The sequence below is a fragment of the Hypanus sabinus genome, chromosome 5, assembly GCF_030144855.1.
Source record: "Hypanus sabinus isolate sHypSab1 chromosome 5, sHypSab1.hap1, whole genome shotgun sequence".
Lineage (NCBI taxonomy): Eukaryota > Metazoa > Chordata > Chondrichthyes > Myliobatiformes > Dasyatidae > Hypanus > Hypanus sabinus.
Window position 1 is genome coordinate 56,877,143 of NC_082710.1, and position 72,089 is coordinate 56,949,231.

A 72,089-nucleotide genomic window follows, 5' to 3' on the forward strand; every position below is an offset into this window, starting at 1 on the left:
GATTATTTATAATACCTAATACAATGTAAATGCTATGTAAATAGTTGTTGTACTGTATTATTTAGGGAATAATGACAAGAAAAAAAAGTCTGTACATGCTCAAACAGCAAGTGCTGGAGAGAGAACTTCTAGCTTTTCCTGATCCGCAGTTGGTTGAATCCGCGCATGCGGAACCTGCAGATAAGGAGGACTGACTGTATTATTACATGTTTGAGGTTTGAACTTCAAACACTTTTATGCCAGTTTTGAAGAAATTAATCTTTATACCACTTGATGGATGAAATCCCTATTATAAGGTGCGTCCAGCTGCAGCTCCTATCAGACCGAGTTAGGGAGTTGGAGCAGGAGCTGGATGAACTACGGATCATTCGGGAGGCAGAGGCAGAGATAGATAGGATAGTTATCAGGAGATAGTCACACCAAAAAACCAAGAAGTAGGCAGATGGGTGACGGTCTAGAGAGGCAGGGGGAGCAGGCAGAGAGAGCAGAGCACCCCTGCGGCCATTCCCATTAACAATAAGTATATCGTACTGGATACTGTTGATGGGGATGACCTACCAGGAATGAGTTGTAGTGGTCCTGCCTCTGGCACAGAGGTTGAACCCTCAACTAGAAAGGGGAGGAGGGAAGAGAAGAGAGCAATAGTTTTAGGGGACTCTATAGTTAGGGGGGCAGATAGGAGATTTTGTGGGGCAGATCGGGAGTCTTGGATGGTATGTTGCCTCCCTGGTGCCAGGATCCAGGACATCTCAGATCGGGTGCAGGCTATTCTTGAGAGTGAGGGCATGAACTCAGATGTAGTGGTCCATGTAGGGACCAATGATGTAGGTAAGGTGAGTGAGGGGGTCCTGCTTAGAGAGTTCAGGGAGTTAGGAGTGAAGCTGAAAGGCAGGACCTCCAGGGTGACAATCTCGGGATTGCTACCTGTGCCACTTGCGAGTGAGGCGAAGAATAGAATGATTATGCACATTAATACGAGGCTGAGAGCATGGTGCAGGAAGGAAGGGTTCAGGTTTTTGGATAATTGGTCTTTGTTCCAGGGACATTGGGATCTGTTTCGAAGGGATGGTCTACATCTGAACCGGAGGGGTACTAACATTCTTGCAGGAGTATTTGCCAGTGCTGCTCGGGGGGGTTTAAACTAGATGTGCAGGGGGCAGGGATCCAGATCCAGAGGGTTGGTCAGAAGGTGCATGGGGTTAAATGTGTACAAGGTTTGGGTGATCTTGAGAAGGTCATCAAAATTCAGGGTGCAATTTGCCCGATGGAAGTTCAAGGAGCTGGGTTAGGTACAGTAGATAGTGTTTTAAGCAAAGAGAGGAGGAATGGGCTAAGAATTCTATACTTGAATGCGCGTAGTGTCAGAAATAAGACAGATGAGCTTGAAGCTCAGATGAAAATGGGGAACTACGATATTGTTAGGATAACGGAGACATGGCTGCAAGGGGATCAGGCCTGGGAATTGAGTGTACCAGGGTATACGTGCTATCGTAGAGACAGAAATATGGGAAGAGGGGGTGGGGTGGCCCTGTTGGTGAGGAATGAGATTCAGTCCTTAGCAAGAGGTGACTTGGGAACAGGGGAAGTAGAGTCTGTGTGGATTGAGCTGAGGAACAGTAAGGGTAAAAAGACCCTAATGGGTGTTGTGTACAGGCCCCCAAACAGTAGCGTGGATATTGGGTACAAGTTGATTAGGGAGTTAACATTGGCATGTGCTAAAGGTAATGCAGTCGTTATGGGAGATTTCAACATGCAGGTGGACTGGGAGAATCAGGTAGGTGCTGGACCCCAGGATAGGGAGTTTGTGGAGTGTCTAAGGGATGTATTTTTGGAACAGCTTGTGCTTGAGCCAACCAGGAACGAGGCTATTTTAGACTTGGTGATGTGTAATGCACAGGAATTGATAAGTGATCTTGAAGTAAAGGAGCCATTAGGAAGTAGTGATCATAACATGATAAGTTTTTATCTACAATTTGAGAGGGATAAGGGCAGATCAGAGGTGTCAGTGTTGCAATTAAATAAAGGAGACTACGAGCCATGAGGGAAGAGCTGGCCAAAGTTAAATGGGCGGATGCCCTGGCAGGAAAGACAGTGGATCAGCAGTGGCAGATGTTCTTGGGCATAATACAAAAGATGCAAATGCAGTTCATTCCAATGAGAAGGAAGGATTCAAAGAGGGGGAAGGGGCCACAGTGGTTGACAAAGGAAGTCAGAGATTGTATAGCATTAAAGAAAAAGAAGTATGACAGGGCTAAGATGAGTGGGAATACAGATGATTGGGAAAGTTTTAAGGAACAGCAGATCTTAACTAAAAAAGCAATACAGAGAGAAAAAATCAGGTATGAGCTCAGTCTAGCCAGGAATATAAAAGGGGATAGCAAAAGCTTTTTTAGCTATGTGAAGAGAAAGAAGATAGTTAAGAACAATGTTGGCCCCTTGAAGAATGAATTGGGAGAAATTGTTATGGGAAACAGGGAAATGGCAACAGAATTTAATGCATACTTTAGATCTGTCTTCACCAGGGAGGACACAAGCAATCTCCCAGATGTATGGATGGGCCAGGGTCATAAGATATCAGAGGAATTGAGACAGATTGACATTAGGAAAGAAACTGTGATGAGTAGACTGGTAGGACTGAAGGCTAATAAATCCCCGGGTCCAGATGGTCTGCATCCGAGGGTTCTAAAGGAGGTGGCTCAGGAAATTGCGGATGCATTGGTAATCATTTTCCAATGTTCCTTAGATTCAGGATCAGTTCCTGAAGACTGGAGAGTGGCTAATGTTGTCCCACTTTTCAAGAAGGGAGGGAAGGAAAAAACGGAGATCTATCGCCCTGTTAGCCTAACATCAGTCGTGGGGAAGATGCTTGAGTCCATTATTAAGGACGAAATAGTGGCACATCTAGATGGCAGAAATAGGATTAGGCTGAGCCAGCACGAATTTACCAAGGGCAAATCATGCTTGACTAATCTGTTGGAGTTTTTTGAGGGTGTAACAAGGATGTTAGACGAGGGTAAGCCAGTAGATGTTGTGTACCTAGATTTTCAGAAGGCATTCGATAAGGTGCCACATAGGAGATTGGTGAGTAAAATCAGAGCTCATGGCATTGGGGACAGGGTTTCAACATGGATAGAAAACTGGTTGGCAGATAGAAAGCAAAGGGTAGCAGTGAATGGGTGTTTCTCAGACTGGCTGGAGGTGACTAGTGGGTACCACAGGGCTCTGTATTGGGACCACAGCTCTTTACGATTTATGTCAATGATTTAGATGAGGGCATTGAAAACTATATCAGCAAGTTTGCTGACGATACTAAACTGGGTGGCAGTGTGACATGCGAAGAGGACGTTAGGAGAATACAGGGAGACTTGGATAGGCTGAGTGAGTGGGCAGATACTTGGCAGATGTCATTCAATGTGAATAAATGTGAAGTTATCCACTTTGGAAGCTGGAACAAGAGGGCAGAGTATTCTCTGAACGGTGTCAAGTTAGGTAAGGGAGAAATGCAAAGAGACCTAGGAGTCCTAGTTCACCAGTCAATGAAGGTGAATGAGCAAGTGCAACAGGCAGTGAAGAGGGCAAATGGAATGTTGGCCTTTGTTACAAGGGGAATTGAATACAAGAGCAAGGATGTTCTTTTGCATTTGGACAGGGCCCTGGTTAGACCACACCTGGAATATTGTGTACAGTTTTGGTCTCCAGGTTTAAGGAAGGACATTCTGGCAATTGAGGAAGTGCAGCGTAGATTCACTAGGTTGATTCCTGGGATGGCAGGGCTGTCTTACGCAGAGAGATTGGAGAGATTGGGCTTGTACACGCTGGAATTGAGGAGATTGAGAGGGGATCTGATTGAAACGTTTAAGATAATTAAAGGATTTGATAGGATTGAGGCAGGAAATATGTTCCAGATGTTGGGAGAGTCCAGTACCAGAGGGCATGGATTGAGAATAAGAGGTCAGTTATTTAAAACAGAGTTGAGGAAGAGCTTCTTCTCCCAGAGAGTTGTGGAGGTGTGGAATGCACTGCCTCGGAAGACGGTGGAGGCCAATTCTCGGGATGCCTTCAAGAAGGAGCTGGATAGATATCTGATGGATAGGGGAATCAAGGGATATGGGGACAAGGCAGGGACTGGGTATTGATAGTGAATGATCAGCCATGATCTCAGAATGCCGGTGCAGACTCGAGGGGCCGAATGGTCTACTTCTGCACCTATTGTCTATTGTCTAAGTCTTAGAGATTGTACCTGACTACTGACAGAGAACAGTGAGGGTAAGTACCAGGGAGACCCCTCAGTAAAGATTGTATTCCATAGAGGTTTGTCTAATTTCTCAGAGATAGTCATGTTCATGACATTTCTGAAATACACCAAGTGGCTCCCCATTCCCCTGACGACTGAGGAGAGGTTATGAAATTATTGTCCATTTCTCAGGTGGTCCCTTCAAACTCTTGCCGATTTGGAGCTAACATTGCACTGAATAGAGTTAACAACACTTATGTGAAAGGTCATCTTGAAGAAATTCTCTCCTTCAAAGTTCTCTTCCAGTATCGCTGAACACCTCTGTCCTTCATAAACTCTCACGTGAGGGCAATCACATGAAGGCAAAGCACAAAAAGAGAGCCAAGAATACCTCAAACATTATAAAGGTTGGAAAATCAAGATTGCAACATGCACATGATAAAGCAATCTAAATATTTATGATGATTTTTTTAGAAGTAAATATAAGACTATATTATATTTTGAAGTATATCCAAATTAACTGAACTATTTATGTTCAGAAATGTGTATACAATTGTTCTTCTTATTTAAGGAAAGAGGTTAACAAGTTGGAAGCAATTCAGAAAAGATTTACTAGACTGGTACCTGAAATGGGCAGTTTATTATTTTAAAAAATAAGTATAGGCTGGGATTATATCTATAGGAGTTTAGAAGAGTAAGGGTGGACTATATTGAAACAATTAAAATGTCTTAACACTGTAGATGTGGAGAGGAAGTTTCTCCTTGTGGGGAAAATACAGAACTATAGTTCACTATTTAAAATTAAGGGATTTCCCATTTAAAACAACGATTAGCTGCAAGGTTTCTTTAGGAGGCCTGTGAGTCTGTGGAACTCTCTGGCTCTGGAACAGAGTATTTGAATATTTTTAAGATATAGATCAATTGATGATGGTTATCAAGGGGTGAAATATTACTGCAGGAAGAAGGGAGTATGAAATTGAAATTACATTTATTTCAGCCACCGATGCACCATCAATAACTCTCTCTGAGATGTAAAGGCAAGATATTGGCTTTTATTGACTGGAAGAAGGAACAGCAGTGGTCGACCACGATACTCCATCCTGGAGACAAAAAGGCCGGGCTCAGACCTCAATCACCTTTATCCAGGGGTCTGTGGGAGGAGCCACAGGAGCAGTCAGCAGAGGGCGTGTCCAGACAGATATATGTAGTTCACCACAGCCACACTCATGTTAAAGAGAGGAACAGACCTTTCTCATTAAAAATATGCTGTATATAGTTGATTTATAGTTTGCAAATTAATATATTCCTGAAATTCATAGCAGTTTAATGATGGTTTTATATTTCAAAAATAAGCTTTTTTCATAAAAAACAAAAGAACACAAAGCAAAGTTCTTTGTTTTCTTAGTACTTTTCAATCTATTCATTCAGCATTGTTGTTTCTATAGCAGTGTGAGCAGATCTTTTTTTTCAAATACACACTGCACCATTGGTACTCATGTGGCCCCCTGGCATGGTACACTCTTCATTGTTAGAGGGGCTTCCTGACCAGACACAGCCTCTTGGTGTCCAGTAATGAAAGCACCTTAGTCTGCAGTCCTTCCCTTTAGAATCTTCAGTGTGTCACTCAGCATGTACTTCAGCATCCAGGAGCAACGTGAAAAAAAGCTGGAGGAAGGCAGTGAGTCAGGAAACATCTATGGATGGACATGGACAGTTAACATTTCAGGTTGAGACTCTTCAATGAAGAGGCTCAACCCAAAATGTCAAATGTTGTTTTCCCTTCATAGATGGTATCTGATCTATTGAGATCCCCCTGCTTTTTGAGTGTTGCTTCAGATTCTAGCATCCTGTGTCTCCTGCATCAAACAGATAGCACTGGGCAGAACAATACTGATGATCTTTCAGCAGCATTTGATATCCATCTGTGTGCGTGGCCCCCTGAACAGCTCATAAATTAGCAAGTACTCTCTTATACAGCTGCTCAAGGTGAACAGAGGCGGAGACCTTTTCATCATTCCCCGTGTCCTTTTAGCAAGTCTACAGCCTGCAAAGAGGTGGACAGCAGACTTCCCCCTCCCTTCCCCATCACAGTCATCCCCAGGACAGTATGTGACGGGAGTGATATTCCAATCATACAGGAAGCACCTGACTGGGAGGACTCCTCTCTCCACCTGCCAAGTGAGGTCTTGGTGCCTGCTGGTGAATTTCAGTGGGAGAAGGCTGCAGAGGAACACTCTGGATCCAGACTGAATCACTGAGAGTTCTGCCAGGATATTCATCTTAAAGTGTGCAGGTACAAAACACTATTGTCAGACTCACAGACTATACCCTGAACACTGATAGCTTTACCATCAATTCCCCTGCAAAATGAGGATCATGATTGTAACATTATGAATACAGATCTTCTAAAAAATTGAGTGATTTGTTGTTGGTGCTGTTTTCAAAAAAGAACCGACTTTTCACCAACAGTTAGCTCATTTTAGAAAGCAGTAACAATATCAAATCTCTCAATTCCTCTAAAGACTTGCATTCACATTGTTGTTTTCAGTACGGAGCACTGTAAGATCTGTTACTTCTGCACAAAGCATTGAAAAACATACAATTCAACAATCAATCACTACACCTATCTCTACTAAACAAGAGTGGGCTCAAGAGTAGTTGGTGTATTGCTCAAACACAATGTAAACAATTTAGTCCAATTCAGGAGAAGCATGATGATTTATAAGTAATGAAACGCAGAGTACTGTCAGATTGTACAATCATCACAGAAGAGCATTCACATGTAATATACATCAGACAGTACCATGGCAACTAAAACTACTTCCATGTCTTGTGGAGAACCATCTAAAAATGGATGCAATAGCTCTATAAAAAGCATTTTATTTCACAAAGAAAGAAATTAGTTCCAATTTTGGAAACAGATAGTGATTTTGACATTAATATCACAGGTTTTGCAGTTACCCCACTTCCTGTAAGCATTCCATTGCTTCCCCAAACATCGAGCATATTTTTTGCAAAACAAGTGAAATTTTGAATCTGAGCAGTAAAAGGGGATCCTGACCCAATGCATCCCGCTTTGAAAACTCTGAAACTAAAAGAAGCTTATCTAGTCACTTTTGCAATGAGATTTCCTCCCCACGTTACAGTTGAGTTTCTGAAATGACATCCTGTCAGCCGATTGAAAATATATAAAGTCCAAGCATTTGGAGGAGACACCACAATCAACAGCACATTGACAATGTCTCAGTTGGCAGAGAATTACCCTGGGGAGGTGTGGAGGGGAGGGATTGTCAATGCTTTGGTCGATGCCCTTTATCAGGACTGTCACTGGGGTGTACAGTAGACTTGCAAACTTGACTGGATGGTCAGGTAGGGTTACTATTATGGGTATTCAATGTTGCCTTGGTTTGCCAGGAATCAGAATTGGGTTTATTATCACTGACATGTGTCATGAAATTTGTTAACTTAACAGCAGCAGTTTAATGCAATACATAATATAGAAGAAAAATAATAAATAAATAACACTATTCATATATTGAATATATTAAAATCATACGAAAACACAAATAATATATATTTAAAAAGTGAGGCAGTGTTCACGGGTTCAATGTCCATTTAGGAGTAGGATGGCAGAGGGGGAGAAGCTGTTCCTGAATGACTGAGTGTGTGTCTTCAGGCTTCTTTATCTCGTACCTGATGGTAATAGTGAAGAAAGGGCATGCCCTGGGTGCTGGAGATCCTTAATAATGGATGCTGCCTTTCTGAGACCACTTCCTGAAGATGTCCTGGGTACTTTGTAGATTAGTACCCAAGATGGAGCTGACTAGATTTACGGCTCTCTGCAGCTTCTTTCCATCCTGTGCAGTAGCCCCACCACTCCCCACCACCCCCATACCAGACAGTGAAGCAACCTGTCAGCATGCTCTCCACAGTACATCTACAGAAATTTTTGAGTGCTTTTGCTGACATGCAAAATCTCTTCAGACTCCGAATGAAGTATAGTCACTGTCTTGCCTTCTTCATAGATGCATTGATGTGTTGGGACCAGGTTAGGTCATCAGAGATCCTAACATCCAGGAACTTGAAACTGCTTGAGAAATGTAGATTTGGAAAGCAGCGAGGGCAGGCAGTGGAGTTTTGCGCTAGAGATCAGTAGGAAAAGCAAAGCAGCAGCTAGATATGGGAACAGTGAGTCTTTAGCTGGGGTGACTGCAGAAGTCTGCAGGCATTTCAGGGCAGATGATCAGGAGGTGTGAGAGTGCAAGACTGGGATGTGGTCATTGGGAGGGATTGGGTAGTATATTAGTCATGGGACATTCACAGGGGCTGAGGCTGAAGATTGTTTGGGAGTTTGCATTACACAACAGTGGATTTGTCATGGGATCAGAGTGGGAAATTGATAAATTGCTTGAGCCAGGAGAACTTGGTGGTGGTGGAGATGAGGGAGCGGGGGTAGGTTCTGGTTCCCAGCCTTGCAGGTCTCTGGGTTCCATACATCATTGCCTCCCCTGAGAGCCAATCACAACGTCACAAATTCTTTAAAACTCAGACACAGTATTAAACTGAAATGGAGGAATTTCATTCAGCATAGACCTCAGTAAAGTGCAATTATGATTACATTATTCGCAAGGTAGCCTTTAGGTTAGACATTCTTCATTTGAAATCCCACAAATATTCTTCTATGCTTGTTAATACTACTCTTTCCTGCGTAGCATTTTCTTCCTGTTCGCAGTTTAGTATTCTATCAAGTGTATTTGCATGTCAGCAGCTGTTAAACCAGACTTCATTCTGGAGCAAGTGCGCGTAGCCAGAGAAACCCTTCCAGCAAAGAATGCCGGGACGCTCTATTTGTTACATGTCATGAATCCCCTTTGCTGCCCGTCACAAACCAACAGCCCTTGCAGATTGTGTGTTTTGGACCGAAACTCCCAGCAAAAGATCTCTCATTGGTAACAAAAAAAAAGCAAATTATAAATGTGGCAATTTGCCTTGCTGTAGCTGTGGGGGTTCCAAAGCCTGTGGCTTTTATCTGAGCAATATGATAGCAAGTGAAATGAAGCGGGCTGATATAATAAGAGGCTGGCAGGCACATATCTTAGAACTGCAGGAACCAAGCAAAGCAAAGCTGAGTGGTGACTCATTTCAATTCTCTATCCTCTGTAGGTTGTCACATCTGTTTCTCCTGAGCTAGCCCAAAAACATGTGTTGCGAGAGGCATAAATAACTTAAGGAGATTATTTCAGACAAGGCGATGTGTAATGACACACTACAAAGATCATTGCAAAGCTTGCAAAGCTCATAAAAGGTAACTGACCTGTCAGAAGCTTCAATTCACTACAGAATTACTGTACTTTGCATTCTCTTTTATTTCTGCTTGCTCTTGTGTTGATATATTCCATTTTGTTTTCGTTTGTCTCTTACTCCAACCTTGACAGCAACTAGCACAGAGGAATGATTCCACAAGCTGTAATTTTATGGCCATTCTTTACACATGATAAAATAATATGTGGAAGGTTTGGGTGAGATCACAGCCAAGTACGATTATCTTCTTCACGATTACCCATACAAAGTTTACAGCAGGATGCACTGTGATGATTGACTTCCCTCTCTGTGTTCAGGGATGATGCTGAGGTTAAGGACTGAATCTTTACCAAATCAAAATGGCGGCACTGTGGACGCATCCTCTCCGTTCCTTTGTGATTATTAATCTCTCTGTAGGTGTTACCCCGTTTCAGTCCAGTCAATGTAAATGCACTATTGTCAATTTACAACTCCAATAAAACATGCTGGGCCTTGTAGTCACTAAAATAAGTAGATGCCATGAAATCTGCCCTACATTCATGGTAAATTAACATGTAAGAACCAAAATCTCAGGAGTTTTCTACTAGCTCTGGGGCAGTCAATGATAGAGTCCTGTTCTCCTGCTGAAATAAATGTGGTGTTGCAAATAGTCAGGATTAGAAGATTTAACATGATCCCAACCAGAAGCCTGCATCTCTGAATATATCAGAGACAGCAGAAAATTAAGGTGATGCTGTATGTTTTGAAAGCAGATGGAAGATGTAGGAAGTGTTAAAGAGTTAAGGTTGATTGTTGTTTCATTCTCTCAAGAGAACAGATCAGAATGTTCAAAAATGCAGTTTACCCCTTTGGGAAAAGTGGTGTTTGTCTGCATTACTGTTCAGGACTTAATTAACATCTTCAAAGAAACTCATGCCAATAAGTTCACCACAGGGAGCACAGCTGATGGAAATTTTTAAGATAATTGGGGGATTCCCTCATTCATGCCCCTTGCTGTGGAGTGAGGGAAAATAGGCTGAATTCAGACTTAGCGGACCAAATTTGATTGAATTCTAAACCCAGGTTGCAGTGAGGAGCCCTTTGCCAGTTCTAAACTTTTAAATCATCCTGTTGGATAAATGAAAGGAGAATTTGGAGAATGTTTCTTTATCAGTGCAAGTTTTTCATCTGGATCCCTATTAGGTGATAAGTTACAAGCCACATCATGAAAGGTAAAATAGCAGTGGCTATCCTCAACAGCCATTTGAAAATGGAAAGAATGCAGAGAGAGAGTTTTACAGTACCATCAGCTCTCTTCAAAACAAACATCTGGCCAGTCTCTTCATAACTGCAGGAGTTTTCAATCATATTAATCTGCAGAATAGTTGAACCAAATTCCACCAACTCATCACCATGGATACCAAGGGAGAAAACAGACTGTACCATGTTTATATGAACAGATGTGGTACTTGCAAAGCCACCCCATGCCCTCACCTTTGCCTCTCTGACCACATCTCCACGTATTATTCCTAGCATACCGACCACTACTGGAAATCAAGGAATCAGTCACACGTACCATCAGTGTATGGTCTAATGAAGCAATCTCTATGCTTCAGGACTGTTTTGAACAGAGTAACTGGCAGGTGTTCAAGGAAGCCGCCACAAATAGAGAGGACACAGACCCTGAAGATAGGTCTCATTTATCACTGGCTACATCTGCAAGTGTGTAGGTGATGTCAGTACCTCAAGAACAGTCTCCTCAGGGTCCATCCAGAAGCCCTATCTAAATCCAGAGTTGTGCTCCTTGCCTGGGATGCGACCTTCAGGCATGGTGACAGAACAGCTCCCAGAATGGTCAGGAGGAATATTATTTTAGCCACCAAGAGGGCAAAGAGAACCGACACAGAAAAAATTCAGGAACTTCTATCTGATAACAGTTCCCAGTGTATGGGGCTGAGCATCAGTGTACTGACCACATGAGGTAAAACAGTGTCAACTGTACCAGTAATGCATCCCTCCCTGATGCTCTAAATAACTGTTTTGAGGCATGCAACACAATGTCAACCACAAAAGCCACCATCCTTCAGGTGAGCAGCCACTGCCTGCCACAGCAGCAGATGTGCGAAGGTGTCTCCAGAAAGGTTGCTGGCCCAGACATCATTCCAGGATGAACATTCAGTGAGTGTGACCTCCAGCGCACTGACATCTTCACAGACATCTTTGACACGTTACTTATCCAGGCTGCTATCACCACATGCTTCAAGTCAGCCACCACTGTTGTTGTACTAAAGAACATAACAACTTCAGAACTAAATGACTATCACCCTGTGACACTGACCCTGATCATCTGAAGTGCTTTGAATGGCTGATAATGGCACACATCAAAAACTTCATGGACACAGGACACTCGCCAATATGTTTACCGACAGAACAGATGTCATATTGTCTATCAAGCATCTGGCCCTGACACACTTTGAAAACAAAGACACTTAGGTCAGAATGCTCTTTCTGGATTTTAGTTTGGCATTCAACACTATTATCCCATAGACCTTGGTGAACAAACTCCTACTCTTCAGTCTAAATACACTATTGTGTGCCTGACTGTTAGACTTACTGATCAACAGACCTCAGATAGTTATGATGTACAACTTCCCTATCATCCTTAACATGGCTGCTCCCTAGGGCAGTGAACCCACTGCATGCGCTCTACTCATGCAAAAGTTCGCCAATGGCATGACAGTGAAGGAGTTCATCACTAACTACGATGAGATAGTCTATAGAGAGAGGAGCTGGAAGAGATTAAGGCCTGGTGATAGGAAGATTACCCCTTCCTCAATGTCAACAAGACAAAGGGCTTGTTACCAAATTCAGGAGAACTCATATCTCTCACTCCTTGCTTTACGTTGAAGGTACGGCAGTGGAAACGGCAAGCAGTTTCAAATTTATGAGAGTGCACATCTTTCACAACCTCTCCTGATCCCAGAACTCATCTTCCACAGTCACAAAAGCTCACCAACTCCTCATATGCCCTGCTGCTACCTAGGGGAGTTCCTCTTGTCATGTGTCGCTTCATCATATCTTGTCCAAGTCACCTGATGCAGGGATACACTCACTTTAGTAGGTAAACCTCTATACCTGCTTGTTAATGCAAATATCTAATCAGCCAATTATGTGGGAGCAACTCAATGCATAAAAGCATGCAGACATGTTCAAGAGGTTAAGTTGTTATTCAGACCAAACTTTAGAATGTGAAAGAAACTTTGTGACTTTGACCATGAGATGATTGCTTGTTTCTGACAGGGTGGCTTCAGGGTGTCAGAAACTACTGATGTCCTGAGATTTTCATGCACAACACTCACAGAGATTCTGCGAGAAACAAAGAAACTTCAGTTCTGTGGGTGCAAATGTCTTATTAATGTCAACGGAGAATAGCCAGTTTGGTTTAAGTTGAAGAGGAAGGCAACAGTAACTCAAATAACTACGCCTTACAACCGTGGTGTGTAGAAGAGCATCACTCTTCACAACACATCAAACACAAACACAACACAACACATCAAACCTTGAAGTAGATTGGCTACACCAGACAGAAGACCACAAACATACACTCAGTGACCAATTTATTCGGTACAGGAATTACATAATAAAGTGGCCATTGCGTGTACAACTGCACATAATGTTACTTTATGTTCAAACAATCAATGTATATAAGCTAATTTTATGTATATGGCCACACTCAAACTGTTACTTGTACATTTTATAGGATTGCTTTTATATTTATATTTATTATACTTTTTGGATTTTTTATCATATTCTAATTATTGTGTTTTTTTATGCTTCATCAGATTGGAGTAACGATCATTTCATTCTCTTTCACACCTGTGCACTGAAGAATAATAATAAGCAAACTTAAAACTTGAATCTTGAACCTTAAACACTGGGGGAAAATCCCAATTATAACCATTTTGAACTCTGATATTCCCCTCCCTTCTACCATCTAACTACCTTTATTCAGCTAACAGGTGCACCACAAAGATTCTCTAGTTGGATTGTCCATAGTCCTACAGCTGACACATGATCAAAAGGAAAAGTTGAAATTTGTGTGAATTTTGAATTATAAATTGTGAGGCACCCAGAGAAGATTTGGCAACTTGCAGGAAGCTGTCTATAAGATTGAAGCATATTTTAAGTCCTGCCGAAGGGTCTCTGCCCAAAACATCGACTGTACCCTTTTGCATAGATGCTGCCTGGCCTGCTGAGTTCCTCCAGCATTTTGTGTGAATTGCTAGGATTTCCAGCATCTGCAGATTTTCTCTTATTTGTGACTATATTTTAAGTAATTGCCGAAGTGAATTCTGTCTGAAATAATTCAGAATTAACAAATAAGTAATGTTTTGATTTAATAAAAAGCTTGCAAAAATATCAGAGGACAGAATTTAATAAGAGAGAGTATATGCCATGAGTTAAAGTTAAAGGTTGAATCTATCTAAGTTACAGAATATAACTGTCACTTTAGTCAAAGTCCAAGTCAAGTTTATTGTCATAAAGAGAACATAGATTTGTGCAAGTGTGATGAAACACTTCGGCACATAGCATCAAATGCATAAGATTCCTAAGAAAAGCATAATTTCAACATAGGTTATACAGCAGTAAACAAGAAAGAATACAGGTGGAACTAAAATCCGTTGTAGCAAAATGGGCAGAGCGTCACAACTGAGGTAGTGTTTGGGTTGTCCAGCTTGGTTCAAGGACCGAATGGCTGAAGGAAAGTAACTGTTCTTTACCCTGGTGATGTGGAACTTCAGGCTTCTGCACCTCCTGCCTGATCAGAGCTGTGAGAAGATAGCATGGCATGGAATACAAAGATCTTCACTGATAGATGTTGGCTTGAGACAACACCTCAAGCGGATACTTCTGATGGCGGGGATCATGCTGGTGCAGGGAGACTCAATGCAAACTGCTCCCTGCAGATCTACTCATTACATCTACTACAAACATTCCATTGTTTTACCTTGTTCTTCTTCAATGCACTGTGTAATAATCTGATCTAGATGAACATCATGCAGGAAAAGCTTTTCACTGTAACTTGGCACGTGTGACAATTACATTCCTGTGCAATTGAATTGTCATAGCAGACTATGCAACAGTTGCATGATTTGGTTTCATGTCTTTAGTAATTTCATCTAACACTGTGTTACATTATTAGCAGTGTTCTCATTTATATTATTTTATTGTGGCATTTGTTCAATTTGGCCTGACATGTTCTGTAAGTATTAGAGAAAGTACTGCAAATCTGAAGGCTGAAGGTGTGCTCGTTTCCATCTCCCTGTTATTTAGCAAGTCCATATAGAGGACTCACAGTCTCTGTCCCTTTTTCTGGCATCCCTGGGAGCATGTACCTTTCTCCCTTTCTCCCGAGATCAGGCATGTAGAAAAATGGAAGGCTATGTTGGATGGAAGGGTTAAATTGATCACAGAATGGGTTAAAAGGTCAGCACAACTTTGTGGGCTGAAGAGCCTGTATTATGCTGTAACATTCTATGTTCTATGATATTCTTCTATCACACATTGAAAGGGTAAAACAATTTTGGAAAGGGCGACGTTAACATAGCAGTTAGCTCGTGACCCAGGTTCGATTCCATTGCTGCCTGTAAGGAGTTTGTACCTTCTCCCTTTGGCCACGTGGTTTCCTCCAGGTGCTCCAGTTTACTTCCACTTTCAAAATACGTGTGTGTTTGGTTAATTGCTTACATGGGTGTAATTGGGCAGCACAGGCTCATTGGGTCGGAAGTGCCTGTTACAATGTTGTATCTTCTAAATAAATAATGTAATGCATTCTAATACATGGAGTTGCAAACAGTCAACCTCAAGAACACAACTCTGTCTTCTTTAAGCCTTCTTTGTAAGACTTTCTAAAGCAGGGGTGGCCAAACTTTTTCACTTGTGGGCCACAAAGGGTTCTAAAATTTGACAGGGGGGTCGGACCAGGAGCAGATGGACGGAGTGTTTTGGTAATACACCTCATAAGAGAAAATAAAATATCATGGGATATGTAGAAAACATGTGCTTTAATTTCAATTGAGAATGAACAAATGCATTACAACAAAATATCTGTCTTTGAAGTCCCATGGTATTTAGCTATTTATTGAAATGACTTTTAAAACACTGAAAATTAAATGAATAAAATACAGCTTATTTAATAGTAACAGTTATTATTTTAAAGCACTGAAAATTCTGTTATCCTTCAAGATATTATTATCATCACTCTCCTCCTGACTGTCTTTATTTCAAAAACGGTAGGAGATGCAGGTCTACTTGTCCTGCTCCTTCTTATTCAATTGTCCCCTGCGCCAAAACTCAACAACGACCAGCACAAGGACAGAACAGTGACAGCGTGCCATTATGCGGTGCGCGTTATTTGATCTGGAGCGCATTTTTTATTTTGAGAACGTACGTGCACTTAACAGAAATGACATGTAACATGTAAGGCTTATTGAAAAAAATATTTTCAAATGCATTTTTACATAACACAACGAAGAAACTTATTTTTAATTTCAGTGTTGTTGGTCTTCCTTTTTAGCCAGCGCATCAAAGTCTGGATTTAGTTTTGTTGTGGCAATTCTCAGGATGGACCTGAGGTGTTGGTCAGTTAACTTGGATCTGTGGCTGGCTTTGTTGATGTTCATGACGCTGAACGCCTGTTCACACAAATAGGTCGAGCCGAACAAAGAGTAAAGCGCAAATGTGGAGTAATACGTTGCACCTCAACAAAGGTCAATGTATATAGAGTGCGTCATCTATTGGGAAAATGCCAGAATTGCGGGGAAAAAATGTTAAGAAGGTTTATTAATACAATTTCATCAAGTTCTGCGGGCCGGATTAAAAAGCTTAACGGGCCGCATATGGCCCCCGGGCCGTAGTTTGCCCATGCCTGTCCTAAAGTGATGAGGCCTTTCATTGGTGAGGCCCAATTTGGAGTATCATGTACAGTTTTGGTCATCTACTTACAGAAAAAATGTAAGTAAGGTAGAATGAGTGCAGAGAAAGTTTACAAAAATGTTGCTGGGTCTTGAGGACCTGAGTTATAAGAAAAGATTGAATAGTTTACGATGTATTCTTTGAAACATAGAAGATTGAGAGGAGATTTGATAGAGGTATACAAAACTATGAGGGATCTAGATAGGGTAAATGCATGCAGGCTTTTTTTCGTTGAGGTTAGGTGGAACTACAGCCAGTGGTCATGGGTTAAGTGTGAAAGGTGAGAAGTTTAAGGAGCTCATGAGGAGAAAGTTCTTCACTCAGAGAATTGTGAGAGTGAAGAATGAATTACCAGCGAAAGTGGTACATGCGAGCTCAATTTCAGAAGAAGTTTGGAAAGGTACATAGATAGTAAGGGTGTAGAGGGCTATTGCCTCAATCATCATATGATTGAATTCCTACTGCAACTTGAGAGGGAGAAGCTCAAGTCACATGCATCAGTATACGAGAGGCATGAGAGCGGAGCTTGCCATGTGGACTAGAGGGGGATGATGGCAAAACTGAGGCAGCTGAAGTTTCTGGGAATAGTTCACAAGGCACAGGATAGATATGTTACACAGATGAAGTTCTGAATCGGCAGGGATAGGCAACCATGGCTGACAATGGAAGTTAAGGACTGCATAAAAGCCAAGGAAAGGGCATATAAGTTTGTAAGAGTGAGTGGAAAGTTGGATATTTGGGAAGCTTTTAAAATCCAACAAAAGGCAATTGGAAAAGCTATAAGAAGGGAAAACATGAAAAATGAGGGCATACTAGCTGATAATATAAAGTAGGATGCTAAAAAAATTTCAATTATATAATGAATAAAAGGGTGGTGAGAGTTGATATTGGACTACTAGTAAATAATGCTGGTGAGGTAGTAATGATGGACAAAGAAATGGCAGATAAACAATAGGTACTTCGCTTTAGTCTTTACTGTAGAAGACACTAGCTGGCGAAATTCATGAGGGTCAGGGAGTAGGAGTGAGTGTCATTGCTATTTCAAAGGAAGAAGCGCTAGGCAAACTGGTAGTCTTATGGTGGATAAGCCACCTGGACCAGATGGATTACATCCCTGAGTCCTGAAAGAGATTGCTGAAGAGATAACAGATATATTGGTCATAATCTTTCAAAAATCATTTGATTCTGGCATGGCCCTGGAGGACTGGAAAATTGGTAATGTCAGTTCACTCTTTAAGATGGGTGGAAGACAAAAGAGAGAACATTATAGGTGAATTAACCTAACCTCAGTGGTTGGGAAAGTGTTGGAGTCTATCATTAAGGACAAGTTTTTGAGGGACCGGGAGACTAATGATAAAATAAATCAAAGTCAGCATGGTTTCTGTGAAGGGAAATCTTGCCTGACAAATCTTTTAGAATTCTTTGTGGATGTAACAAGCAGGTTGGACAAAGGAGAGGCAGTGGATGTAATTTACTTGGATTTCCAGAAGGCATTTGATAAGGTGCCTCACATAAGTCTGCTTAACAAGTTAAAATCCTATGCTGTTATAGGAAAGATACTGGTATGGATAGAAGAATCACTGACAGGCAAGAGGCAGCGAGTGGTAATAAAGGAGGCCTTTTCCAGTTGGTTGTCAGTGACTAGTGGTGTTCCTCAAAGGTCAGCATTGGGACCACTAGTTTTACATTGCTTGCCAATGATTTATATAGTAGAAGTGGGGGATTTGTGGCAAAGTTTGAAGATGATATGAAATTAGGTAGAGTAGTAGGTAGTGTTGAGGAAGCAATGTGATTGTAGCAGGACTTAGACAAATTAAAAGAATGTGCATAGAAGTGGCAGATGGAATACAATGCTGAGAAATATATGACTGCATTTTGGTGAAAGGAGCAATAGTGCAGACTATTTTCTAAATGGGAAGAAGGCTCAAACATCAGAGGTGCAGAGGGACTCAGGATTCCTCGTGCAAGACTCTCAGAAAGTTAATTCACAGATTGAGTCTGTGGTAAAGAAGGCAAATGCAATGTTGGCATTTATTTCAAGGGGAATAGAATATAAGAACAGGAAAATAATGTTGAAGCTTTACAAGACACCATTCAGGCCGCACTTGGAGTATTGTCAACAGTTTTGGGCCCTTATCTCAGAAAAGATGAGTTGTCATTGGAGACAGCCCAGAGGAGGTACACAAGGATGAGATTCTGGGAATGAGGGGGTTAACATATGAGGAGTAATTGGCAGCTTTGGGCCTGTACTCACTGGGATTTAGAAGGATGAGTGGGGAACTCATTGAAACCTATCGATTGTTGTAAGGTCTAGATGGGGTGGATGTGGAGAGAATGTTTCCTATGGTGGGCGTATCCAGAATGAGAGGGTACAGCCTCAAAATTAACAGATGACCTTTTAGAACAGAGGTAAGGAGCATTTTTATTTGCCAAAGAGTGGGGGATCGGTGGAATGCTCTGCCACAGACTGCGGTGGAGGCCAAGTCCATGGGTATATTCAAAGTGTTAGTTGATAAATTCCAGATCAGTCCGGGTATCAAGGGATATGGTGAGAGGGTAGGTATACGGGGTTGAATGGGATCTGAGATCACTCACAATGAAATGACAGAATGGACTAGATGGGCTGAGTGGCCTAATTCTGCTCCGATGTCTTATGGTTTTATGGTCCTGGTGCAGGTCGATGGGAAGGAGGCAGTTTAAATAGTTTCAGCGTGGACTAGAATGGCTGAAGGGCTTGTTTCTGTGCTGTATGTCTCTATGACTCTATAATGTCATTCTGATTGATAAGTAATCCAACCAGAAACTGATCTTGTGAAAAATCATTTACTGGGAGTGGAGTTTAGGAGCTTAGTGTTGCTTAACAGCGACTTGTTTGTTTGCATCTTTGGAAACAGCTCTATTTCTATTTTTCTGTTACAGATTTCTTTTGAAGACCCTGACCCGGAGTTACAAACTGGTTCTTTGAAAGAATGGGACCTGCTCTCAGGGTCTCACGACTGACCATTATTCGATATACCAAGGACGCAGCTGACAAGATTAGCGTGCCTTCAGAGTTTCAGGATTTCGTGGCTCTGGAGGGGGGTGGACTTGAGGTCGGTGCAGCTGCAGGAAATCAGTGTGTCGTGGGAGATGGAAGATCGAAAGAAGCAAGCTGGCTGCTCTGTGTGCCCTGAGGCCCGAGTTCTTTGGGCACAGAACTGGGAAGAAGCGACGTAACAGACTTTTAACATCATAAATCTGCAAGTTGTTTGTTATGTCTCTCCTCTCACTGTGAAATGGAGACAACTCTTTCTCCCTTATTAGGGAGGGATAGAATCTGTGGTATGTCAAATTAATGGGTGAATGAGTAGTCTTTGGGGTACTGAAAGTCTGTATCTTCATTGGTGCTTTGCTGCATGTTTGAGTGCTCGGTGGGGGGTGCCGATGCTTTTTTTGCTGGTGGGGGAGGGTGGTTCATTGCTTTGCTGCTGCTTATGCATGTGAGGGGGGATCTGGGGGGTGGAGCTTTGGAGTTCTAACATTTTAACTGTCATTGACAGTTTGGGGCATTCCTCTGTTTTTGTGGATGTCTGTGAAGAAAAAGAATTTCAGGATGCACATTGTATACATTTCTCTGACATTAAAAGTACCTTTGAAATGATTGAAACCTTTGAATCCTACACACAAATACTTATTAAAGAAATGCAAAAAGCTAATTAATAGACGAATGAACTCACATTCCATGTAATAAGTTGAATCATTGAGTTAGAGTGACAGGTTCAGATTACTGCTGCAAACTCTACTTCCATACTTTAAGCAGGAAATCAACGCAAATAATTTCTACATCAATTTGTTGGCTACTCAACGGAGCAGTTCTGATTTTACATTCACAAAATTCGAAGATAAATTGGATCATAACAGTTTACCAACGATATGGTGTCATATCAAAGATTTTACAGTGAGGTAAATTTCAAAAATATCCAAACCAAGTTTCCTCATGATCTCACTTGCATCTGAACATTTGAAACAACTCAGCAAGCCTTTTGTACTTGAAGGTCACAACAAAATAAAAAGATAATTGTAGGCAGAACTAGTTTATGCACATGTTAATATTAATAGGGATATTATGTGCCAAATTGGTCACCAGTATAATTGGGGATCAGTATGCTGAAGCAGAGCTTTGTCTGTCTTGGCAGATTAGGGTCATATTACAAAAGCAACAGTTGGCCTAAAATATACTCATCATTTTCTAGTGACACTGCAGGACCTGCATATGAAATGTTTTGTGTGGGATAACATATCTTTGACTTCTGCACTGGTGCATTGCAGTGTAGAAATTAGACACCCACATGCTGAGTTTAGTGGAAACACCCGGAGCTGAGTGGCATTTTGTAGCACTGTCATGGGTGCAACCCTTCACTTGAATGCGGCTGCTGACCTTGATTAGAAATACAAGTGAAGGTAACAAATTTGTCTTATTTTTCTTTATTTTCCTTGATCTTAGTTTCTCAAATTAATTTTTGGCACATAAATATGCATTAAGTATTTTATTCTTTTATTGTTTTCAATCTGTTTTGGTTACTACATTCTATGTGGAATATTCCTGATCATTAGTGCATGTTATGAACATTTTCAAGGTCTTTGAGAGCAGTCAGTGGTGTATAAGGACAGCAGGCGTTCAGGAAACACCACTTGGGGCTGTTTGCAGACTATCCCCTATTGTAGGACAACTGTGGCAGAATAATTACTCCTGTGGGTACAGATTAAGTCAATGTGACCAAGGTGGTGGTTAGTGCAGGAGGTAAGCCAGAAAGAATGTTTTCTGGCCCATTGTTAATTATCTTCAGACATGGGTGTATCTGGCACGGTGATATTTATAATCCAATATGATTGCTTTGAGAAGGTGATGGTAGTTCCTTTATACCCATGGTGAAGCACATGCTTCCAGCGTGGTGCTGGGTTGGCTGTTCCAGGCTTTGAAACCAATGATGATGAGGCACATCCAAATCACTGTGTATTGTGCCCCAGAAGAGAAACTTAAATCTAACTATGTTCCCTTGAAACTAATAAAAATATTGGAAAGAAAAATTGACCTTTTACATACACTTTCTTGTACTCTGTAGTCTTCTGTGTAGAAACTAATAAAAATATCGGAAAGAAATTGCAATATTCAGATTAATGTTTCTCTGGAAACGGAGAAAGATATTCTTGGGAAAAGGAGTGGATCTGTGTTAGCTAGCATCCAACAACCGCAAACTTCTTCCTTGGTGCCAAGTATGACACCAGCCAGGAGAAATCGCTTTCTCACTTACAGCAACATCAATTTTACCAGAAACCTATAAAATCAGAATCAGAAGCAGAGAGAACTTTGAAAAACCTAACCCAAGGAGGGAAAGTCCCAGGTTGGAGTTTAATTTGGAAAAGTGTGATGCACTTACAGAGGTTAATCTTGAAGTCAGAGTATAAGGTTAATGGTAAAACTTTTAGCTGTAAAGGAACAGAGGGATTTGGGCTTCACATCCATAGATTTCTCAAGGATGCTGTGCAAGTTGATAGATTGGTTAAGAAAGTGTAGGATATGTTGGCCTTCATTAGTCAGGGATTGAATTCGAGAGCTGTGAGTAATGATGTAGCTCTACAAATCTCTAGTTCCTCCACACTTGGAGTATTGCATTCAATTCTGCTCACCTCATTATAGGAAGTATGTAGGAACTTTAGAGAGGGTACCAAGAAGGTTTTCCAGGATTCTTCCTGGATTAGAGAGCATGCTTTGTGAGGAAAGTCTGATCAAGCGAGGGCTTTTCCCTTTGAAGGCCACTTGATAGAGGTGTATGAGATGATAAGAGGCTTAGACAGGATGGTGAGCCAGTGCCTTTTTCACAGAGTGATTATGGCTAATATGAGAAAGCATAATTTTAAGGTGATTGGAGAATGGTAAAAGGGGATGTCAGAGGTAGTTTTTTTTCACAGAGGGTGGTGGGTGTGCGGAACACACTGCCGGGGTGGTGGTAGAAGCAGCTGTAATAGAGACATTTAAGAAATTCTTTGATAGACACATAGATGAAAGAAAAATAGAGGGCTTTGCCAGAGGGAAGGGTTAGATTGATCTTGGAGTAGCATTGTGGGCCAAAGGGCCTGTACCATAGTGGTGCTCTCTGTTCTATGTTCCATATCTGATACTTTCAAATGCAAGACTGAGCAAAGAACTAATACTGAGGATATTAATACTGTAATTATACAGGAATATTTTATTTATATTTTAACATCTAGTGGAGCAATGATCAGCCAGCATTGATGTATCCAGATGCCCTGATACCATTTATCCATGGCCGCAATGTCCTGGTGAAACCTTTCAGCATGCTTGTCACCGACAGTGCGAAGATTTGCAGGGAAGAAGGCAATGCAGAAATTGAATCGTTAGTGATGTGTTGCGCTTCATGGTTTTGTATCCTTGAAGCATGTTGTCAACCAGTTGCATATAGTTTGGTGCTCTGCGGTTGCCAAGAAGATTTTCGGCAACATCCTTGAATGCCTTTTAAGTGATTTTCTCCATTTCCACTAGAAGTTCTTCAACTTGCCTGTCACTGATGAGCTGCTTGATTTGTGGACCAACAAAAATGCCTTCCTTAATCTTGGTATCAAATATTCTGATTTGAATTTTGAATTAAAATATCAAATACAGCTGTTTAAAAAACATATAGTGTTTGATAGGGAAATTTTATGGTGATTTTCATTATCAGCCGCCCAAAATCCATAAGATACACCCAAAATTATTCAGGAAGCAAAATCTTTGCAGTCCAGTTTAATGATAATGATCATTCATAATGCTCTGCATTATCAGATTAATGTGCCTTTCCAGGTTTTACATAGCTTCTAGGCTACTGTTTTTTATGGTTTTGATACTTGTTAAATTCTGAAATATGTTGATAAGTGTGGCTATGCATTCATACTTACGGCTGGCATGAAAACAGGGGTTATTGCATCAGCTGCCCATTATTTGTTACCCTCTAGCCCACCCCCAAATAATCAGCTACTTTCATTTCATCCAGAGGGTATGAAAGGTGTGTGAGTGAGTGAAGGCCTCAGTCAATCCACGTTGACCACGGATATTGCAGCCTAGTCTGGGCAAACCTGGTCAGTACGATACGGAGAGCAAGCTGTTGCTATGTAGCAAGCTTGCCTTCTCCACACATCTGAAGAACCCAAAGGAATGGCAGAGACAGGTACAGTTTGGTGCCAGCAGCATCACAGGAATTGCTAGTCAGCATTGAGCTCAATGTTGGATTGCTTTAGGGACTCCAACTCCAGATTTTTTCCCTTGGGTTTACAAGGCAGTGGAGATTACAGAGAATTTTCCTTCTCCTAGATGAGCTGCCAACCACAGCTGATGAGCCTCATCTGCCTGAAGCAACTGATTTCAAGGGGTTAGTAACCCTCCTTTGCCTCTTCTCCTGTCAGTAGAAATGGCTCTACAGGGCTTAGTGGCTAAGCCACACATGAAGGCCAGGAGCTGGACTTGGTTGTCAGAGGCTATCTGAGGCACACACCATTGGCAGCATTTAATAGGTAGTGGGAGCTTGTCCCCATTACCAACCCTGGCCAAAAAAACCAGCAGTGCTAGTGCCCAATATTGCATAATTGACACAATAATTTGAATACCACAGTTTATAAAAGAATGGCATTTTTTTCTATTGCTGTTTATTTTAATCCAATCATATCTACAAATATAAAGAGCTAGCAATTGGATTTATTAAAACTGAAATCCTGTATATGAAATTTAATACTCCTTTTTTTAAGATGGGTCTTGCTTTTGCATTTCGTGACATGCTAATGCTGTTCCTGCTTCATCATACTGGTTGATGCCCATTAACCTGGCAGAGTTTGATCGGAGTAAAATGAGTGAATTTTGTACAGTTTCATGTCTGAAACTGAGCAGCTTTGCTAAATGAGCTTAAAAATGACAAAACCTTTCTACAGTTAAGAAAATACATGCTGACAAAATTGGACTGAGGACAAAAGTGTATAAGTTATGTCTGCAAGTTCAGCCAGAGGTGTCAAACAGATGAGCTATCTTTAAGTGATTACTTAACCTTCAGGGAATCACAGCAAATATTTTAAAAACCCTTATAAACCTGCAAATGAGTGTCAAAGTAATGGATGGCATGTAAAAGATAGATGAAAATAAAACTGGTTGGTTGTAAAACAAGATCCTGCCCTTACTTATGGTTAAGACATCAAGAGAAAGGGAGAATGTGAAGAGGAAGATGAAGAAGTTCAATGACAGACAAGAGAAAATCTGCAAATGTTGAAAATCCGAGCAACACATACAAAATGCTGGAGGAACTCAGCAGGCCAGCCAACATCAATGAAAAAGAGTACAGTTGATGTTTCTGGCTGAAATCCTTTGGCAGGAAACCCCTTTGTCCTGCCAAAGATTTTCAGGTCAAAGGCTTTTCCTGCCGAAGGGTGTCGGCCTGAAGCATCGACTGTACTCTTCTCCATAGATGCTGCCTGGCCTGCTGAGTTCCTCCAGCATTTTATGTGTGTTCTCACTGGTTCCTTAGTATGTTGGTGGCATGTTCTCTGGGCTTCCAGAGAATAGAAAGTGCAGGGCACTGTGAAGTTCAGTATGTTGACTAGAGCACAGAAGCTTGATGCAAAAGATGTGATTTAACAAAGTTCTTGGTATTTACATAATTATTTGAAGTTTTAAATATGATTTATTAAAATGTTACTAATGCAAGAATAGCAAAAAGCTTGTTTAATGGTGGGTGGTGGTCAGGGTTCATTCTAAAGCCAACTGCTAGTAAAATTCAATTGCCTTTCAAAACGGATTTAAATTAAATGCTCATACAAATATTTGTGCCTACACTTCACAGATTAGATCTATAAAATTCCAATGACTGAATGGTACAGATTGCGAATGACCCCTTTTGCACCTACAATCAAAACCAAACTAATATTTATTTTCTGTGTGAATATGATGGGAAAACACAGTCCTCCCATTTTCACACCTTTTTATGTAATTCAAAGATATGAAACATAAATGTGAAAATGGTGGCAAGGGCAAGCAAGATTTTAATAAATACAACCTTAAAAATGAAAGCGTGGAAATGAAGAAATTTTGAAAGATTTTGATAACTAGGCTGAAGTTCTTTTTGTATAAGTTTCCTCATATAAAATCTTCGTTCCAGCTCAATTGTGGTTCCTTTAAAATCACTCATTTTTTTGCTGAAAGCTCTGCGTGTCACTGGTAAGAAAACTATTTATAGCTCAGTTCTAGGTTGGCCTTGAGAAGGTGCTGATTGCCTTCTGGTGAAGACAGACAACACTGTGGGATTAGCAGATCCTGGAGTTACTTTCCCTGTGATGGGGAAGGGCCAGGTATATATTTTCTTGTAATCAGGGTGTGTCACTTGGTTAATAATCTGCAGGCAGTGGTGTCCCTTTATACAGCATCTCTAGCCCTCATCCTTCTCAGTGAAGGAGTTTGCTGATTAGAGACGAGTATCAGAGAGACACCTGGAAGACTCAGCAGTGTGATTTGTATTGATATTAAGAACTACAACCACTGAACACCCACTGGTGATGAAAGGAATAAATATTTAGAAAGGGGGACAATCAAGCCTGCTGCTTTATTCTGCAGATCATTGAACTTTCTGAATGTTGATGCAGCTACACTCATCCAGTCTAGAGAGGTGAGGTGTTTTCCGCAGTGCTTTTAACTAGTAATTTATAGAAAGTGTCAAGTTTTGGGCTGTTGGGATCTGAATCACGTACTGCAGAATTCCCAGCCTTTGAGCTGCTCCTGTACTCACAGCGTTATGTTTTGTAACTTGAAAACTTTAAATTAATTCAAAGGAAACACCGGATTCTGAGAATGGAGGTTTAACTTCATTGTTACTTTAAGCAAGACATATTAGTGTGATGACGTATGCAAGTCATGTATTTTTTTTACAAATAATCGGCAATTAATTATTTAAACAAACAAGAATGCTTAATCAGACAATGTTTATACAAGATTACTCAAATATTATTGAATATTAAATACACAGCACAAAGTATTTATGTGTCTACTTCGTGATTTAGAATACATTAGCTTTATTTGTCACGTGCACATCAAAACATATGGTGAAGTATGTCATTTGTATCAAATCAAATCAACAAAAATTGTAATCGGCAGCCCGCAAGTGTCACTACACTTGTGGCACTAAAATAGCACGCCCACAACTCACTATCCCTAACTGCACATCTTTGGAATGTGGGAGGAAACTGGAGAACCAGGAGGAAATGCTTGCAGTCACGGGGAGTTACAGACAGCAGTGGGAATTTAACCCCATACCATTGGTCACTTGCACTGTAAAACAATGCACTAACTCTAATGTTTATAACTTCAAACCATAAAACTAATCTAAAGTAAAACATAGGGAACCGGGAGATGCATGTCTATTTTGGTTTTACTTCAAAGTGGTGTTTATATATGACGTGGTGGTGTAAGAACATATGCTATTTGAGTATTTTTATATGACCTAAAATGAATTATGTAAATAATAAGGAATGCTGAGTCAAACAATATATTTACAATATTACTCAAGTATTACTGAAAGGTTGAATACACTACACTCCTCCCTGCTCAGCTACAAACTCCAACTCATGTATAGAATACATCTCAACTTAAATGTGTAAGATTGCTCTCTCTCTCTCTCTCTCTGTATATTCATATACATACACACACATACATACACACTCACAGATATATATACATACACCTGTATCTATATCTATATAGATGTTTGTGTGTGGATATACAGAGAGAGAGAGATGCTGTATATATATGTGCCTACAGCATACTAGAAAATACAACTATTATATAGATATCCACAGGATAATAAAATTTAAATTGTCCTATTCAGGCCTAAAGATTTAATTGCTTTCAAGGATTTCTTACTCTTGTGGGGTAACATCTTTCCTGACAGGGAGGGTCACACTGCTTGGCAGGTGAGACTTATAGCTGTGAACCAATATCAGCTTCTGGGGTCTCCTCCCTGGTGTCTGTAAGCATTGGTTCTGGGACTGTACAAGGTTGTCCTCTCAGGTCTGGACACCACTATTCTCTAACAATTGACACTTCTCTCCTTATTAACCATATAACCATATAAAAATCACAGCATGGAAACAGGCCATCTTGGCCCTCCTAGTCCGTTCCGAACTCTTAATCTCACCTAGTCCCACCTACCCGCACTCAGCCCATAACCCTCCACTCCTTTCCTGTCCATATACCTATCCAATTTTACCTTAAATGACACAACTGAACTGGCCTCTACTACTTCTACAGGAAGCTCATTCCACACAGCTATCACTCTTTGAGTAAAGAAATACCCCCTCTTGTTTCCCTTAAACTTCTGCACCCAACTCTCAAATCATGTCCTCTAGTTTGAATCTCCCCTACTCTCAATGGAAACAGCCTATTCACGTCAATTCTATCTATCCCTCTCAAAATTTTAAATACCTCGATCAAATCCCCCCTCAACCTTCTACGCTCCAATGAATAGAGACCTAACTTGTTCAACCTTTCTCTGTAACTTAAGTGCTCTGAAACCCAGGTAACATCCTAGTAAATTGTCTCTGCACTCTCTCTAATTTATTGATATCTTTCCTATAATTCGGTGACCAGAACTGCACACAATATTCTAAATTTGGCCTTACCAATGCCTTGTACAATTTTAACATTACATTCCAACTTCTATGCTCAATGCTTTGATTTATAAAGGCCAGCGTTCCAAAAGCCTTCTTCACCACCCTATCTACATGAGACTCCACCTTCAGGGAACTATGTACTGTTATTCCCTGATCTCTCTGTTCCTCTGCATTCCTCAATGCCCTACCATTTACCCTGTATGTTCTATTTGGATTATTCCTGCCAAAATGTAGAACCTCACCCTTCTCAGCATTAAACTCCATCTGCCAACATTCAGCCCATTCTTCTAACCAGCATAATTCTCCCTGCAAGCTTTGAAAACCCACCTCATTATCCACAACACTTCCTACCTTAGTATCATCGGCATACTTACTAATCCAATTTACCACCCCATCATCCAGATCATTTATGTATATTACAAACAACATTGGGCCCAAAACAGATCCCTGAGGCACCCTGCTAGTCACCGGCCTCCATCCCGATAAACAATTATCCACCACTACTCTCTGGCATCTCCCATCTAGCCACTGTTGAATCCATTTTATTACTCCAGCATTAATACTTAACGACTGAACCTTCTTAACTAACCTTCCATGTGGAACTTTGTCAAAGGCTTTGCTGAAGTCCATATAGACTACATCCACTGCCTTACCCTCGTCAACATTCCTCGTAACTTCTTCAAAAAATTCAATAAGATTTGTCAAACATGACCTTCCATGCACAAATCCATGCTGGCCACTCCTAATCAGATCCTGTCTATCCAGATAATTATTAATACTATCTCTAAGAATACTTTCCATTAATTTACCCACCACTGATGTCAAACTGACAGGTCTATAATTGCTAGGCTTACTTCTAGAACCTTTTTTAAACAATGGAACCACATGAGCAATACACCAATCCTCCCGCACAATCCCCGTTTCTAATGACATCTTAAAGAGCACCGTCAGAGCTCCTGCTATTTCTACACAAACTTCCCTCAAGGTCCTGGGGAATATCTTGTCAGGACCTGGAGATTTATCCACTTTTAAATTTCTTAAAAGCGCCAGTACTTTCACCTCTTTAATTGTCATAGGTTCCATAACTTCCTTACTTGTTTCCCACACCTTACACAATTCAATATCCTTCTCCTTAGTGAATACCGAAGAGAAGAAATCGTTCAAAATCTCTTCCATCTCCCTCGGCTCCACATATAACTGACCACTCTGATTCTCTAAGGGGCCAATTTTATCCCTCACTATCCTCTTGCTTTTAATATAACTGTAGAAACCTTTCGGATTTACTTTCACCTTATTTGCCAAACCAACCTCATATCTTCTTTTAGCTTTTCTAATCTCTTTCTTAAGATTCCTTTTACATTCTTTATTTTCCTCGAGCAATTCCTTTACTCCATGCTGCCTATATCTATTGTAGATATCCCTCTTTTTCCGAACCAAATTTCTAATATCCCTTGAAAACCATGGTGATTTCAAACCTTTAACCTTTCCTTTCAACCTAACAGGAACATAAAGATTCTGAACCCTCATAATTTCACCCTTAAATGACCTCCATTTCTCTATTACATCCTTCCCATAAAACAACTTGACCCAATCCACTCTCTCTAAATCCCTTCGCATCTCCTCAAAGTTAGCCTTTCTCCAATCAAAAATCTCAACTCTAGGTCCTGTCCTGTCCTTCTCCATAATTATATTGAAGCTAATGCTATTGTGATCACTGGACCCGAAGTGCTCCCCAACACATACATCTGTCAGCTGACCTATCGCATTCCCTAACAGGAGATCCAACACTGCCCCATCTCTAGTCGGTACTTCTATGTATTGTTGCAAAAAACTATCCTGCACACATTTCACAAACTCTAAACCATCCAGCCCTTTTACAGAATGAGCTTCCCAGTCTATGTGTGGAAAATTAAAATCTCCCACAATCACCACCTTGTGTTTACTACAAATATCTGCTATCTCCTTACACATTTGCTCTTCCAACTCACGCTCCCCATTAGGTAACTTATAATACACTCCTATCAGTGTTACTACACCCTTCCCATTCCCCAATTCCACCCAAATAGCCTCCCTAGAGGAGCTCTCTAATCTATCCTTCCAAAGCACCGCCATAAGATTTTCTCGGACAAGCAATGCAACACCTCCTCCTCTGGCCCCTCCTACTCTATCACACCTGAAGCAACTAAATCCAGGAATATTTAGTTGCCAATCATACCCTTCCTGCAACCATGTTTCACTAATAGCTACAACATCATAATTCCAGGTATCAATCCATGCTTTAAGCTCATACACCTTTCTTACAATGCTCCTAGCATTAAAATAGATACATTTAAGATACTTTCCACTCCCTCCTCTCTTTTTATCCCTAACAATGCATTATTGTTCGATGTGTCATCTCCAGATGACTTCAGACATGGTCTCCACTGTGCAGGAGAGTGGTTCAGCTCTGTCCTTAATTGACCAAGTACCCACTTTTTATCATCTCTGTAGTCTTTTTGTCCTTCATGCTTCTTCTAAAACTAGGTTTGAGGAGATTCAGGACTGGCATAGCTGGTGAGTTGTTGGCTGTGGCTTGTGATAAGCAAGGAGGAAGTTGGTGAGCTTCTGATTCGGTGTCAGTGTGGTGTGTTCTGCTGATATTGCGTGCAATGGGTTCTTTACACTAGATAAAAATTTCCACCAAAACATTGTAGCTGGGTATGTGTTATTCCATTCACTTTCAGGAATTACTGAAGCTGCTTCACAACAAAGAATGGTCCATCACTAAGTATTCTGGAACACCAGTGCTTGAGACGAGGCTTCTCAACACATTAACAGTGTGTGAGGCTATAGTGGGAATTATTGGGAACACTTCTGGCCACTTTATAGCTGGATCCACTACTACCAGAAAACTTGTACCCATGAATGGTCCAGCAAAATCCACATGAACTCTGTGCAGGAAAATGCAGGCTATTCCCAGGGATGGAGAGGCACCGCTCTCAGCAACCTCCGGATGTGTTGGCATCCCAAAAAGGTGTATAGCAAGTTGCTCGATCTGCTGATCTAGTGCTCTTCTGTATATTGCAACTTGACTTTTTATCTTTTTCTCTTCCCTGTGTAGTTCATTTATTTTTGTCTACCTGACATGTTCTTCGATCTGTCCTACTTTGTTGCATTTTCTGCAATTTCCAAAGTTAAATATGCGTAGGTCTGGGCGTATATGACCCTTGCCATAATGGCAATACAGTTTTTTCAGTTGGACTGGTTTCCTTGCAGATGTTGCAATTTTGTTCACGCTCAATTTCGCTCCTGACTGCAACACAATTGTGGCTCTAGCTGCTGTTTCTATTGATACAGCAATTTCAACTGCTCTGTGTTTTAATTTTGCTTATGAAACTTAAAGCATTCTACAATCAACAATGCTTTCAGTTATAAATAGTCCTGTATTATGTCATGATGTCAGCAAAGCTCATTTCAACTGGTTTGCATGGAGCAGTCAAACTTCTAAGCAAATGGTCTGCTTTTCTACCAGTTGCACTCAGCAAAACTGACAATTCTCATTGACTATTTCATTTGCTTCACAATACTCCTCATTTCTCTCAGTATACATCAGCTGGTTATCCCTTGTGTAATCATATGTGTCTATCTTCCTGATGATTGTTGTCACCCAGTACTCACTGTTTATGAACCCATGAATGTTGTCAATTTTCTGCCTTTTTTAAAACTGCTCCGTATCTCTCCTTTTCCAAAAACAACATGTGCTGTGATTTTTTTTACACGGATGTCTCACTGCACTTCAACAGGTAAGTAGTCATCTCAGGTTCATTTTAAAATTTTGTCATTGTCACTGTTGTGTTTTGTTACTTCAAAACATAAAACTAATCAAAATGAAAACACAAGAAACCAGGAAATGTATGTCTACTTTGTCACATATAAGCCATTCACACACTTTTACATACAGTATAACACATAATGAATTATGCAAGTAACAAAGAATGCTTAATCAACAATATACTTACAATATTACTGAAATATTGAATACACAATCCTAACTGTCAAGCTATTTTACCATACTGTTACAGTGGTTCTGTAGGACGCTGGATCTGGCAGTTGTAATACCTTAAGTTTTTCATAAGTAGGTAGTTAGATTCTCACTTGTTGAAGGTGATCATGACCTGACATTTTGAAAGCATGAATGCTATTTGCCACTGAGCAGCCCATGCCTGAATGCAGAATATGTCCTGCTATGTTCTGAGATGGGCAGCTATATTTGAAGTGGAGTAAAATGGAAAATTGTACAATATCCTCTCTCATCTGCGTTGTATTAAATTTTGTAAAATATTAGACGGAAGTCTGAATAGTTCCGAGTGACAATTTAACATGAGCTCGCAGCATGTAAGGTGTCTGTATAGGTTTGTTAATTTCTAATGTTTGCTGATCGTGGCTGGATTCTTTCCTGGCCTCAGGCACCAATGGTATGAAAGCTAAAGACCAAAGAGTTTGCCTGTCTCAACGCTTGTGGAACTCCTATCAAAACTATTATGAGCTAGAGGCATAAGAACAAAAGATCAATGGATTTGGCTGTCTCTGTGAGTCTCTCTGTACCTTTCCCTCCTTCTTAGGACTTCACCTAGACTGAGGAAATTGTGACTATTGCCTAGGATCCAGGGTGGTTTTGGAGCTCCCCGTGACAACTGTGACAATCAATAATAGCTACAATCAGATTCAGATTCAGATTCAGATTCAGTTTCAGTTAATTGTCATTTAGAAACCACAAATGCTATGCAGTTAAAAAATGAGACAACATTCCTCCAGAATGATATCACAAAAGCATATGACAAAACAGACCACACCAGAAAATCCACATAATGTTTGGCAATCCCCAATCCAGAGTCCGGAGAGGCTGCTGCGTATTAATATCGTGCTACCGTCTTAGCGCGTTCCCTGGAAAGGAGCTCCAAATCCACCAGACAAACAAGACCAAAAACTAAAACTACAAGACCTGCACAAAACCACATAGTTACAACATATAGTTACAACAGTGCAAACAATAGCATAATTGATAAAAAAACAGACCATGGGCAAAGTAAAAATAGTCCAAAGATGTTAAAGGACTATAAGTTCAAAAGAAATCACCACACAGTTTCCACAAGTCCCAGGGTCCCAACAGACTCGCCATCCCATGCTGGCAGCAGAAGGGAGTAACCCCACTATAGACTTCCACGGTGCCGCCCAACTCAGCCTCGCAGACACAGCACACAATGAAAGCTCCGTCGAACCCAGCCTCGCAGATGCAGCACACACCGACAGCGACCTGACTGCAGCGGACTCCAAGTCCGTCGAACCTCCGAGCCGACAACCATCCCCTCTTGCACAGCTTCTCCGAGCACCATCCTCTGCCGAGCGTATTAAGACGGCCCCGCCAATGGCCATCGGAAACGCGACCCCAAGGACTGGGGGCCTGTTCTTCCCAGCAGAGTCCCGGACCTCACAGCAGCAGCAGCAACGAAGAAGGCATTCCTGGAGAGTTCCCGATGTTCCTCCGTGCTCCTACGTCTGTTTTCAATCGATTATGATTGCGCATGGCACCCGACTTCACAAATAACAGATAATCAGCTCCAGAGTGACCGCTGCAAGCTGCGTCGCGCCGCCATCTTGGAATCAAGTAGTAACTAAGCATTGTGAGCCCTGAAACCTTTGTAACTTACAACATAGTATTTTGGGTGGGTTATTTGTGCGTTCTGACTTATGATAATAAATTAGGCTTAAGTTACTTTGTTGCACTTGTATGCTTATTACCACATTTCCTGGACACTTGGATTGTTTGGATCTTTTGGGTCTCTTCAACCCAGCCCATTACATCATCTCAGAATGAGGCCATTGATAAAGCATGTTCAATTGATCTCAGAATATTTCACTAGCAAAGACTATGTACAGTACACCCTGTGGTGCCTCAGAATAGCACTGATAACAAGTTCTGGATCCCCATGTTTAACTACACGTGTAGACGACACAAATTGCTGCCAGTTTCACACAGTAGTAACAACAGGCAGTGACAGTTCTGCAGCTAATACAACCTTAAGTTCCAGCCTGGTAAGTCAAATGCTTCTATATAAAAAAAACATCTCGTTCAGCACAAGGGATTAACGTTTTGTTGCATCAGACTTTAATATAACAGAAAGTGTAATTATAACCAATGCCGTTGAGCTGTTATATGTACTTGCCAAAAAATAAAGCTAATTTTTATCAATGTAATAGAGTTTAATTTTTAATGGATTACCATAACCTAGCCATGGCTTGAGCAATTCATTGTTTCAAATGTAATCCTTTTATCATCTGACAAGCAATGAACGAATTTTCTTAAATTTTGCATTTTTAATTGAGATGGTGTTAGTAACTACCAGTTACATTAATCAAAACCTTTCTTTATTTTTTCTCCATTTTATTGTAATTCTCTCATGATAGAATGAAGTATAATCATTATACAAGCTTTGGTTTACTTGTGTTATAATATGCATTTCTTTGCTCTAATTTTTTGCTGCTAATTATTGATATTTAAAGTTTCTGAGAGTCACCTGCTTCCAAGCTCGGGACCCTGGAGCACAACGTCAGCGGCTGCACAAGGGCTCTTGGTGAGGGACGGTACCAGTGGAGGCATGATTAGGTCCTGGAGACCATCGCTGAAGCCATCAGTGCAGGAGTTGAATGGGTGAAATGGTCCTGACCCTCCAAGCAGGCCATTGCCTTTGTCAGAGCTGGGGAGCAGCCAATACCCACCAAAGGAACATCGGCAGGTATCCTGACTTCTGCAAGAGACTGGCAGCTGTTGGTGGACCTCAAATGGCAGCTGAAGCTCCCCAACCATATCGCAGCCACCACCCTGCGACCAGACATTGTCCTTGTGTCTGAGTCTATGAAGCAGGTGGTGCTGCTGGAGCTGACAGTCCCATGGGAAGATCTCTCGGAAGAGGCCTTTGAAAGGAAGCTCTCCAAGTACACAGGACTGTTCAGCAACTGCCAGCAGGCTGGATGAAGAGCAAGGTATCTCCCAGAGGAAGTTGGTTGTAGGGGATTCACAGCCTGTTCCTTAGCCAGAGCCTACTGCAATTTGGGCATCGAGGGAGAGAGGAAGAGGAGAGCCATCCGCAGTACCACCGATGCGGCAGAGAGGGCTTCAAGGTGGCTGTGGCTCAAGAGAGGGGAGCCATGGAGTCATGTGTAGCTAGCCAGCTGGACACAAGCTGGGGTTTAATCAACCCAGGCTGGGTCACCTGGAGAAGGGTGTATGATGTTGAAAGACCTGAAACACCCGATTATTCCAGGAACATCACTGAAGATGTGTCCAGAGGCATCAGTAGATGCATGCACACAGCTGGATAAAGATGATAAAGGTCCTTTATCTTCATTTTGTTTTGATATGTCTAATGATATTGAGAGAGAGATTTTCCATTTGTTTCACATTGGCCTCTAAATAATTAGCCAGGGTTTTGTTTTGACTGCCCTATGATTTGGGAATATAGGACTATAATTTTCTTAATGCCTAAGTCATTACCTCCTTTGTAAAATGCTGGATTACCTAAATGGCCATTATTTTTGTTTGTTTATTTCACTGAAACATATAAACACAGAAAACCTACAGCACAATACAGGCCCTTTAGCCCACAAAGCTGTGCAAAACTTGTCCTTACCTTAGAAATTACCTATGATTACCCATAGCCCTCTGTTTTTCTGAGCTCCATGTACCTGTCCAGGAGTCTTTTAAGAGACCTGATCATATCCACCTCAATGAATGTTGCCAGCAGCCCATTCCACGCACTCACCACTCTCTGAGTAAAAAAGTTACCCTCACATCTCCTCTGTTCCTTCTTCCAAGCACTTTAAACCTGTGCCTTCTCGTGCTAGCCATTTCAACCCAGAAAAAAGCCTCTGACTATCCACCTGATCAATGCCTCTCATCATCTTGTACACCTCTCAGGTCACCTCTCATCCTCCATCACTCCAAGAATAAAAGGCCGAGTTCACTCAACTTATTCTGTTAAGGCATGCTCCCCAATCCAGGCAACATCCTTGTAAATTTCCTCTGCACCCTCTTTATGGTTTCCACATCCTTCCTGTAGTGAGGAGACCAGAACTGAGCACAGTACTTCAAGTGGGGTCTGACCAGGGTCCTATATAGCTGTAACATTACCTCTCGGCTCTTAAACTCAATCCCACAATTGATGAAGGCCAATACACCATATGCTTTCTTAACCACAGAGACAACCTACGCAACAGCTTTGAGTGTCCAATGGACTTGGACCCTAAGATCCCTCTGATCCTCCACACTGCCAAGAGTCTTACCATTAATTCGACATACTGTCATAATATTTGACTTATCAAAATGAACCGCCTCACACTGATCTGAGTTGAACTCCATCTGCCACTTCTCAGCCCAGTTTTGCATTCTATCAATGTCCCACTGTAAACTCTGACAGCCCTCCACACTATCCACAACACCTCCAACCATTGTGTCATCAGCAAATTTACCAACCCATCCTTCCACTTCCTCATCCAGGTCATTTATAAAAATCATGAAGAGTGGAGGTCCCAGAACAGATTCCTGAGCCACACCACTGGTCACCGATCTCCATACAGAATATAATCTGTCCACAACCGCACTTTGCCTTCTGCTGGTGAGCCAGTTCTGGATCTACAAAGCAATGCCGCTTGGATCCCATGCCTCCTTACTTTCTCAATAAGCCCAAGCCTTGCATGGGGTACCTTGTCAAATGCCTTTCTAAAATCCATATACACTACATCTACTGCTCTACCTTCATCAATGTGTTCGTAAGGCACGACCTGCCTTTCACAAAGCCATGCTGACTATTCCTAATCATATTATGTCTCTCCAAATGTACATAAATTCTGCCTCTCAGGATCTTCTCCATCAACTTTTCAACCTCTGAAGTAAGACTCATTGGCCTATAATTTCCTGGGCTATCTCTACTCCCTTTCTTGAATAATGGAACAACACCCGCAACCCTCTGATCATCCAGAACCTCTCTTGTCCCCATTGATGATACAAAGATAATCACCAGAGGCTCAGCAATCTCCTCTCTCACTTCCCACAGTATCCTGGTCTACTTCTTGTCCTGTCCTAGAGACTAAGGAACTTGATGCTTTCCAAAAGCTCCAGCACATTATCTTTCTTAATATCTACATGCTCAAGCTTTTCAGTCCACTGTAAATCATCCCTACAATCACCAAGATCTTTTTCTGTAGTGAATACTGAAGCAAAGTACACATCAAGTACCTCTGCTATCTCCTCCACTTCCAAACACATGTTTCCACTGTCACACTTGAGTGGTCCTTTTCTCTCACATCTTATCCTCTTGCTCTTCACATACTGGCAGAATGCCATGGGGTTTTCCTTAATCCTGTCTGCCAATGGCTTCTCATGGCCCCTTTTGGCTCTCCTAATTTCTTTCTTAAGCTCCTTCCTGCAGACCTTATAATCTTCAAGATATCTATCATTACCTAATTTTTTGAACCTTTTGGAAGCTCTTCTTTTCTTCTTGACTAGATTTACAACAGTCTTTGAACAAACAAATGAATATCAGACAGACAGTCAGACATACTTTATTGATCCCAAGAGAAATTGGGTTTTGTTACAGTCGCACCAACCAAGAATAGTGTAGAAATCTAGCAATATAAAACCATAAATAATTCAATAATAATAAGTAAATAATGCCAAGTGGAAATTAGCCCAGGACCAGCCTATTGGCTCAGGGTGTCTGACACTCCAAGGGAGACATTGTAAAGTTTGATGGCCACAGGCAGGAATGACTTCCTATGGTGGAATGAGTCTCTGGCTGAATGTACTCCTGTGCCTAACCAGTACATTATGGAGTGGGTGGGAGACATTGTCCAAGATGGCATGCAACTTGGACAGTATCCCCTTTTCAGACACCAGCGCCAGAGAGTCCAGTTCCACCCCCATGAGGCACCATCAATAACTCTCGGAGATGGGAGGTGAATGATCAGCTTTTATTAGCAGCAAACGAGACCATGACATCCTGGAGACTGAGGGGGGAGCAGTGCCTCCAATCGCCTTTATACAGGGGTCTGTGGGAGGAGCCACAGGAGCAGTCAGTAGAGGGGCGTGTCCAGACAGGTATACATAGTTTACCACATTCACCACCCCCCCTTGTTTTAAAAGAGAGTCCCCACAGGGCAAAGTTTCTTACAAGTATATTTACAGGTTAAGTCTATCAGGCTGTCGATTCTGTTGCTGCAATCTACGTAGCAACGGTGGTGATTACACCAGTGCTGCTGGTGTTTGCACCAGTGATGGTGGTTGTGCTGGGTCCGGCCTGACTTGAGGTGCCAGCCCGTTAGGCGTCAGTGATCCCTCATGTGTGTGTGTGGCGCCTGGTATGGGAGTGTTGTGAGGAGTCTGTGTAGAGCTTGGTGTGCGCGGTGTCTCTTGGGTATATATATCGGTGGGTACGGGGTTCATAGTCGCCATGGAATGTTCGGGGTAGGGGTCCGGTGCTCCTGCGGGCGTCAGGTCGCGGACGGAGACCGTGTCCTCCCACCCATCAGGTAAAACCACGTAGGCATACTGGGGGTTCGTATTATGTAGGTGAAACCTCTCGACCATTGGCGAGTATTTATTACTCCTCGCATGTTTCCGGAGCAGCACTGGCCCTGGGGATGTCAGCCATGCCGGTAGGGTGGTCCCAGTGACAGATTTCCTGGGAAAAGAAAAGAGTCGCTCATGAGGGGTGGCATTGGTGGACGTGCATAACAGGGAGCGGATAGAGTGGAGTGCCTAGGGGAGGATCTCCTGCCTGCGAGAGACCAGCAATCCCTTTGACCTAAGGGCTAAGAGTGTGGCCTTCCTCACTGTGGCATTCTCCCTCTCCACCTGTCCATTCCCCTGGGGATTATAGCTCGTGGTCCGACTAGTAGCAATGCCCCTAGCCAGCAGGTACTGGTGCAGCTTGTCACTCATAAACGAGGACCCTCTATCACTGTGGATATAGCAGGGATATCTGAACAGAGTGAAGAGTTGGTGCAGGGCTTTTATGATGGATGTGGCAGTGGTATTAGGGCAGGGGATGGCAAAGAGGAACCGCGAGTACTCGTCGATGACATTGAGAAAGTAGACATTGTGGTCGGTGGAGGGAAGGGGGCCCTTAAAGTCAACACTCAGTTGCTCAAAGGGGCAGGTGGCCTTGACAAGTTGCGCCGTGTCAGGACGGTAGAAGTGTGGTTTGCACTCAGCGCAGACTTGGCAGTCCCTGGTCATCGTCCGGATGTCCTCAAGGGAGTAAGGCAGGTTCTGGGCCACACAAAATGGTAAAGTCAGGCGACCTCCGGGTGGCAAAGGTGTGCATGGAGGGTGTATAGCCGGTTGAGCTGCGTGCTGGCACACGCTCCCCAGGATAGGGCATCAGGGGGCTCATTGAGCCTTCCAGGCCGGTACAGGATATCATAGTTGTAGGTGGAGAGTTCGATTCTCCACCGCAAAATTTTATCATTTTTGATTTTGCCCCGCTGTTGGTTGCTGAACATGAACGCAACTGAGCGCTGGTTGGTCAGCAAGGTGAACCTTTTGCCGGCGAGATAGTGCCTCCAGTGCCTAATAGCTTCCACTATGGCCTGGGCTTCTTTCTCCACCGCGGAGTGCCGAATTTCAGAGCCCTGAAGGGTACGAGAGAAGAACGCTACCGGCCTTCCTGCCTGATTGAGGGTAGCAGCCAGTGCAAAGTTGGAGGCGTCACTCTCTACTTGGAAGGGAATGGCCTCGTCCACCGCATGCATCGTTGCTTTGGCAATGTCCCCTTTAATGCAGTTGAAGGCCACGCGGGCCTCTGCTGAGAGCAGAAATGAGGTGGACTTGACCAGGGGGCGGGCCTTATCTGCGTAGTGAGGGACCCAATGGCGTAATAGGAAAAGAAGCCCAGGCACCGTTTGAGGGCTTTGAGGGTGGTGGTGGGAAGAGGGAGTTCCAATAGAGGGCACATATGGTCGGGGTCAGGGCCAATGACCCCATTCTCCACGACATACCTAAGGATAGCAAGTCGGGTGGTTCCGAACACACACTTTTCCCTGTTATAGGTAAAGTTAAGAGCTTTGGCCGTTTGGAAAAATCGTTGGAGGTTAGTGTCGTGGTCCTACCAGCCATGACCGCAGATGGTGATGTTATCCAGATATGGGAACATGGCCTTCAGTTGGCACTGGTCCACCATCTGGTCCATTTCCCTCTGGAAGACAGAGACACCATTCATGACACTGAAGTGATAGAGCCTGCTGCCCGCCTCGAAAGCAGTGTAGGGGCGGTCCTCCGGGCGGATGGGGAGCTGATGGTAAGCGGATTTCAGGTCTATGGTCGAGTACACCTTGTACTGAGCTATCTGATTGACCATATCCGCGATGCAGGGTAGGGGGTACGGGCCAAGCTGCGTGAACCTATTGATGGTCTGGCTATAGTCCACAACCATCCCATTTTTCTGCCCGGTCCGAACAATGACCACCTGGGCCCTCCAAGGACTTGTGCTTAGCTCAATGATCCCCTCCCTGAGCAGCCGCTGCACCTCTGACTGAATGAAGGCCCTGTCCCCCGCGCTGTACCTCCTGCTTTTAGTTGCCACAGGTTTACAGTTGGGGGTCAGGTTGGCGAACAGCGGTGGGGGAGGGATCTTGAGGGTGGTGAGGCTGCAAGTGGTGTCAGTAGTGCAGCTGTCGGCATGGTGCAGGGTGGGATGTATGGGTCGGTGTGTGTGTGTGGTCAGTAGTGGGGTATATGACGAAGTCCCACAAAACTGAGGATTTCTGACAGTGATTGATGGGAGGGGCCCGTCATACTCCATAGTCACACTTTTCAAGTGGCTCTGGAAGTCCAGCCCCAATAGCACAGGGGCACACAGTTGAGGCATGACCAGTAATGCAAAGTCCCGATATTCTGTGCCCTGCACCACCAATGTCGCTACACAACCCCCCTGGATGTCTGTGCAATGCGATTCAGAAGCCATGGTGACCTTCTGGCTTACCGGCTGTGTCACGAGTCCACAGCGTTGTACTGTGTCTGGGTGAATAAAACTCTCAGTGCTGCCCGTGTCAAACAGTCCTGTGTCCCTCCACCAGGATGTCCATCATTGACCTTGCGAGCTGGTGTGGAGCGCTTTGGTCGAGGGTTACGGAGGTCAGACTTGAATCGCCATCTTGGTGCCCGGTAAGCACCGGTGGGTCGGGGGCAGGACGAGTTGGTGCTGACAAAGATGGCCGCCCCCATGCCTCGCACGAGGTGGGCAGGCAAGATGGCGGCGACCAAGATGGCTACTCCCATGCCTCACATACGGCGCTGTTTGATCCTGCTCGTGGTTTGGACTCACAGGCCTTGGCAAAATGGCCCTTTTTTCCACAGCTGGAGCAGGTAGCTTCTCAGGCCCGGCAGTGTTTTCAGCGGTGCTTTTTGAGTCCGCAGAAGTAACACTGCGTGGACTTGCGACTGGCAGCAGCCGTGGTTGACTCGCCGATGGGTTGCGGGGACTTCACGGACTCGCAACTGGCAGCAGCTGAGGTCGATTCGCCGGAGGGTTGTGGGGTCTGCGGCGTCCATGGGGCCAGCGGGAGATCGTATGCTTGGAAAGCATCAGCATTGTGCAGAGCGGCCTCCAACGTGTTGGCCAGTTCGATTGCCGAATGTAAGGTAAGATCAGCGTGTTCCAGCAGCCGCTGGTGCACGTACACTGACCTGATCCCTGTAATGAAGTCGTCTCGTACCAGGAGCTCTGCATGCTGTTCCACCGTCAGTCCCCTGCAGTCGCAGGCCCGCACGAGTGTCTGTAGGGCCCGGACAAACTCAGCGCTCGACTCTCCAGCCCTCTGCCGCCATGTTGCTAAGCGATGTCTTGCGTAGACGGTGTTCACCGGCCACCAGTATCGTCTTTTGAGGGCATCCATGGCACCCTGGTAGTCCGTTTGGTCTCTGATCATGGAGTAGACCCTTGCACTGACTCTGGAGAGGAGAACGCTGTGCTTTGTGGCATGGTTGGCCACATGGATCTCCTCCAGGTACGATTCGAAGCATGCTCTCCAGAGTTCGAAAGCATCACCGGCTCCCTGGGATTGGGGGTTGAGATCCAATCTGTCTGGTCCATGTTTCAAAATTGCTGCTAATAAAATTGAGGCACCTTCAATAACTCTCAGAGATGGGAGGTGAACGATAGGCTTTTATTAGCAACAAACAAGACCATGACGTCCTGGAGACTGAGGGAGGAGCTGTGCCTCCAATTGCGTTTATACGGGGGTCTGTGGGAGGAGCCACAGGAGCAGTCAGCAGAGGGGCATGTCCAGACAGTTATACATAGTTTACCACACCCCACAACATCACTGGCCTTACAAATGAGTTTGTTGATTCTGTTGGTGTCTGCTACCCTCAGCCTGCGGCCCCAGCACACAACAGCAAACATGATGGTACTGGCCACCACCGACTCATAGAATATCCTCAGCATCGTCTGGCAGATGTTAATAGACCTCAGTCTCCTCAGGAAGTAGAGACGGCTCTGACCCTTCTTGTAGACAGCCTCAGTGTTCTTTGACCAGTCCAGTTTATTGTCAATTTGTAATCCTCCACCATGTCCACACTGACCCCTTGGATGGAAACGGGGGTCACCGGTGCCTTAGCCCTCTTCAGGTCTGGCACCAGCTCCTTAGTCTTTTTCACATTAAGCTGCAGATGATTCTGCTCACACCATGTGACAAAGTTTCCCACCGTAGCCCTGTACTCAGCCTCATCTCCCCTGCTGATGCATCCAACTATGGCAGAGTCATCAGAAAACTTCTGAAGATGGCAAGACTCTGTGTTGTAGTCAAAGTCAGAGATGTAGATGGTGAAGAGAAAGGGAGACAGGACAGTCCCCTGTGGAGCCCCAGTGCTGCTGACCACTCTGTCTGACACACAGTGTTGCAAGCGCACATACTGTGGTCTGTCAGTTAGGTAATCAATAATCCATGACACCAGGGAAGCATCCACCTGCATCACTGTCAGCTTCTCACCCAACAGAGCAGGGCAGATGGTGTTGAACGCACTGTAGAAGTCAAGAAACATGACCCTCACAGTGCTTGCCGGCTTGTCCAGGTGAGCGTAGATAGGGTTCAGCAGATCTCATGTGATCTATGGATCAGCTTTACTGTCAGGAAAGATAAATATATATTCACATCCAAATAAATAGAAATGATCCACATGAAGCCAGGTATATTAGTGGCTAGTCAAACTATTTTTACCTATGACGACCTCAGTTAAAATGAATACATTTAAGTTCTAGGTGCTGCACCTGGCAGAGATGCTACCTTGCTTCTCCAATAACCCTGACTTCCAGAGCCGTCTGCGTGGCATCAGCATGTTCTCCCTATGAACATGTGTGTTTCTTCAGAGTGCTTTTATTTCTTCCAAAATCCCAAAAAACATACAAGTTGGTAGATTAGCTGGCATCAGTAAGTTATCAATAAGGTATAGATGCAGGAGAATATGGGTGTTGAGAAGCTGATGGGAATGTGTTGAGAAAAAAAGTAGAGAGGTTAGGATTAGTGTAAAAACGGGGCCTTGATGCCATTAAGCTTTTGAACTAAAGGTTCTGTTTCTGTGCTGCATCTTCATCCATCTCTTTGCAAGTATAGCGTTGTCATCTCCAATATGATTTGCTCTTTTTTAAAATTCTATATTAACTTCTGCACCTGCATTTACATAAAATATTTATTCATCTGCAGTCTGCTCAGCACCAAATTATAGAGAATATCTGGAAGTTTGCCATTACTTTGCATTCCAATGATGCATTTTCATTAACTATAAACTACTTTCAGCCTTAGATACACAAGATGTTTTCAGGGTTTGCTACCCAAATTAATTCTAATTCTCTCTCTGATCTTGTGTAGATCTGAAGATCAACTTCATGCTTGTACCTGGAAATTATGACTTTATCAGCTGGAATAGAAAATAGGTGTAAGGTGTCAGCCCCTTTTGGGTTTCCTTTTCAGTAAATTAATGTCAGTGACAAGGTATTTTTTTTAACTTAATTAGATAAGGTATTCAAATCATTCAGCAACATGCAATATTACTCAGTGTGGAACAGCTGGCAGCCTTCAGTGGAAGATTTGTGGCTGGTACAGTGGACAGTTGGCTTGATGCCACCCAATTTACAGCTCCTTCTGGAATTAAAAATTGCCATTCTGTTGCTCTTGAATCAGATGTTTCAAGTCATAACAAGAATTCTAACTGAAGGATTTGCTTTCAAACTGTCACCTTCACCTGAATGGCTGTAGTTTTAAGTTATGAGTGACAAGAGTACTCCAAGTTTTGGTGCTGGGGGTGTACGCCCTGAGTCACAAAATGAAACAAAAGAACTTAATTCCTCTTTAAAGTTTCTAACGTGTTTATTGCCTGTCAAACCTGTTTTTACTAATCAATTCTGCCCTGTAATGTAATCACAAGACTTTTTTCTCTTTAGTGACTTGTTTAACCTAAAAGATCTTGTACAAGCTGTCTATTCCTGAGAATCCTGCAGTCCTCATTGCTTTTTGCTCCTATGACTTAACTGATCTGTTGAATTCAATTTCAGAATCTCTCATGATGGAATTTGAACTCATTACCTTTAACAAAGTCTGACTAGCTGCATTATTCTACCTAACTTAATGATAGTTGGCAGTCTTCAATGTTCTTCCTGCAGTTTAATTTTCTCTGTGGGTCAGTAGGGGTGGAGGGGGGTGCTCTCCTTTCTGACTGGAAAAATGGAGCTCAAATTTTTCAATGAAGTCTATTTAGATTCCAGGGCAGACAAAGTTACATGATATGAATTTCATATCAGATGAAGGCAAGTAAAACCCTGTGGCAGATGTTGTTTCCAGAGGCAATAGCCTTTGGGAGAGTCATATTTTTTGCAGTCTGGCATGCCTGTGGGATATATGAGTTTTGAATTTGTTTCTGCTCCAGTCACTACCAGACTTAGCTACCCTAATGCGGTAATGATAGTTCAGCTTAAAGCTATTTGTTTCTCATCCTGCTCGCTTCATTCTCCACAACTTCAGCCAAGCTCCAGGATCATTTGCAAATTATTAGTCCTCTAATCAAACATGGAAATTAGGAGAATTATTTCTGCCCAATAGAGCAAAATGATGCAAAGCTAAGCTTTGCTGAAAATAAATCATGCCATGTTGACTTGCTCCCTGATAAAGAAGCTAGTTAGTTATCTGTTTGTGAAAAAGATTGAATCAAATTATTTACTTAAAAGGAGGTGGGGCATTTTTGATAAGGCTTGTATTTATTTTCATCTCTTTAGTTACCCTTGAAAATGTGGTGGTGAGTAATTTTCTTGAACAATTGCTTTGTTTATGACTAAAATACAGTACCTTCACAATGAGATTGAGTAGGTAGTTCCAGGATTTAGATTCATTGGCGATATAGGAGCAGTGAAGTTTCCAAGTCAGCATGGTGTACAGCTTGGCCAGGAACCTGCAGGCAGTGGCGTTCCCATGCAACTGGTTTCTTCTTGGAGAAAAGGGATGCAGGCTTGAAGGTGCTGTTGTAGCAACATAGGCAAGTAACTCTACTGCTCTTTGTGGAAGGCACATATTGCAATTGTGATATACTGTTATTGAACAGAATGACTTTTAGAGTGATGGATGGAGCAAAATGAAGTGCCCTCTTTAACTTGGATGGTGTTGAGTTTTCAGGAAGTTATTGGAGCTGCACTCATCCAGGCAAGTGAAAAGGAGGCCATCACTCTTGTATCTGTGCACAACTACGCATTGATTAAATCAAAACACAAACACGGAAGATGCTTTAACCGATGTATTCACATTGTAGCGAGAAGGAGCTAGAACAATGCACATGTGGAGACAACAGATTAATACGTAGTGCTGGGAGGTGGGATCATTGCTCCAAAAGAAATAGATCCATATATTACAGTTCCTTCCCCTTTAGATTAATGCAACATAAAATGTATATTTACAAAACATTCGATTTCCCTTTCATAAACCCATAGTCCACACAAACATGCTTTCACGATAACAGCCCATAACAATTTCAAAGCTCTAAAGGTTCAGTCTTTTAGGTGCTGCTCTATTTTCTCTGGAGCTGTGGAGTGGCATCAGGTTTGGCAGGTGTCTTGTCTAAGATAATGTTCTCGATTTTCAGTGTCATGTTGCAGTCAGTGACATCGTCACTAAGAGGTAAATCTGGTGACTGTAATGTGTCCTCTTGCTGGATGCAGCTAACTCAGCTGTGTTCTTCATTTGAGCATCCAGTATCTGGTCCACATTATGTCTCCTTGTCTGATCTCCAAACATCGACTCTGTATATCAGTGGTCTAGTTCGTGTAGCTGTCCGACTGGTTGTCCACCTGTCTTCTTGGTAATCATGTGCAAAGACTTCCCATCCAATCTCGAAGCTCCTTGTTGCTTCACTTGGCAACTGCCTGAACTGTTTATTCTGCACTTCCCTCTGTAGACCTGGTTTCAGGAGGTCTATGCGAGATTGCAGGTGTTTGATTTGTAGTTGCATGAAAAGAGTTCCGACACACATGTAGCACTCGCTTCATCTAGCAGCTTAATATAGGGGGTGATAACCCCTTGCCTGGCCACACTTAAGAAATCTCATTTGGGTGGATGGTACGCGATGTGTCCCCTGTTACAAATCTATACCCTGAAATAACAACCAGTACACAATATGCGATTAAACAGTTAAGCTTTATAACTCTTACTTTGACTGTATGGTTAGTAGAGAAACAAAATATAAAAGAAAAAAGGGCCCAAATCTTATTAACCAGTCTGTGCAGAAAGTTGGAGCTCACTCATAGGCCAATCAGTCCCTATTGACCTCCTCTGATTGTTGCTGCCCTTCAGAACCTCACTCCTGTCCGGCATCTACCAAATCTCTCAATTTGCGTCTTCTCTCTTCATCTCTCTCTCTCCTTCTGGCAAAAGCCCACAAAATCAACTGCCTCCAGAATCACAAGATAGGGCAACAAAATCCTGATTGGCTAACTTGCATCCACAGTCCTGTTATCTCCAGCCATAACCCAAACGTTTCTGCTACAGAGAAACCGTTACTTCAGCAGTGAACATTACAGAAAAAAACCATTATATTAGCAGTGAAACCTTACAGCGCGTTACACACAAAAAGGCAGTTGTCCACCTTGAGCTCCAGAGAAATATCCTCCTTGTCCATTGCTTTAATGAACTTCTTGAAGATTTGGATAAAGCTTTCAGTTAACCCATTCGTTGCTGGGTGGTGAGGAGCTGACTTGAAATACCTGTTATCTTCATGACCAGTTGGGATTCTTCTGGCATGTATGGTGGTCTGTTGTCCCTCACATTTTGTTCTGGTAAGCTGTTCTGATGAAGATAGTCCTTAGGATGGAGAGTGTCTTTGCTGAGGTGGTTGACTTCATTGGCATAGCCTCTGGCCACTTTGAAAATTTATCCACAGCAATCAGAACTATAGAGTCCATGAATGGTCCAGCAAGGTTAAAATGTTCTCTTTTGCAAGGCCACTCTCATGGGTGGAACAGTGCCTGCGGGGGTTGTATTTTGAATTTTTTGGTATCCTGAACAGCTTTTGGTCAGGTCTTCAATCTTCTATCTATTCCCAGCAACCATCCATAACTTGATGTGAGATTCTTCATCTTGACTGTACATAGGTGATTTTATATCCATGCAGATTTTTTAACACTCTGGTGTGCAGTTTAGAGGGAACCACGGCACAAGCTCCACATGTCAGCATTCTCCAATATACTGACAGTTGGTCTCGTCTCGCTGAGAACTCTGGAAATACAGGGTTACCATGAACTGGCCATAATCGCATGGTGATGCATGGTGATGTGATAGACTTTTGACAGTGTTGGGTCATTCCTTGTTTCCCCTTGTATGTCAGAATTTGTTACTGGCAACTGGTCCACCAATGTGATGTGGAACACTTCTGCTGGGTCACAGTATGAAAACTTTTCTTCAGTTGCAAATAATGCAAGGCGTGATAAGCCATCAGCATCACTGTGTTGTTTGGTACCCTTGAACTCTATGTCATAAGGGTAGTCTCCTAGGAATAGTGATCAACATCGTAGCAGTCATCACTGGAATTCTCTTCCTGTGATTGAAAATGGACACAAGATCTATCACTAGCGTAAACTTTTGTCAGTAGAGATGGAGGTGGAACTTCTTTATTCCCCATACTAGACTGAGGGCCTCTCGATTGATCTGTGCATAGTTGCGTTCTGCACTCAGCAGTGATCTTGAAGTAAGTGCAACCTGTGTGCGGAAAAATAGCTCCAATGCCTTAAGGGGACACATCGCATGCCAGTCGAATGGGCAGAGATAGGTTATAATGGGTGAACAGGTCATTGGATGTTATTAGTCACTTTATTTCCTTGAATGTTTTTCACATCTTTCTGACCCTTCCCTCTTTGCTCCTGTCTGTAACAGTGCCTTCAATGGATGCAGTATTGTATCAATGTTTGGGAGAAACCGGTGGTAGTAGTTTACAAGGCCCCAGTATGACCTGAGTTGTGACACATTTTCCAGTTTGGATGCCTGTAGCACTGTTTTAGTCTTCTCTTGAGTCTTATGTAGGACATGCTTGTCATTGACATGTCCACAATATGAGATTTCATTCTTGAAAAACTCACATTTCTCTCTCTTTGTGGGCAGACCAAACTCACTCAGCCTAGTAAGCACTTTAGCAAGTTTCTGGAAGTGCTCTTTATCATTTTTGCCAGTCATGATGATGTCATCAAGGTAATATTGTGTCCCTGGGATATCTTCAAGCACTTGGCCCATTGCTCTTTGCCAGATTTCTGGAGCTGATGCGATATTGAAGACTAGATGATTATACTGGAACAGTCGCCCGTGAGTGTTGATTGTGAGGAACTTCCTACTTGACTCCTCAATCTCCATTTTCAGACAGGCTTGTGACAAGTCAATCTTTGAAAACTTCTCCCCACCTGCCAAAGATGCAGAAATGTCTTCTAATCATGGCAGGGATACTACACAATACTCAACACTGGGTTGATGCTCACCTTGAAACCTCCACATGTGCAAACGTCTCTGGTCTTCACTTTCTTGATCACTATTATAATGGGCATGGGCCAATCACTCCACTCAACCTCAGAGAGAATTCCAGAAGTCTCTAGGCTCTGCAGTTCTGCATCCACCTTAGGGTTTAGCGTATAAGGCACTGTATGCGCTTTATGGAATCTTGGTGTTGCTGTTTCATCCAGTTCACTTTTGGCCCTCATGCCTTTGAGTTTACCATTCCCCTTCTCAAACACTTACTCATTAGCTTTAAGCAGTTGTGCCAGTCTCTGGTTAGAGCTATTGGGCTGCTGTTGCCTGTTAATGTCACACTTGGAGCTTTATCGAGTGCCAGTCTAGTTGGATTTTTCTCAAACATTCACATCCGAGAAGTACTGTCCCCCCACTTTTCAATGCATAAAGTTCTAACTGTTGTGTTGGCCTCCATACATCACATTTACTTTCAGTTTGCCTTTGGGAGACACTTTTCCACCTGTACAAATCTTTAGCATCTCTGAGATCTTCTCTAAGGGTATCTTAGAAAACAGTCTGTTGCAGTCAGCCTCTGGAGTTATGGACAAAGCTGACCCTGTATCCAGCTCATTTTCAGTTTTATACCGGACACATCTATTGTGATCCAGATGATCTTGTGTCTGGCTCAGTTATACAATGCAGTTCTAGGCATGACAGTTCAGCTTTGTCAGACTCTATGTTGCCTAATTCTGTTCCACATTCAGTAACTTTAAGCATTTGCTTAGTTTTGTGTTTGAGACTTTTCACTAGGCTGTGCTTTTTGTCTATTTTGCTCAGTTTCTCTATTTGACCTTGTCTCTGACACTTTCTGCAGACCTATTCTTTGAAACGACAGTCATTTGCAACATGGGAGGATTTGCCATACCGATAATTTTTGGGGGTTTTGCACCATTCAATGATATTTTGTGCACTTCACATTCTAGCCTCCTTTTCTGTAGTCCTGCTGCATCCTTTGCTGCAGTCTCTCATGATACTGCAACGGTCAATGCCTGTTCTAAGGTTAGGTCTCTTTCTGCCAGTAGCCTCTTTTAAGTGCTTTGATTATGCATGTCACATACAAGCATGGCCCTTAATGCATCAGAAAGTCCACCTCTAAAGTCACAGTACTGGGAAAGTTTGTGCGGTTCTGCAATGTATTCAAAAATGCTTTCATCTTTTGACTAGTTCCTTTTGCAAAATCTAAATCTCTCTGCTATTACCAGCAGTTTAGGGCTCAAGTGATTTTGTAACGTTGTAACAATTCCATTGAATGTCTTGCTTAATGGCTTTTCAGGAGTTACTAAGTTGCATCAGAGACTGTACGTCTTTGAGACCATCAGGCTACAAAGTGTAGGGGCTTTCTTTTGCTCCTCCACGTTGTTTGCGTTACAATATAGTTCCGCCCTCATGATATATGGCTCCCAGTCTTCATCAGCACTATCAAATTCTACAACTTTCTCAACTGAAGCCATCGCCATGTTATTTGCACTTTAAATTCAGCACTTCTTTCATTGTTGCTAATGCGTTTGTTAGTGGCTATAATAGTCTCATGCTGTTAACTCTCGCTGTTTCGTCCAATAACTGTTGGTGCAGTTGGTGATATTCTCAGACATTCAGGTTCGTAGTTGTTGCCAACTTGTGTCTGTGCTCCACTACATATATATTACATAAAAGCACACACATGGGCAATGGCATTAACTGGTGTATTCACATTACAGAGAGAGAGAGAGAGACAAAGAGCAATGTACATGTGCAGACAACAGTGGTGGGAGAGGGGTCATTGCTTTAAAAGAAATAGTTCCATGCATTACAACTCTTATGACATTTGACTTGTAAGTAGTGAAAAAGACTTGGTTGTCAGAAGGAGTTTCACTTGAACAGGATACACAGCACCTGAGCTGCTGATCTAACTACTACTGCTTCAAAGATAACATCAAAATCAGCATAAAGGAATTCAAAAGTATCAAAGGTTTCAAAGGTACATTTAATGTCAGAGAAATGTATACAATATACATCCTGAAACGCTTTTTCTTCGTGAACATCCACGAAATCAGAGGAGTGCCCCAAAGAATGAATGACAGTTAAATGTTAGAACTCTGAAGTCCCCATCTCCCTTCCCTCCCACACGCAAGTGGCGGCAAGCAACAATCCCCCCTCCCCCCACCGGCAAAAAAAAGTTTCGGCACCTGCCACCGAGCACTTAAGCGTGAGCAAAAGCAACAGCAAAGACACAGACGCAGTACTCCATACCACAGGTTCTCTCTCTTCCTCATAAGAGAGAAAGAGGTGTCCCCATCTCACAGTGAGAGGGGAGACATAACGAACAACTCACTGGTTTATGATGTTAAAAGTCTGTTGTGTCTCTTTTTCTGAGCTCTTTACCAAAGATCTCAGGTCTCTGGGCACACAGCCAAAGATCTTCTGGCTTCCACGACACACCGGCCCTGGACACCAATCTTTGATCCGCCCATCTCCAGAGCCCTGAGATCCTAGGCCTCCAAAAGCAAGCTGAACTCTTAGGCCGCTCTCTTGGCATATCAGAAAACAGCAGGTCATGACACCTCAAGAGCTGGTCCCATTCCTGCAAAGAAGCAAAGACAGCATATAACTCCAAAAGAACCCTGAAAAGGAAAAATAGAGATATTAAAGATGGAAATAGAGCTGCTTCCAAAGATGCAAGCAAAAGGATCGCCATTTAGCACCATCTTGACTAAGCTCCACCCTCCAAATTTAACATTACATCCAAAAAACTGGGAAGACATTGCACTAAATAGATACACCTGGAGGAAATCTGTTCAAGAAGAAGCTGAACTACATGACAGTGATCTCCGCTGGGCTGCAGAGAACAAGTGGCAGCTGCAAAAGGAGACACTGAATACCCAAAAGGCACAGCCAAATCCCGCAACCACCACTTACTCTTTCACATAATGCACCAGAACATGCCTATTTTCCTCCAGTGGACCCACCAACAGATAACCCTTGTGCATCATAGTCAACTTGACTGATCAAACTACTACTAATTGTAGTATTTAGGTTTTCTTGTTGGAGATTATTTTGCAGTAGATTATTGCTGCATGGATAATCTACAAATGTATAATTTTTTTAAGAATGCAAATACTCTGTGGGTTATCTTTTAGCCCATGAGAGATCATTAACCTGAACATATAGATATTTGGATTAAGAAAAGGCAATCACTCTGTCCAGTCTGCAGATTATGGAAATCTGATTTGAGGATACCACTACATAAGAATGAGCTCCTCTAATATTATTAACTTCTAAATTCTGACATCTGTACGTGAGTTGTTTCCTATGAACAACTAAACTCGATTCCTCTCTCTTCTTGCTTTTAGTAATTGTTCTTTCTTATCAGTCTTATCTGCTTTTGGTGCCTTCATTACAATATCATGGGGGTATAGTTGCCATATCAAGTGATATTTTTTCTTAAGGTATTTTCTGATTTACAATCAAAATTGAGTTGTAAAGGTTGAACCCATTTGTTTCCTGGGGACAGCTTGTCCTCAGCTGGCTAGCAATATTGTGGTGACCATGGTAACTTTAGTTCTCCATTCTGTTCTACCTACATTCCTTAACAGGCCCGAACATTCTATTTCTCTCTCCGCAAAAACTGCTTGAATCACCGACTATTTCCAGCGGGTTCTGTTTTATTTCTGACTTTCAGCATCTTCATGCAGTTTGTCTCTTGATTATCTCGAGTCAGGCTTACTTACAGTGATGGATGTTCTGCTACTGAGTTCTAGTCCTGATCTGACATACAGTTAGATTATAAATCTCTCAGCACTAATTTCGTTTTAACTCACTTAAGTGCTTGTTTGCTGAAATTGTGCTCAGCCTGGATCTGGGGGCACCTATACACCTGATCACCCCAAATGTTAGTCTTGATCTGATCACAGCTGTTGTATGTCTCATATCACTCCTAACCTGCCAATGTTTATAACAGGTTCTTAATTGAATAGTTTACTCACCCTGCAGAAGTCCTGACCATGGATTGATAAAACATGATCTTATAGTGAAAATTGATGGGATCGTGGATTACAGTAAACTTAATATATCATCTGACAGTATTGATATATTCCTTTTCTGTATGCCTCCCCTTGCTCTTGGAATCTCACAATCATCCCGTGGGTCAGTGTGCCAAACTATTCAATAGGGCATGACCACTTTTACCCGATTGCACCTCTCTTGTGACTGAAAAATCTTAATATTAGGTAAAACACTACTGTGACAAACAGTTGAACCTGTAGCCTCAGCTTTGTTCTAACACTGTTTCACATTTTCCCTCCTCTCTGACCTGATCCATCAATATTTCTGTTCTCTTCCTCTTTCCTGCCTTTTATCTGTGTTAATATGCTTGATGCAAATTTTAATGTTGCAAAGTCATCATTCCTAATTATATTACCAATGATTAAACACAATTTCAGTACTTACAGAGAGATACACTTCAATAAGATTTTGGGTGTGAAGACATTTCAAGTGAATTAAGCATTCAAAATAGGATATGTTTCAGCTGGGGAAATAAAAGCTTCCAATTCACAGCCATGTCTTCAAAACACTGACTGTCCATTATTAAACCGAGCTAGCCCCATGCCATATGTAAGCAAAGAATATCTGTGGGTTAACTTCTTTCATTAAACACCGTCAGATAAAATACAGATATTATAATCAATTTTACCACAGTATTCTCAATGCTATAACAGTATCACAGGTCAAAGAAATGTCTTTCTCTCTGTTTCATCTCTCTCTCCCTCTCCCTCTTTCTACATCTCTATCTCTTGTTCTTTCTCTTTTCCTCTCTCTTTTTCTCTATCTCTTTCTCCCGGGATGTACATTCCATAGAACCATAGTTTCCTCAAAACATACTGGGATACTACTTGTTCGGTCAACTGCAAACTGCAACACATAAACTCTCTGTTACTGTACAGTAGACTAATAGTCTTTCAATCCTGTTAATTAGCCACTGCAAAATGGCAAAGTCAAGCCCAGGCATCAATGGAAATTGCTATAAATAAATAGTTTTTTAAAAAACTGTATAAAGTAGAAACTGGAAACATTCAATGGGTCAAACAGCAAAATGTTAGATCTGAATTTTGTTTTGCCTTCCATGAATGTTGCCTTACTTGCCAAGTCTTTCCAGAATTTTCTATTCTTACATCAATGGAACTTCAATTTAGAAGTAGAGCAGAGCTTCTGCAATTCAGAAAATTCTCATCTCAGCAGTGATAAAAGGACACACATTTAAAACAAAGAAAGCTAAATCAGCACCAAATGTAAATATTTTTGATATTCCTAATGAAAAAAGTACAGCACAGTTCAAAAGCAATGTTAGAAGACAGGAGAAAGGAAAGCAAAGATAATTGTTTTCACAGTGGTAGGATAGACAAGATAGGATATCCATAATGAGCAACAGGGTAGAACAAAAGGATCTGGGAATACAGATCTGTAATTCCTTAAAAGTGGCATCACAGGTAGATAGGGTTGTAAAGACAGCTTCTGGCTAATTGACCTTCTTAAATCGAAGTACAGGAGTTAGGATATTGCTGAGGCCCAAGCTGGAGCTTTGTGTACACCTTTTTTTAAAAAAACTTTTTTTATTAAGTTTTCAGATGATTACAGAAAGAAAAAAAATAATACCCTTCCCCCCTCCCCTTAGCCTCTCCCCCTAACATCCCTATAGAAAAAAGAAAGAAAGAAAGAAAGAAAGAAAGAAAGAAAGAAAGAAAGAAAGAAAGAAAGAAAGAAAGAAAGAAAGAAAGAAAGAAAGAAAGAAAGAAAGAAAGAAAGAAAGAAAGAAGGAAAGAAGGAAAGAGTGCCTGGATATCGGAAGATCCCCACATGCTCCACGGAGTTCATAATAACCTTAGTATATATAATTATTTCTTTCCCCAAGTAATCAATTATTTTATCTTCAGAGCACCTATATATTTAATTCTGTCTTTTGCAAATAAGGGCGCCAAGTTTTCAAAAATGTTTCATATTTATCTCTTAAATTATAAGTAACTTTTTCAAGTGAGATACAGCTGGAAATTTCATTCTTCCAACGATCTATACTTAAATATGCATCCCCGGTCCATTAAGCCCATTAACATTAAAACTTAAAAAATTCAGTAAATTAGTCATTATTTTCAATTATGTTACTCCAATCTATAATAATACCTAATCTTTCAACTTTCATGGTATCTTGGGAAATCTTTCTAAAATTCTCCATGTTGCTATGTGTGTCCCCACCGATCATCTAGGCAGAAAGATAGAAGAAAAATAGAGTGTAAAGAAAATAACAAAATACTCCCCTACTAATGTTGTGAAAAAAAAACACAACATTACCCCCCTCTATTGTACGGGTCATGGCGATCGCCATGATTACACACGTGAATCCCGTAGTAATTGATCCAAAGCTCCCCAGCCCCCCGCAACATAATAAAGTATATATATATATATATATATATATAAGAAGAAAAAAAATACTATTCTCAATTAGTATACCTGAAATTTTGCTTTTCTCCCCTATGTCATCCTTAACTGTCCATCACTTCTATTTACTGTCTCTGTCTTCATCTTTAATCCATTACACTTGGAAATCTCTATGTGTACCGTAGATTCCGGACTACAGAGCGCACCTGATTAAAAGCCGCACGCTCTAATTTTAGAAAGAAAATCAATTTTGTACTTGTACAAGCCGCACCGGATTTTAAGCCGCAGGTGTCCCACGTTGTAATATGAGATATTTAAACGGAAAGATATTACACATGAGGATTTTTTAACTTTTAATTAAATCCGTATGGTAACATAAACAAATATATATTGCAAATGCTTTTATTCGAACAGTGCCTGTAACACAGCTACTTTTAAATATACATACGTATCGGTAACACACAAATTACGTTGCGTATACTTTTTTACTGAACAGTGCACGAACAACATTCCAATATCTCCTAACGACTGGTAAAAAAATATATATATACTGCAGCCTACCAGGAAAAATTATTGATCGCCTTCTTCATCTTCCTCCTGCGCACTAAAACCATCGAAGTCCTTCAGTGTCTGAATTGAATAAAACCTCAGGATCTCATCACTCACTTCAGTCTCTTCGTTGTCGCTCTCACTTGAGCGCACGCGGTCCTCTTCATCACGCAGCAGTCCAGCCTTTCGAAACCCGCTGGTGATGGTGGAAGTTGTGACATCGCTCCACGCATTTAGGATCCACGGGCAGACTTGAGTTAAAGATGCTCTTCGCATGCGTCCTGTTTTGGTAAAGGAATTCTCGCCGCTCGTCATCCAAGCCTCCCACTCAACGCGCAGCACCACTTTAAATGCCCGGTTCACGCTGATGTCCAGTGGCTGCAAATACTTCGTGGTGCCCCCAGGAATCACAGCTGGAATTGAGTTTGTACTCTTGATGGCAGCTTTCACTGAACTTTCATTGTCAACCGCTTAAAAAATCACCATCAGTGGAAGCTTTAGTCCGGATGCTGTGCAGCTCAGAACACAAGTAAAATGCGTTCTCTCATGGCCACTTGTTTTCAGTGTGATGGACGAGTCACCTTTTTTATTAAAAAAGTCCGAGTGAGAGGCAGGTCAAACGTCAAAGGTACTTCATCCATATTTATGATTATCATCTGGCCTGATGGAATTCTCCGCTATCTTTGTTTGAGTGAATGTGCGGAAGTTAGCAAGTTGTTCCTCGTGGTCGGGAGGGAGCTGCTGACACAGAGTCATGCGTACCCTGACGGACAGGCCTTTTCGTCTCATAAATCTAAAACACCACGATGGCCCACCTCTAAAATCTTCGATTTTCATTTTGGTGGCGATTGCTTTAGCCTTCAGTCTGATCTGCACGGTGGAAACACCAAGGCCGCCTGCTCTCTGTGTGTTAACCCAGTCTTCAAGAAAGTTTTCAAGTACGGGCCATCTGCTATGATTACCTCCGAAAGCTTTTGTCGTCTTTTTGCATTGACTCAGTTCTTCACGCTGGCGTCTCCACCGTCTCACCATTGATTTATTTATGCCAAGATTATGTGCAGCAGCTCGATTTCCTTCTTCAACCGCCAGATTGATCGCCTTTAACTTAAAAGCTGCATCATATGCTTTTCTTCGAGTGTTTTCCATGTTGATGAGGGTGAGTACAAATGACTGATTTACAATAATTTAATTGTGAAAGTGCGCTTGATTTATTGTACAATTTCATTGGACCTCTGTGAATTACTCATCAATTTTATTGGTCTACTGTTACGAGGCAAAATGTTTTTGGCGGCATGAAAAAAAAACATGCATTAGCCGCACCGTAGTATAGGCCGCAGTGTTGCCGCAGTGTTCAAAGCATGGGAAAAAAGTAGCGGCTTATAGTCCGGAATTTACGGTGATTAAAGAATATCTGGAAGTATTTGTGCGAACTCTTCCGCTTCTCGATAATCAGTAAAAAATCTTCTTTCTCCCTCCAAAAAAATTATCAGTGTTGCTGGGTGACACATTATAAATTTATAACCCTTTTCCCATAAAACTCTTTTCGCTGGGTTAAATTCCTTCTTTCTCTTCAAAAGGTTATAACTTATATCAGGATAGAGAAGAACTGCCTTCCCTGCTATCATCAATGGCTCACTTCTCTTTTTGGCACATTGGGCAGCCGCCTTCAGGATCTTTTCTTTACTTTGGTATATTAAGCATTTTATCAAAATTGATCTTGGATTTTGATCAGCTTGAGGTCTTGACCTGAAGGCTCTATGAGCGCTTTCAATCTCAATTAGAGTTTCTCCTTCCATTTCCAATTTTTCAGGAATCCATTTTTGAAAAAAATTTATTGGATCTTCTCCTTCTATATCTTCTTTAAGTCCAACAATTTTAATATTATTTCATCTACTAAAATTTTCAAGCTTATCAACTTTTTCCAACATTTGTTTTCTTACTGATGTCCAGGCAGTAATATCATCTTCCATTTTATTCATTCTTTTAACCATGTCTTTCGTTGTAGTTTCCAAATCTATAATTCTCTTTTCCATTTTTTCCTGTCTTTTTGTCATTTTCTCAAACATAATCTCCACATTTATCATTTTTTGATTACTTTTAATGCGCCTAATTTATGCATTATTTGCATCAAAGTCTTTTCTATATTTCCAGAAGAACTTTTACCTGCATCTTCATCTGATTTTTCCAGAGAATCTGACTCTCCCTCAGATTCACTTTCACTTTTGGTTTCAGTCGTAACTGGGATTTGTAGTTCAGGTTGTTCTCGTTTGCGCATGCTCCTTCCTTCACGTTTGCACAGTTCTCGTTGGTCTTTTTCCTTAGAAATGGTCGATGTTGCCACAGTTTCCTGTTCTATATCGCCGATGGTATAATGTACCTGAGCCCGCGGTTCTTTGGCAGAGGTGGGCCTTGATTCTGATCCAACTTGCGTTGTCTTCATGGTAGTAGTTTTCTTCATCTTCTGTTTATAGCTTGAAACAATCCAGAGTAGTTTATAAGTAACTTTTAGAAAGCATTAACTAACTTTTCTTCACTTAAACATTAATTTACTGATTTTTTACAGGAGGGCTGGGTTCCAGTGTCTCGATCCCATGTCATCATGTGACGTCCCCCTTGTGTGCACTTCTGACCACCTACATACAGGAAAGGGATCAATGAGATTGAAATAATACAGAGATATTCTATTAGGATGTTACTAAGACGTGAAGAACTGAGTTACAGGGAAATGTTGAACAGGCGAAGACTTTGTTTCATGAAGCATTGGGGATACTTGACAGAGGTATACAAAATTATGAGGGGTATAGATAGGGTAAAAGCAAGCAACACACTCAAAATGCTGGAGGAACTCAGCAGGCCAGGCAGCATTTATGGACAAGAGTACAGTGAAAGTTTTGGGCCGAGACCCTTCGTCAGGATGGGAGTAAAAACAGATAGAGTCTTTTCCACTTAGGTTAGGTGAGACTTGAACTATAGGTCTTAGGTAAAGGTGAAAGACGAAATACTTAAAGGGAATCTAAGAAGGAACTTCTTCACTCAGAGGGTGATGTGAGTGTAGACAGAACTACCAGCAGAAGTGCAGGATGTGGGTTTGATTGAAACATTTGAGGAAAGTTTGGGTAAGTACGTTAATGGGAGGGGTATAGAGGGCTGTAGTCCAGGTTCAGATCAATTGGACAAGGCAGCCACACCATCCAGCAACCCCCGGCAACCCCGATTTAAGCTTACATGATGTTCTTTTCTTGTCAAAGTTTTTGCAGTAAAAATAATATATTCCTCAAAGAATTGTCCACTTTTGGGTCACATAGAGCCTGTAAATCTGTGACCATCTGATATCGAGAAAATATGCATCAAGTAAATGAAGTATTTTGTACTTAGTAAATAGCACAAATATTCATGAAGGAATTACTAAAATCTGTTGGGGATTCTACCTCCTGGACAGATTTTTAATAGACATGTGTTGAGTGTAATTAATAAATCCAGCACTGGAATAGCGACAAAACACAAGGGCTAAGAATGAATCATTTACATAGAGCAATTATTATTCCATGTGAATAGTAATAAATATGATAAGAATGAGTCATGAATTCCTAAGCAGATCATAAAGAAATGAAAATGGTGAGCTGAGAAAGACTATCTACCACTTCCCATCACTCCTCTCACTTCCTTCCAACTGCAAGAAGCTATGCAGCTTCTTAACAGTGATATAAAAAGTATGATAATGATGATGATTAAGAATTCCTCTAGCCCCCTCAGGTGATTGAAACCTGTCCAGATGAGCACAGTGGCTTTGGATGCTTTAACTCCACTTTCTTTCAATATGATTGGATTTCAAGGAAATATGCATTGTATGAGCACTGACGTTATTGACCAGGTAGAGGGAGATTGAAAATTTGGCTGAGTGGTTTCGTATCAATAACGACCTCTTCCTCAATGTCAGCAAGACCAAGGAACTGATTATAAACATCAGAAGAGGAAACCAGAGGTCCCCATTAACACGTACTCATCGGTGGTTCAGAGGTGGAGAGGGTTAGCAACTTTAAGTTCCTGGATGTTCCTATTTCAGAAGACCTGTCCTGGACCCACCATGTAGGTGTAATTGTGGAGAGAGTATGACAGCACTTCTACTTCATCATGATATCTAAGACTTTGACAAACTTCTGTGGATGTGTAGTGGTGAGTCTATTGACTGGCTGAATCATGTCCTGGTATGGAAATGCTAATGCTTTTGAACAGAAAATCCTACAAAAGATAGTGGCTTTGGCCCAGTACATCACAAGTAATGCCCTCCCTATCGTTAAGCAGATCTACCTGAAATGTTGTAATGGGAAAGAAGTATCCATCATCAGAGATCCTCACCACCTAGGACATGCTCTTTTCTCGCTGCTGCCATCAGGTAGAAGGTACAAGAGCCCCAGGACTTGCAACCACCAGGTTCAAGAATAGTTACTATTGTACAACCATCAGGCTCTTGAATTAAAGGGGATAACTACACTTTCTTGCCCCATCATTGAAATGTTCCCACAACCAATGATCTCACGTTAAGGATCTACCTCATTATCTCATGTTCTCATTACTTATTGCTATTTATTTATATTTGCATTTGCACCATTTGTTGTCTTCTGCCCTCTGGTAGATTTTTCATTGATCCTGTTATAGTTACTATTCTCTAATTTGTTGAGTATGCGCACAGGAAAATGAATCTCAGGGCTATTCATGTTTCAATAGTAACATTTGCTTTGAAAATAACTGCATTAATTCCTTGCAGTATTCAAGCTGATGCTGCCTTTACTTGGCTGTAAATACAGAAATATGAATTCTAATGATGCTATTGTATGGGGAAGATCTTAATATAGTGATGTGAAGGTTTCAGCCTGTAACAGCAAACCAATGTTAAACTAGCAATGGAAGTGGAGATTTATTCTCTCTGCACGATAAATAGAAAGTGTAATGTTTTCTTGCAATGTTTCTAATGCAGTCAGGGCAAAGGTTGATGAAAAGCTAACATTTTTAAAAATTCTCAACATACTGGACTGCCTTTGTTCAAAATAATTGTTGCCAATTATTTGCAACAATTGTTAACAAGGATGTACTGAGATTCCCTACAGGATGGCACCAGAATTGAACTCTGAACTACAAACAGGAGTGAATCTTAGTGAGCAAGAATGCCACACTAACCAGTATGCTGCCGTGGAAGCAGACAGATGGTGGGTGGTGTGGGGGGGGGGAGGTTTGGGGGGAAGAGGAAAGATAAATACTTATGTGGTGCCATACATAATGGCATGAGAGCAGGAGGAGAAAGAAGAGATTGCTGTCTCTAATCAGGCAGCCCAACTAAAGACAAAGGTTGGAGGTGGGTGATATGTTCTGCTATGTCAAATTGTAGTGTGTAAAGTCCCTGTGTTCATGTTCTCCATTTGATTGTCTGGGTTTCACTTGGGTTTTCTGCCCATAGCTGAAAAAGCTGCTGGTTTGTAGGTTGGTTACAATAAATTTCCCTTAGTGTCATGACTGGTGAGAGATTTGGGAAGGGATGGCTTCAACAGACATGTGTGGTAAAATAGGATACAGAGAAATAGATGGTGAAATGAAATCATAAGGATTCATAAACACCCAATGAACCAAATGGACTCTTCTTCTGCTGTTAGAAAATGTTCCTAGGTATAACTACTCCAACTTAACTTGAACCCCTTAACCCAATATGAGTCAAAAGAAATCCATGGGTACTGCACACTTACTCTAATTTCCAACCAGGAAAATAAAATGTTGTGGCATAACAATACCCTCATTTAATACGCAAGGAAGAATCGCAACCAATAAAATTGACTGATTTGTCCCAGATTGCTGAAAGTGGATTTCTAAAGACTTCTTCATACAACCATATTCCCCTGGTCAAATAGACAGACCCTCGAGCTATTTAGATGCACTCTGAAAGGTCACTTGTTATATTGTGAGCCAAATTATTTCCCAAACTGTCTGTACTTGAGAAGACATTAGGTCTTTTTGGAGAAGATTCAGAATGTGCCTCGGGGTTGTGAAGCCTACTGATGACCTTTTAAAATCTATTGTTTTAACAATTATCGTTGTAACCTTTCTCCTTGTGTGTTGTATAGCAATTGCATTCAGTGTAACAGAATGATAGGAAATGAACTCATTATCCAAATGTCAGCCCATTGGATCCACTGGATTGTGTGCTCATATTGGCGTTGACTAAATTTGGTCTCTTCCTTTTTTCTCATAAAACAGGCTGTCCTGGTTCTTCCTTCTTTATACCTGAGAAGTACTTACAAATACTGAAGCTACTGTATGATGGTGTGTCAGGCACAGTACTCAGTAACAGTGGTGCTGAATCAGAACCCTTCACTGTCAACACATGAGTCAAACAGAGCTGAATCATTGCACCTACGATATTTGCCATCTTTATTGTTGCTATCCTTCACCACATTGGCCAAGACCTATTACATGGAATCCCAATTGTGTCCAGAATGGACAACAGGCTTTTCAACTTCAACTGATTCAAGGTCAGCACCACCACTATCATGCAGCTTCAGTATGTGGATGAAAACAACAGCACAGCATATTCTGAAGACCTCCAATGTATCTTGAATGTCTTTGCTAAGGCATATAGAGCCCTGATAGAGTCTTGTTCTGAATATAAAAAGGACATATTTCCTATATCAGCCATTAAATGTCCCACCAGCCATTTATCCAGCCCTCCATAAAAATTGATATCAGCCTTGAAAATGTAGACCACTTTTCCTAACTTGGCAGCATTCTCTCCTCTAAAGCAGACATCGACTCAGAGATCAACCACTGCCTGAATGGTGCTAGTGGAGCCTATGCAAGATTAAGGAAAAGAATCTTTGAAGACTGTGACCTACAGGTCTGAACAAAACTTTTGGACTATAGAGCAGTCTGAAAGCCCTGGAACAATACCACCAAAGAGCCTTATAGAAGATCTTGAGGTTCAGATGGAAGGACAGATGGATTAACACCAGTCTACCAGAGGAGGCCAACATGAACAGTATCTCCACTTCAAAGTAACTCCAAAGTTCATTTGGGTGCCTAACTCATTTCTCCACCAAGAGATTCTTTACTCCCATTTGAAGGAAGGTCTGTGAGCTTCAGGTGGGCAAAGGAGATGCTTCAAAGATAACATTAAAATCAGTCTGAAGAAATTCAACATTACATCTAATAATTGAGAAGACATTGCACCTGGACAAAATCTGTTTAAGATGGAGCTGTGCTACATGAGAGTGACCTCTGCTGTGCCACAGACAACAAGTGGTAGCTGTGAAAGGAGAGAATAACAACCAGAAGACCCAACCAACAACCACAGCAACCATTTAATTGTGACCACACTACACCAGAATATGTCAAAGTCAAATTAAATTTATTATCAAAATACATTTATCTGTCACCATATACAACCCTGAGATGCATTTTCTTGCAGACATGCTTAGTAAGTCTAAAAAACACAATAGAATCAATGAAAGACTAACCCAACCCAATGGACAAACAACCAATGTGAAAAAGGCAACAAACTGTGCAAATACAAAATAAAAAAATACTACTACTAATAATAATAAATAAATAAATAAGCAATGTATTGAAAATGTGAGATGAGGAGTCCTTGAAAGTAAGTCCTTAGGTTGTTTAGTGATGGGGCAAGTGAAATTTTCCCTTCTAGTTCAAGAGCCTGATGGTTGAGGGAACCTGGTAGTGTGGGTCCTGAGGCCACTGTACCTTTTTTCTGATGGTTGTAACAAGAAGAGAGCATGGCCTCGGTGGTGGGGGTTTCTTATGAATGCATGCTGCTTTCCTGTGAAAGTGCTCCTTGTAGAAGTGCTCAGTAGTGGAGAGGGTTTTACCAGTGATGGACTGGTGCCATACCACTCCATTTTGTAAGATTTTCCATTCAAGGGCACTTGTGTTTCCGTACCAAAGCATGATGCAACCATTCAATAAACCTTTCATGACACATCTATAGAAGTTTGTTAAAATTCTAGATATCATTCTGAATCTTTGCAAACTTCTAAGAAAGTAGAGACTCTGCCATGCTTTCTTCACGATTCTCTTATGTGTTGGGCACAGGACGGATTCTCTGAAATGATACACCAAGGAATTTAAAGTTGTTGACCTTCGCCGCCTCTGATTCTTTGCTGAAGACAGGCTCATGGACTGCTTTTTTCCTCCACTTGAAGTCATTAATTAGCTCCTTGGTTTTGCCGACAGTGAATGAGATGTTGTTGTTGTGGCACCACTCAGCCAGATTTTCAATCTCTCTCCTATATGCTGATTCATCATCAACTTTGGTTTGGCGAATGGCAGTGGTATCTTCAGCAAACTTAATTATGGTAGTGAAGCAAGAAGAGCAGGAAGCTAAGCACACAACCTTCGCAGTTCCCCTGTGCTGATGGACCATGTGGAGGGGGTGTTGTTGCCAATCCAAACTGACTGGTGTCTGCAAGTGAGAAAATCAAAGATCCAGTTGCTCAAGGAGGTATTGAGGGTTAGGTCTTGAAGCTTATTGATTAGGGGATGGTAGTATTCAATGCTGAGCTGTAGTTAATGAAAAGCATCTTAATGTATGCATCTTCACTGTCTAGATGTTCCAGGGTTAAGTGAAAAGCCAAGGAAAAGTTACCTGCTTTGAACCTGTTGTGATGGTGGACAAAGTGGAGCAGATCCAATTTGCTTCTCAAGCAGGATTTGATTTCTTTCATCACCAACTTCTTAAGGCACTCCATCATATGGATGAAAATGCTACTGGATGATAGCCACCGAGGCAGGTTACCACATTTTTCTTGGGCGCTGATATAAATGAAGCCTGCTTGAAGCAGCTGGGTAATCCCTGACTTCCAAAATAAGAGATTAAAGATAATGGTGAACACTCCAGCCAGCAGATCAGCACAGGTCTTTAGGACTTGGCCAGGTACCCCATCTGGGCAGGATGCTTTGACTGGGTTCACTCACCTGAAGGAGGCTCTTAGATCAGAGACTGAAATCATAGGATCACTAGGGACTGTGGGAGTTCGTAAAGATTGTGATTCTCTTATTTATCCAAGGCTTATGGTTAGGGAATACTCTGAATGATTTTGTGGAGACACACTCATCTTCTACTGTTTTTATAAAGTCCATGACAACAGTGGTGTATTTGAACACAGTAGCTGCTCCTACAACCTCCTCTTTGCTCTCCTTATCTCTGGAGCCTGGCTCTTTAGTCTCTGTATGCATAGGAGAAGGACACATAAGTCATCAGATTTCCAAAAATACTGTCTAAGCATGGAGTGGTAGGCATTCCTAATCATAGTATAGCATTGGTCAAATGTGGTTGGATCTCTGGTGCTGCAGGTTATATGTTGATGATAATTAGGCAGAGATTTTTTCAAACAAGCCTGGCTGAAGTCACCAACAACTAAATGAAAGACGTTAGGGTGGGCCAATTCCTGTTTGCCCGAGTGCCTAAGTAACATTGGCTTTTGGCTGTAGATAAACAGCGGTCAGATCATGAAGGTAAACTCTCTTGGTAAGTAAAACATTCAGTACTTAATCATTAGATGGTCCAGCTCGGGGAAGGTAATTGATTTCAAGCACCATAAAGAGTTTATCATGAAACACGAATCCCCACCTTTTGCCTTTTCTGAATCTGCAGTCTGGTCCATCCTGTGTTTGGAGAAGCCCTAGCATCTTACCAACATATCTGGTGTGTCCGGAATGAGCCATGTCTTCATGAAACAGAGAATGCAACAATTCCTCATTTCCCTCCGACACAGCAATTTTTCCCTTAGGTCTGCAGTCACGTTAACCAGCTTTTGGACATTTACTAACACGATGCTGGATGGAACGAGTTTCATTCCCTGCCATTTCTGTCTGATTTGGAGTCCTTTGCTCCTCCCTCTTTTTTGGTCCTAGCAATATACCTTCATCTGCTTAAAGGTGACATAACTGCATGCTTGAGATATAGCCTGCTGAGTTCCTCAGCAAAGCTTTTTTTTTGAGACAGTTCAAAAGTACATTATTTAAAGGGAAATTCCAGGCTGCAGATTACAGTGAGAGAAATTCAGAAGAAGTATGGTTAGAAGTTTTGTAAGCTGCCCTCAACATGACACTTTGGTTCACCAGAACCATCTTACCATCAAAATGTGGATCCAGAGTCAGCCTTTATAGCCATCTGAGAACCCACCGATAGACAATCCTGTAAGAGAACACCTTAATCAATCTGAGTGATCACTACAACTTAGTTCTTCAACCTCTCATGTCAGGTGTTTCAATTTGCAACCCTTGTTTTACCATTAATAATACACCTTAATTTTGCTTTAAGTCTATTTTTCATTCTTGTGCATTTTATTCATCCTATTTTATATATTCATTCATATGTGAAATACCCTTCACTAACTCTTATATAAAGTAGTAGTCTAGTTCATATCAAATCATTTTCTCTTTTATACAGATTTATCTTTTATCTAGAAAAGAACTCATGATTGAAATTTTCAATTGTAACCTCAGTTTCTCCTATCAATTTGCACTCAATGAAAACCAGCTGAAACAATCTCTTAAAATAATTATGTTTTTCATATTAGATGATCAAGATTCAGAGAACTGCATGAAACCTCACTTTTTTGTCAGTGTGGAACCTGTAAAATCATAAAGGTTTTTTTAATATGCTATATTTTACCAACATTTCATTGTTCATATTAGATAACATAAAAGTCTCACAAATTGAACATTTCTTAAATAACTTAATTTCATGTGATTTAGTTCCTTTACTATTATTAAGTTATCCTTTCCTCTACTGATGCAAAGCATTGCCATATACAATAAATATTTATAATGTGTATTGGCTAAATGATCCATCAGTTCACTTCTGAGTCTTCAGAGAAAGTTATTGAGTGCTTATGTCGACAGAGGGCAGTTGAAGGCCGCTAAATAAAATGAGAATAGGTGCCTGCAGAGACAAAGCTATCATAGCAAAACACTGCCGCACTGGACAATTACACTGCAGAGACCAAATTCTGAAATGCATTTGCAATCAGTTTATCATCATAATTATTCATTCCAGTCATTTAGAGATGACCGTTTATGCTTTGACCTTATTCTGAAAAATGTTTCTTCACCTTTTGGTCCTAATATGACAATTTTCCACTTGTAGTTACTGTAGATGGCTTGATCATTGATAATGAACAAAAAAGACCTGTCAAATATGCATTTTACAGCTATTGAGAAAATGTTTCATATAATTGGGTAGTTAGGAAAATCATGGAAAAGAGGACAAAACAGCTATAAATAATTTAATTATCATTTTATGTGTGTTTTTTTAGAACCATAACTCAGAGCTGTGACTTGGTGTCTATTAGGGAGGAAACTATTATCTAAAATGCAACTAATTGTAGTATTAGTTGTACAGCACTCACTTGCACTTCTATGCTGGGAAACAAATAAAAGAGAGTTGACATCTGGTAAACGACCCTTCTCTGACTCCCAGTTTTCTCCCTATTTCAACTTTCCCCACATCTCTATTTTTACTGTTATTGCATTACCCACAGCTCATTTAATATTTCTGAGCTTTGTCTTGTTTTTCCTTTTTTTTCCCTTCCTGCATCCCTTTTAATGCATTAGAAATCAGAGTAATTGCACGTCTTCTTCCACTAATACATTCTTTCTCAAGATACCAAAATAGTTAAGTCCTTTCCTCCTGTGTCAGTTCATGCTTTGAAAGTATAATGTTGGTCCAATTAACATATCCTTTCATGTTCACTTTTACTTCTACTGTTTCCAACCTGGGGATTTCCTTCACCATCAACCTTGGACTTTCAGTTTGTTTTTTTAAAACTGTAAATGGCGAATAAATTCAGAATAAATGAAATATTTCAGATTCTCAGTGCTGTGAATTCCTTGAGATTATTTCAAATAATTATGTTTGATTTGTGTGGCAAGGTGGAGATGCACCTCTATAAAAGGTGTAAGGCACTCTTTCCCTCTGCTAGCTTGCAGGTATTTTTTGGGCAATGTGTAACACCTGCTTAGCCTCCTAATCATGTGAAGCCAGAAAAGCAGGTGATGGATGGTCACATGAGCAACCAGCTCATATCAAAAGTCCTGGTTATGCGACCTCTGATGCCAGACAGATAATCTCTGAAGAGTATTGATAATGGCTGGTGTCCCCTATCTTGAAAAGACACTGCCTAAAAGAAGACAATGGCAAACCACTTCAGCAGAAAAAGTTGCCAAGAACAATCATGTCATGGATAAGACCATGTTTGCCTACATCAATACAACACGGCACATCATGATGATGATGATGTTGATGATATTTGAATGCAAATATCTTGCACTACCTTCCTTAAAATAAATAATGACATTATGATAATTTAAGAGTCATAAAGCCTTAAAAATAATCATGTATCTCTCATACTTTGCCTTAAAAGTGAAATCTAACTCTGAGGATTATATTTTATTTACTCCTTTTATCTTAAGTAATTGCTTTTTAGAAAGCATTTTGAAAAATGTTGGTCTCCAAATGTCTAAGTTAATTTACAGCAATACATATGATTAGTAAACGCATTACTCATAGTGGAGACACAAAAAATAGAGATAAATGGAGATTAAAGAACTAATTTCAAATAAAGAAACACAATGGAGCCTAGTGATTTAGATAGGAAACCCGCAAGCTCACTCCCTCACAGAACACTTCCAGAATGTGTTGATTTAACTACATTCCTATTTTTTCCAACAGAATTCCTGCCCAAATGGGTTTTGGCCTGAAACGTCATCACTGCCTCCTCCCATAGATGCTGTCTGGCCTGCTGAGTTCCACCAGCATTTTGTGTTTTTATTTATTCCTGCCCAAATACTCGTTTGAGGTGTGGGTGCCTGACAAGAAGGAGGTTCTACTCCAAAAGGCCACGGTCCAGGAGTAAGAGATTTGTTGGATTTGGTTAGTCAGCAAAACAAATGGGAGTCCAGTGTCAGACGGGGGCGACGGAGGGGAACCCAAGTGCAGGACACTGGCACGTCGACCCAGTTGGGGAGGCTGGCGTAGACCTGAACGTAGAGCAGGAAACCTGTGGGATCTTGACAAGGAGACAGGATTCACAGGGACTCTCTAGAGGTAGAGCAGAACTTAGAATTACAGGGATCAAAGTATCACACGAGAATTGACCAATGAACTGGCAACCTGTGATAGAGTCGCCATCGTATTTATTTCCCAGTCTCTGATGAAGGCCAGATGTACGGTAATTGGGTAACTAGCAGCAATTGACTGAAATTGGGGCATAATCAGTGAGAAAGAAGTGTTAACAGCCAGCCGGAACCATGATATCCAGGTTTTTTCACAACATTTAAAAAGCATTTTGATGAGTACTTGAATTGCCAAGGCCTAACTGGTCACAAAGCAGGTGCTGGTAACTAGGATTAATAGAGATATATACTTGATAATCAACAAGATCATGGGGGATGGAAGAGCCAGTGCCTGTGGCTCAAGGTGCTGGTACAACCAGATTGGGAGATAGTGGCTGAATAGGCTTTGGCAGTAAAGGGTGTACATAGTATACTGAGGGTGAGTCAAAAATAGCTGAGGAAGTCAGAGATTGATATACAGGATTCATAATTATCTGGTGATCAGGTTCTTCTTTCACACTAGGGAAGCCTGTTGACACAGGTTAACAAGAAACTTGTTAAAATGAAGTTATGTGGCTTCTTTAAAAGGGCACATGCTCCCACCCCCACCCACAAAAATATCATGCATGCTTCAAGGTGACATTTTTAATTATCTGACTTTGAGAATATGTTACCACTCATTTTAACCCCACATGTTTTGTGTGTTTAAAATAACGTCTATCATGCCCTACCTCTGCTTCATGGTTGCTACAAAGACCCCAAGCAGAGTCAGTGAGCTCTGTTGGATTAAGAGCAGTGAAAGATGCAGATCTCTAGAAAACAAGCCAAAGAAAAAGTCCATTTCTATAAATGATCTGGAGACACTTGCAATTTATCCCAAAGGGCGTATCTTATGTATAGTTGGTTTCCCTGACACCGTGGCGTCAAGAAAAAAAAATCTCTCAATGTTGCAAAAACAAAGGAGATTTTTGTGCTCTACAGGAGGATGGAGACAGGCTAACCCCTATTGATATCAATGGATCTGGAGCTGAGAGGGTAAACAGTTTTAAGTTCCTCAGCGTACACATCACCGAGAATCTCACAAGGTCTGTACATACTGGCTGTGTGGTGCAAAAGGCAGAACAATGCCTCTTTCATCTCAGACGGTTGAAGAAGTTTGGTATGGGCCCCCAAATCCTAAGGACTTTCTACAGAGTCACAACTGAGAGCATCCTGACTGGCTGCATCACTGTCTGTACTTCCCTCAATCACAGGACCCTACAGAGAGTGGTGCGGACAGCCTGGTGCATCTGTAGATGTGAACTTCCCACTATTCAAGACATTTACAAAGACAGGTGTGTACAAAGGGGCCAAAGGATCTTTGGGGACCTAAGTCACCCCAACCACAAACTGTTCCAGCTGCTACCATTTGGGAAACAGTACCACAGCATAAAAACCAAGACCAACAAGCTCCGGGGCAGCTTCTTCCAACAAGCCATCAGTCTGATTAATTCATGCTGATGCAATTGTATTTCTATGCTGTATTGACTCTCCTGTTGTACATACTATTTATTAAAAATTACTATAATTTGCACATTGCACATTTAGATGGAGACATAATGTAAAGATTTTTACTCCTCATGAATGATGTAAGAAATAAAGTCAATTGAATTCAATTCACTTCCTGCAGCAGGAGGTAGCAGTATTGTTGGGAAGTGTGGCCTGTATAAATCAGAGAAGGAAATTATGGAGTGGGGCTAATAAGCAGAGCTAAGAAGGAGAGGCACCTACATTGTGGATACCCATCAAGGTGAAACAGCAACAAAGAGTTTCTGTTCAAGAATTAAATTCCTCTGCAATGCATGAATCTTCTCTTTCAACTCTTTCGACCTTCTGAAGAAATATTCCTCACTACCCACAAAATTATTCATCATCCAATGCTTTTATTGAACCAAGGGAGTGAAAAGTCTCCGACTTGGCTTATTTAATTGCCTAGTTCTGCTATGAGGTGTTTTGCCAGTGGCTACATCTTAGGTTGTTAACTGTCTGCTATTGGCGTGTACAAAGGCCATGCTGGGTGACAGTAACATTCTAAGCCTCCATAGCTCAACAGCAGCCTGATTGGCAGGGTAACTTTAGCCCAGCTGACTGGCTGCCTCCAGTTAGGGCACTGTCAGAGATACCAGCAGAGCACCAGGTAATATAATTCTTTTCCATCTCATCCATGGCACTTGGGGGTTATGCTGCAGCACTCTTATTGTGCGACTCACAAACAGAATGTAAGAATGGGAAATGACTCTCGTTCATTCAGGTTTTGAAACATTGAGGGAATATTAGACTTCAGAACTAAAATGGCAACTGTCTGAGCTTGCAGCAAATGGGACTGTTACACATCTATATCACTGTGGGCTCTTTGGTGTGCCCTATAAATGAGCGCATAGTCCTGTTAATCTGTGATGTCACCACACAACATCTGAGTTGCTTCCTGGAGCTTCTGAATATCAAGCCACTAGCTCACTGCTTGGAATGTGTTTATGCATCAATTTCAGTTTTGTCATACATAGCAGGCATCTGATATCTTCATCAATGTCCTCTACCATAAGGTTACAAAATGCACGTTTTCTCCAGCAACCTGGCTTCAATCCAGGGCACATCTTCCCATTTAATCATCTCCAGTCAATGCTTGAACTATGTAAAGACATCACACTCGTGCTAGTGCAAGTAAGAATAATGTCAAATGATGGTCCTCCTAATGTGCAGCATTCTTCTTCCTACCTCAGTAGCCTGTTGTATTTTTACTATGTAAGGTATGTAA